The 72,089-nt window shown below is 39.9% G+C and overlaps 1 long non-coding RNA gene across 1 annotated transcript; it reads left to right on the top strand.

The window, feature by feature from the left end:
- Positions 1–17,940: 17,940 nt before the first annotated feature.
- LOC117826562 lies at positions 17,941–56,330 on the top strand. The gene is made up of 3 exons (XR_004634064.1): positions 17,941–18,027; positions 18,123–18,227; positions 55,899–56,330. It is a non-coding gene; the product is annotated as an uncharacterized LOC117826562 (long non-coding RNA).
- The last annotated feature ends 15,759 nt before the right edge of the window (positions 56,331–72,089 follow it).

The following is a 72,089-nucleotide window of genomic DNA, read 5'->3' as shown; positions in this document are numbered from 1 at the left end:
TTCTGACTTGTTGGATGGGCAACCTGTCCGGCTCCAAACTCCTGCAACCCCAGATTAGTGAGAAGAGAGAGTAAATGGAGAAATGGAACCATATGCTCTTTTCGAAATGCTATTAGCTTTCAACTGTGCCTCTCTGAAGATGTTGCAGACTCTACGTGAATGCAGAAAAGGTCAGGATTGTTTTGTGGAAACAGAAGACGGCACTAAAAACCTGGTGTCATACATAGACTAACAAAATTAGCTTCTGCTCCGGGTTGGAAATACTATTACCAACATTGAAAATTGGAGGGAGTTGGGATTTTCTTTAAAATGTCATCTCTTGGTTTTTTAATTTTAACTTTAATTAAAAGCCTTGTGTTTTGACCCAGCCAAGAACTAACTCTGCTTTGGCATAATACTATCTTATCAATGTTCTGCTCAGTGAAATGTCTTTGACATGGTGTCTGTGAACTGCACCTTTTTACAAATTTATGTGTGCTCACACTGCAGACATGAGCAGAATAAAGAATATTTTCATCACTGCTCATGCACCTCATGGTTCAGTCCTGAGTGTTCATTTAGGTGATGCAATCAAACCAAGAAGTCACTCTTTCCTGCAACTTTAAAGTGAATCAAACAAAACAGGACGTGGGTGAGAACAGCGATTCATCCCAGCCCTTTCAAAGGTTTGTAATCATCCTTGGCAGTGATTTTCTCTTTAATTTCATTACTCTTTACAGAAACAGCTGAATGCCACAGTGCAAAAGAATGGCGTGTCCTTGGTTGTTGCATGACAACCAAAGCCGTTTTGTGCTAATTGAATTGCTTTCCTTTACAATGGTAAGACTCTCTGCTTCTGTGCCGCACTCAATCAGCCAAAGGCATCTACAAATGAAAAATCTCACAGCATAAAGCTTAGATGTGCAATGGTGGAATATTCTGTTTCAAAATAACAACAAAATAAATGTTATATGCTCCAAAAAATAAAAGTCTTATAACGCAGAACTTCCTTTCTTACTAGCTTTTCTCTCTTTGTTGAAGAAGTACTTTGTTCAAAGTTACTTAACACTTTAATTTGCATATAAATATATACATATTTTTATCAGTCTTAATCTCCTCCCACTCAGGGTAGATGAGGGTCTCTGCTTTGTGAAGCACTCTGACTCTTATTTTAATCCAACAAGCTGCTGATGCTCCTCAGTGTCAGCTTGTCAGCATTCAGTCTTTTCAGCACATTAACATGGCTCATAGCGGTTGCAGACATGCTTGATCTGTTGCTAGTTCTCTTTTCATAAATGATGCCAGGGTGGTACTAAAAGTACCTTAATATACTGATAAAGCCCTCAAAATGAAAACAGTGACCCCACAGCATCACCAAAGTCCATTAAGTTTAAAATTGCACCATAAAAATGAAGCATGAAATTGCCATATCCATCTAAACTGTTGTACCAAAATAAATACTATAAAACATTTTTTTTTTTTACCTTGAAAGTTACAACATTTATAATAAAGTCAAAAGATTATAGCTTAAAATATGCCAACATCAAACGTTTTAGTAGTGGTGCTTAAAAAGGATGCCCAACACGACAGGGATAACACGCTGGTTTCAACAAGGATCAAATTACCACTGAGACGCTCAAGTGCGGCTGATGGGAGTCTGCGCTCCCATGGTAAATTGTTGAGAGCAGATTAAACAATTTAATCACTTAATCTGATTAAGGTGTAGATGACAACTCTGTCATTCCATTCAACATATGTCAAGATATTTCAATTACAGTTTTGACCTGCTGGCAGTGCTAGAGGAGACGTTAGACTAGCAATAATTGTCCTCTGGGAACCATGAGCTACCTTACAAAGACTGATATCATAATCATTGTTTTAACAACATTTATTGATCTTATTTATTTAGTTAAATATTTGTGTCTTCTATCTATCTGGTCTTTTTAACTCTTTAATTTTGCTTTCTACCTTTTACTTATTTTACAAATGTTACTGTTTTTATTTTACTTTATTTTTCAAAGTATTTTTTATGGATCATTTCTTTTTTTATTTTACCCATTTCTGTTGTTTTCTGTCTCTCTTCTTTTGTGAAGCTCTTTGGGCTGCATGCATGTATTTATGGAAGGTGCAATATAAATTAAGTTGAGCTGATCAACAGCTATTTGATGGATTTCTGACAGTCTGGTAGAAGTGATTGGCTAACACCAGTTTTGCCAAACCATGCCAGGAGCATTGCTAAAAAACTGCCCTTGGAAAAATCTTAAGGACAAAAGCCAATAGCTTCCTATTAAAAGTCCAAATAGCTCAGTTTACTACCACATAAAACCACTGAATCACCAAACCAGACAATTGAGATGGGAGAACAAATGAAGAAGGAAGTTTCACAGTGCTTTGCTTCCAATAACCAATTACCAATGAAAAAAAATGAAACACTTTGATTTAAGTACATTTAAATGATGTTATTAGTTCCAGGGGCAATTTTGGAACCTCTTCCAATGATGGCTAACTTTTCGTCATAATAAGTTAAGCCAGCGATTAGCAAAATATTTCCAGTCATGACTTCCATATCTGTGCATTGCTATTGTTTTCAGACCATCTAGCAACCTTTGAAGCCAGATTACAAATGAGGGATGACATCTAAGAGCAGATTACCGGATGTACTTGCATGCAGGTGTCTGTTCATATACTTTAATTAAAGCTAAACCAAAGGCAGATGGTTGCCATGGGATCTGGGGTCCAATATGGAGGATAGGATCTGCCGTTTTTGCTCTCCATATGGACTGTTTGTACACAACCAAAGCCCAGTTAGACACTGGTGGATGATATCACTCAGATTACAAACAGAAACCAGAAGGCCACCAACACCAAAAGTGTGTCACTTACAGATTTTGTATCTACCTACCAAATATTTTAATAGAAATCAGAGCCAGGTATTAATTCACACGAGTCTGTTCCACACTCTAAGTAAACTTGGCATGAACAAATCTCTGTGGTCAACTACTTCACAGATCCAAAAAGTCACCTTAATGCGAGGTAGTGTTGAGAGCAAACTTAAGAAGTGAATATCATGATGAAAGGCTTCATATACTGTAGCGCGCTGCTATTATCAGCAATCTGACCTCCCCCTTAAATGCCTTTCTATTTTCAGGTTTAGCCCACTCACAGGCTTGGCAGCGTACTAAAGGAGGCTCTGAGATATCACATATCGCATCACTCCAATCTGCTGTGACACTAACACACTGCTGCATCATTCAGAGATGCAACCCAGAATATTCTCCTTTATAGCAGCGGATTAATGTAAAAATTAACAATAAATTAAAACCCTTGTAGCCTATATTATATTTACATCATGTGTCATTAGGTAATTATTGGTTATCGGTATTGGCAAAAAATAAACTCATAGTGCTCAGCCATATCGGCAACACTCACCACTCCACCAAGGTTCACATGAATGTGCAGGATAAGACCGGGCACAGGTATGAATAGAGTTGTCACGATACCAGTCTTTTGAACTTTGGAGGGCAGAGCAGAGACACACGGCAGGCTGGACAAAGTAAGACTAGCAAAGGAACTGAATCCAACACCATGCTGCACTTTTATGCAGAGGTTACGGATGTGTTTATAAGTACTTTGGGGCTTGACCACCTAAAATCTGAAAATGGCTTCTTATTCTTCTACTTTCTATATTTGTTTTCTTTACCTCCACTCTCTCTCTTTAATCTCTCACTCTTTTGAATGCTTTCTCTCTTTGGCCAGCTGCAGCTTTCAATTGAATATATTTTGTTTATCAGATTTTTTCCATAATTTAAAAAACAGCAGAGTGTGCAATTCTAAAGCACATGGTATTGAAAAGTATTGTTTTGAACATTTTGACAACCTGAGCTTTGTCTGTTCCTAGTCCGCCTTGGTGCACTTGGTGTTAGTTTGACTATAACAGTCAGTCTTAGCTAAATCCGGTAAAAGAGATAAGAGCGACTTAGTTCAAACCCAGCTGGCGCTCTCAGCCCCAGATGTGTACAAAGTGCTTTTACAGACAAGGCAAAGATACAAACTTTGTAAAGTAAGGGAATAAACATTCAGCTGAGGTAGTGTTTAAAAGTATGAATAAATGTGGGCATCAGTTGGAGCCATTTGTGCTTCCTCCTGGTTTTCTGTTTGCCTGACCTCTTTCTGCCTGCAGGGATTTTCAATATTTGGCAAACACACAACAACCAGCAGTCTTGTCACATTTAAAAAGACTTGCAAATATCATACTTTATCCTCGTGCTGATATCGAAGCTGAATTTGTCTCTTGCTGGTATCAGACATTTTAGTGCAGCATGCCTTCAATGCTTTCTGTACATCTTTGAATGAACCAAAGGAAGTATATCTTGTGTAGTTGTTGATAAAACGCTTTGTATTCTTCTCCAGCTTACCATTCAGGCAACCACTCCCAGGAGGAATCTCACCTTGCCTGCTTCCAAACTTCTGAACCGGGCTGAAATCTGTGTGGCGTCACATGGATTTGTTTCCTTGGCGTTCGATTGCCCCTCGTGGATATGTTTCCATGTTTTTTGATTTCCTTGTGTGAGTGGGTCCCCTGTGGATCTACAGTAGGGCATTTTGACTTGTCTCTGCTGAGCTCAGTATCACATCAATTGCTGAGAAGTCGAGCAGAAATAGTGGTGGCAGTAGTAGATTATATCGACTGCCTTGCTGGCAGGTTGGCTGAAATACACCAGTACTTAGGAGGTTATATTACTCCCTCTGCATAATGCTTAATTAAGTCTATTAAAGGTATTAATCAAGTAGGATTGTGCAATCAATTTTGTTATTAAATGTGTTCTAATATCAAAGTAGATACTCCATCCATCCATCCATTATCTTGACCGCTTATCCCATTAGGGGTCACGGGGGGCTGGAGCCTATCCCAGCTGGCTTCGGGCGGAAGGCAGGGTACACCCTGGACAGGTCGCTCAAAGTAGATGATGCCACATGGAAATAATTCATCATAAGAGTATATTTTTCAGTTTGTATGACAATAAAGCAGAGGACTATAAATATAACTGTTGAACCAAAAGTGGAACCAAAAGTGGAACCAAAAGTGGATGAAAATGGTAGATGTTCGTCTTCATGTACTTCAAAGTAGTGGATAAAATGAAAAGGTCATGATTAAAGAAAAATGAAGTCAAACTAAATTAGAGAAGCAGACCAGGAATAGAAGAGACAGACATGCAAAAGCGTTTTATTGTAAAGTCCGTAAATGTTCCTTTGACTTGCTACAAGTCTGGCTAGAAATATGTGAGTCCAAAATTATCAAACTCGCTGATTGAGATGTCTAAAAACTGAGTAAGATATCTTATCTTATCTTAAAAACTGAATGAAAAGTAAAGCTGATGTCGTTCAGGTTTTCAAATGTCGACGAAGAAAAAATAAATAAGGCCAATCATATTTGTATTTTATAATTGGGAGAGATTTCTTCTGATCTGTATTTTGGGGGATTTAAGATGGATCTTTGTTTTGCATAAAATATTTACAGAAATAAGTCTCCAGAAACTGAAATGCACTTCTCTATTGTCTGACATTAGACTACACTATGTATAGTGTGATTTATTCCCCTACAGGTTAATTGATAGATAAAGGATTCCAATGCAGCACTTTTGCACTCACACTTCAGTGCATGCTCCCTGCATGTCCACCCCGCTCTGTGTGTGTTTTAATACTTCTTTTTGGATAACTCTGTATGTGAAACTACTAATGTTTTCACATTTTGAACAAATGTGGTCTTTGACTTGCCACATTGTGTTAGAGCTGTTTTGTGGATCTAGGTTATGATTTGTATGCAGAACAACAGCAACACTGCTTTTATAAAGTGTCTTCATGTCAGAACAGTGCGGAGACTTCCTTTGTTGTTAAATATTTAAAGTTTCTCAGATAATACAAAAAAAGGCTCGCAGGCAGATTTGTAATTCAAATTGGACCTTGAGGATGTGTTTTATTCTCAGCATCCTTAGGTGAGGCTGCAAGGCAAGAAACAAACAAAACAATTTATCAACTTTGTGACACCAGGTAGTCAAAGCTGTATCTCTGCGCTCTTAAGAAGGCCTTTGCTCTGATCTTGTTGTATTTTCTTTTATAGATGAATAGAGCAGCCCCTTCCACTTTTACCCCATCCATAAATGTAACCTCACCCCAACCCAATTACCGTCAGACTCTTTCTGCAGCTGAATATGCGTCAAACCTCCGCTTTCAGTCCCAGGTTAGTTCACTCATGTTTTATTAATATCTTGCTGTTATTTAGTTCTTTCTTGCTGGTTGCCACTGCGTCTGGGGCAAACATGACGCACTTGCTACGTAACAACTTCAAACAAGGCAACTACTCACTTAAAGTGAGGGCAGACAAAGTAACAGTGTCAAAGCTAATATTATCTGTGTTGTAAAAGACAGAGTGAGTGGGAGTTGCCATTTATGGGTTTAGTTTTGCCCCCCTCTGGCTCAAAGACTCATGACCTGAGGCCCGTTAGCTTTAGCCACAGTCTGTTTGCATGATACCACGACCCGGCTCTTGTTAGCTTTAACCTCAGATTCTCCCTCTGATAACATGATCCTGGATTCAGCCTGTTGTTTTACTACTTCTGTCCCCACATGCTGCTTTTTGGTTGCAAGCTGTGATATTGACCCTAATGAGATTTTTTTTCTTGAACCACATCTCAAGAAGTGAGACTGTCTTGTATTTGGGGTCTGTATTTTGAAAGCCAAAATCCTCTCCTATCAGTTGATTGCAAATGCATCCCCTATGACTGAGGCCAGCTCTAACTCACAACTACAGTTGCTAGCTTCAAAAGTTGTGCAGAAGAAGGCCATGTCATTCATTGATTGTGGTGGAGTTGTGATGCTGGTTACCAGAGTCACCAAACATCTGTCAAGCAGCCAAGAAACATGGTGTCTCGGAGTGTCCTGTCTGAAGATGGTAAGCCCAAAAAGACTGTTTAAAAAATGTGAATAATTCAGAGATCTTACCATGGCCTTAAAGAGAATGATAGGAGAGTGTGTGGGTATGTTACTGTAAAACAGATCAAAGTTTTTTTTGTTACCAGAGCCGTCACCAAGCTGAAAACTTTGGAGATGAGGCTACATATGGCTATTTTTAAATTAAGACAGAAAACGTAATGCTACAGATTATTTTTTACATGTATGATAAATAGCAGTAGCACATTATCATGTTATTTTAATTCAAATGTAACACTAATCCACACAATATCAAAAATATTATTTTATTGAAATATGTTGTAGTTATTATTATAAATATTATTCTACATCATCAATATTTTCAAATAATATTTTTTTCTTCATAACAACAAGATGTGGTCTTCAAAAAAAAAAAAAAAAACATATTAATCTTGAAAGGGAGGGGTTGTTGTTTACTTTAAATCAGGCGGTATTAGAGGGCTACCCTGTTTTAATCAAACTCACCTCTAGTCATCATAATGGGTAAGGGGATGGAAAAACTGTATTAAGGTATCGGAGCATCCTTAGTTTTCCATGGATTATTATTCAATAAATACTAATAACTGCAACATGCCCATTAATTACTGTAAAATGTATGCATTACATCTGATCAGATTAGCTCTCCTTAGCTGCTTTCTTAAGGTGCATCCATCCCAGTTGAGTCAGAACTATCTCAAGTTATAAAGGAATAATAGAAAGAAGTTAATCTGCACTTCAAAGCTGTAGAGAATCTATTTTGAAGGGCCGCATGCTCAACAAATGCACATCCATGAAGAGAAGAGCAGTGAGGAATCTCCTCCTTGTACATCTCAAGTAAAAATCTGAAAGTCATGATGTTAATGGAGGAGGTGAAGAGCTGTACGGTATTCAGTCTGACAGGGAGACAGACTGATGACATCAATGCTATTAAAAAATCAGTGTCCAACAGATGATTCTGTTCGTCGGACACAGGAGGAAAGTTCATTGGACAGATTCGTTGACGTGTAAAATTTGTGAATGAGAAAAGCTTTTAGCGTGTGGGGAAAACGGGAAATGCCCCCGAAATTGAATTCATTTGAAAACGGGCAGGAAATTGAATAAAGGGAGAGAGGCAGGGATTCACCAGCAGATGAGCAGAGGGGAAATGTGAGGGAGAATACTGTACATGTTAAACACTACACTCCCACCAAAAGCTCCATTTGCAACACAGGCTGATGGTATTTTTCAGAATCTCCTGTGCATAATTCAGAGAAATATTAGCCTCCAACACAATTTCTTTCACAACCTTGCCACCTCTCTTCAAGTTTAATTTGTACTTCAGGTCTTTCTCACAGCTACAGAAGGTGACAATTGAAGAGAGTTACACATTTCATGACCAGAGTGAGAACTGAAATCCAAATAGAAACTGACAGTGAGAGACATTCACTTGGTTTTTAACTTCAAGTTAAATTAATAGGTTTTCATATCTTTCATGTCTCTGACTAATGTTTGAAGAATGACTTTTGAAGGTTACACCATGTACCAAAGGATTACAATTATATAACAGGTGCAGTAGTCCACTGTTAGAGTGCATATCCCAGTCACAGTTATATTTTTGGGGCTTTTTGCCTTTATTCCTTAGGACAGCTCAAGAGAGACAGGAAATATGGGGAGCAGAGAGTGGGGGAAGACATGCAGGAAATGGTTGACCGGTTAGGAATTGAACCGGCGACCCCTGCGACGAGGACTGCAGCCTCCATACGTGGGGAGCACAGACCGCTAGGCCACCAGCGCCCCTATCAACGCAAATTCAACCAATCAGCGCCATTTTTGCGCGGCCTTGCAATTTTATCCAGTCACTGCAACTCTCAAATTTGACCAATTACCTTAATCTTAGCCCCTATACGTTATCGGTTTCATCATCAATTTCACTTCCTTGGAACATAAACGTAAGTCCTCACTTGATCGGCACTTTTCAACAGCAAAACACGCACAGAGAATGGGTGAAAAGCAAGGACAGCAGGCAGGACAAGTCACGATGACAACAATGTTATTTATAGACACTGGAGTTATTATTTGAGGGGCACAGTGTTCGCTTGGTCACCTACCTGCAGCAGGTGTGCTTTATCAACCAGCTCTCCCCGCCTCCATGCATCTGTCTCATCTTCATTGACGCACGACACAACTGGGGGACGTCTGTTTACTATTTGAGGTTTGACGTTGTTGCCGCCATTACCGTAAAAAGCTCTGCGTCTACAGCTTGATTTAATCCAGTTTGGTGATACATCAGACAAATTTACTTAGTTTTGATCAACTCCTTGTTGAAAGATGCAGATGCATTTCAGAGTGCTCTGAACTGACTGACTGTCAAGTGCCTCTGTCACTGCGAGGTGCATTCAGGGACTGTCGTAAATGTGCAATACAGCCCTTTCATGGCATTTTTCTGTGAATCAAGAGAATCAAAATACAGTCACAGTGGCCACATCAAGAATGTTTTCTATAAACAACTTTAGCGTATTTACTTGCCCCTGAGATGTTATTGGGGAAAAAAGCAAAATAATAATAATAATCTGGCTTTTTTTCCTGGAGGGACTGATAATATCCTTCAAATGATTATCATGTATTGGTAATTAAAAACAATCAAACTCTCAATTAAAACTCAAGACTGAAAAAATGATATAATTATTAAGTTAATATTTTATATATTATATTGGTGGTATAGCATCTTATCCTTGGGTTATCATAGGCAGACATATTTAAAGTAGCATCAATTGTGACTGATATGTAAACACTTGAATGTCATCAACACGGAAAGGACTGTGTCATCCCAACAGTCAGTCAGATAATAGCCGATTGTAGTTGCAAAATTGTGTTGGCACAAGCTCTTAATAAAAAACAGTTTAAGAGACACAGAAAAGTAACAATTTTGAGAAAAAAAGGGAAACAACGAAAAAAGGGCATGCATACACTCTTGCATGCACATACTAATGAAGTGCATCAATTGTTTTACTGACTCCATGCCATACAGATAATACACCAACCTTTTTTTAATGTTTGTTGGTCAAGAAAACATTTTTTTAAAAACTTATTTTAGGCATTTGAGGGTCTTTTTTATGCATTTTATCAGCACTGTAGAGGCTGTGAGTTAGCATCATTAATCAGTGCATTAAAGTACTCCTATTTAGTTTTAAAAATTAAAATATTTTAAATGAGCCACATTGAAATCCAAAACAAGCGACTAACAGCCTGTTGCAACACAGCCCAAATAATTGATTCAGGATTCTGGGGTAGCAAATCAGATTTCAAGTAGGGCATTATGGATCCACCCCTGCTGCTCAGTCAAAATCACCTGAGCCCGTCAAGCTCATCATCCACACCTCTATGCATACAAAGTTGCCTGTTATGGAAGATTATGTATGCAAACACAGGACCACATAGAAAACTATATCTGCACTTTGTACAATTTTAGCCAAATATTGCCACACGCCCAAACTCTAGCACATATGTTTAGTCCACCATTACTGCCTGAGAATGAAAGCCAATGAATGGCTTATACGGTGCAACAGAAGGCCCCTGTTTTTGTGGCTGGCATTTGCTGTCCTCAAGTGAAAGTTTGGAAGTCAGACAGCTCCATTATAATGCATAACCTACGTCTCCATATGCTGTGAATGGCTTGTTCAGGAGATTTGGCCCTGAAGTTTATGATTATTCAGCATGATGAGGAGACAGATGTTTCAGAATGAGAATCTTTAAATAATAACGCAGGTTTTTCGTTAGTTTCTCACAGTAACAACAGACTCCAGTCTGCAATGTAGTGCTTATATTTCACTGATAATCCACCACCTGTTGAGGAACATCAAGCATCATGATCAAGCAAAGTTTTACATATCCTCATCACAGCAGTCCGTAATGAACTGCTTGGTTGCTCTGGTCTCACTTTATCTGCATCAAGTATGCATCCTGGTTTGTTATCATCATTCAATGTCTATTTTTTATAAAGGCTAATTTAGCTCCATGTAAATTTTCATTTGAAGCGGGAAAGTCATATCATTAATTTGCATGAGAAATATTCACGTTAGGGTCTCTAAATTAATTGCATGCATCAATGTTGACAGCCCTGCTTTTTACAGAAGAAAAAAAAACAATCAGCGGCAATAAATACATCAAATTGAAGAAAATTAATAGTATAAATGTGAATGATATCTGCTTTATTCAACTCTAATAGTTACCATTCATCCCTTTTGCCATCAGATTCCATAATCCAAAACGTATTTCCATGTTCATTCATTAATTCAGGGTTTAAGCTGACTTTATGGGATCAGATTTTCTCGTAACCACATATAATGGCTTGGTATCTAACCTTGGTGGGCAGTACATTATCCCTCAGTGTCTATTCTGGTGCCTGGCTGTAACATTTAGCCCTGTGTATTACAGTAAGCTCAGCTGAGGTATGACAGCAGAGTGACAGGAAAAGCTAATTGGTCCAAGTGATGTGTCAGAGCGGCGCAAGGCTCAGCTGAGAAGAGCTGAAGAGGTAGCAGCTTCTGTCAGACTCATACACCTGCACTATATACAGTGTGACGGGATCTGTCATACTATATAAATCAATTGCAGTTCAGTGAGGCTGTCATGTGATCCCCTATAACCACATAAGGCCAGATAGCAGGGCAGCTGAGGGTTAGGGAATAATGCGTTAAGCTGCTCATGGCAAAGAGAGGTGTAGGATGCACCTCAGGAGGCTCGGGTCAATAACTTTTCTGTTTTCACAAAAGTTTGCTCTCTGTTTGCAGAAAAGTTGTTTCATATTCTGCATACATCTCTACTCTCAGGCTGAAGGATATGAACAACACATAGATACACCTCAGCAGAAACAAAGCAGAACACAGTAAAAATCATGAAATGTCAGTATACACTGACATTTTTCACAGTGCACACACATTCACCCACCTCACATACACAAGTCTGTTCATATCAAATTGTGATGTAACACAGAAACCCTACAGGGCCCCTAACCAGTGTCCAAGGCTCCAGGTTACAACCTAAACATGTTATCCAGGCTTAACTCCAATCATGGCACCTTTTTATAATTTGGATTTATTTTGTGCTCACATTGTTACCACCTTCAAATAACCACGAATGGACAACACTTGAGGCCCTGTTTTTCAGGACAGTGTGTAAAGAAGGGCCAAACAGCAAATGTTTGCCCAGTGGCCATCAAATACAATAATCTAGTAGTGGTTACTTCAATACACCATAAGCTATTATTTTGGTATCAAAGCCCTAACCTCAGGGGCGCTGCTATAACTCAGTTGGCAAAGGAGGCACCCCATGTAAAGAGGCTACAGGCTGTACCTGTTTCATGTAATTTCCCTCTATCACCCCACAAAGAAAGGCCAGAAAAAGCCACGAAAAAAAATTTAACCTCAGGGGTTTGCAGAGAATCAGGTGCTCAATAGTGACACAAATCTTAAACCTGAAGCAAAAAGAAGTAGTAGATTTAAACATGGAATCAGGATTTTTTTATTTGCTGATACAGACATATAACCTGCAAAAATATAGATTATAAGCAAGATGATTTATACCTCTGTAAACCACCCTAAAATGTGGCTTAAAATAAACTCCCACCTGAAAAGTGAGCTGTATTCTATACACCTGTTTGACTAATACACAGAAGAGGGCGCTGTACTAGCTAAAGCTTTGTTTCTCACATGTGCAGTCATGACCATTAGTGTTGCTGTCACTATCGCTCACTGCTAACAACTTGGAGCAACTTCAAATTCAACCCTTTCACGTTACGAATGCAAAGCATGCTGGGCTACATAGCGAAGCAGACCAGGTTGGCTAACAGCTCTTTAAATGATGTACTGAAAGAAAACAATGGAGTACTATTAAGTAAGTAAACCTTCTGTAGTGAAGTGACCAGCAGGTGGTTGGTGCGTTTGTAACTCACAGCTATGAGAGTTAGCATAGTCAGTAGGATTATAAAATCAACATGGGGGAAACACATGGCAATAGAAATAGGAATCTTCACACAGTAAGACTGTTCAAACCCTCTAAAACAGACTGCATCTTATATATACCAGTGCATTTACTGTAATTGCTGTCATTGGTTCATGTCAGTTTTAGTTATATATATGGAAGGAAGTGTCTGGAAAAGTCTAACAGTATGTCTGCCAGTTAAAGATTAAAGGAGGAGATTTTTCTTCAGAGATTAGAGGATACTGCAGACATGTACGGGGCAGGATCAACAAAGAGATGAAAGCAGAGAATTGACTGAAGAACATATTCTCTAAAATGAGCAGTGACAGAGCACAGGGAATACACAAGTTGGGATTTGTGGGAAACTGATCCTGATTTTGCCCTCTTCCTCCTAGATGGTACGTTAGATCCGTACTATTTATAGAATGTATTTCTAAACGTGGCTTTGTAGTCCTTTGAGATTACAGTTAATATTAGTGTATAACCATTGCCATATGAGGGAACATTTAACTTAGCATATAATAAAAAAAAACAATATTAACACCATGCAAGCATCATCACTGGCGTCAAAATGTGTTAGCCTTAAGATAAGATAAGATAAGATACTCCTTTATTCGTCCCACAACGGGGAAATTCATGGAGTTACAGCAGCAAACAAGAAGGTGTACAGTACAATAATTTAAACAAGAATATATATAGAAAAGAAATGTCCATCAGAGACGACAGCTTGGCCATAATTCTCCTGTCAGCCACCACCTCAACAAGGTCCAGGACTGAGCTGGCCTTCTTCCCCAGTGTGTTCAGTCTTGCTCTCCTGTATCCTGTCCGCCCACAGCAGGGGAAATCCTTCCAATGTGGCGTTTGTGTCCAGTGCTCTGTTAGCATGATGCTACTCTGGTGCTGGGTTAGCTCGTCTGCCCCACAGTAGACAGATCCCACACCCCCCACAACGGTGCGCGGAAGGACAGGCCGATGTCGTCTCCTTTAGCCTGCACCTCAGTACCAGCACGTCATCCTTGCCTCCTTCTCCTCAGCTTGTGGGGAACATTGGGCCTAGCATTGTTTAGCATCGACATGCTATGGGCTGCTAACATCTGATCTCATATGTAAACAATGTTACCAAGGTTACAAGCAGGATCTCCAGACACACACAGGAACAAAAATAGCAAAAAAAAAACAAAAAACTGCAAACGTAGCCAGTTTGGTGTCCATGGCCAACAAATGAGTCAATAAAAGTCATGACAGGCTCCAAATACAAAGATAACTAAACAGATATGAAAAAAGAGAGCTGCTGCAACAAGCAGCCACTCGAGCGGCGCTAAGCAATAACCTGTGATTGACACCAAATCCAAGTTTTTAAAAAATCTCCATGTTACAGCTATACATTTTACATAGCTTTACCTCATTATAATGCATCCAGGCAAAAGCGTTTCAGGTGATGTGCAGGTTAGCCAGGTCAAGGTCTGGACCATGCAGAATATACCACTTTTATCCACAGGGGGCTCCAAAACTAACACAAAATGAAGCTGCCACAAGGTTGCTTTAAAGTAGACATTTTTGTACTTTACTGAAACCAAATAAGATTTAATATGTGTGAAGAAAAATCAAAACATACATTGCAGATTCATCTCACAGGCATAAACATGTCTACATCAAGCAGCATCCTTCAGCCGCAAGAAATGAAGCCAATGCAGAAGTGCTTTCCATTACTCCACAGTTTAGAAGATATGAAGATTGCAGAATTCAAGATATTAAGAACACTGGAGCTGTTGGCGAGGAGGCTCAAAGCCCGCCTCTTGAGCTCACACAAGCTCGACAGAAGTTAGGTTGAGTTCAGCATTTCCAATATGGCACCTGCCAACAATTGGCTTCAAAACAGCGCTTCAGAAACAGATGGGTGACATCACAGATACTACGTCCATTTATTATACAGTCTATGGTGTACTTGCACATCAGAAAACGAGGGATTAAAGCGTATAAAAGTAATTGACCCTGCAAACATTTCTCTCACACCAACAGATTAAGGGGGATTTGAAATGTAGAATACAACAAATATTACCATAAACTGTATCATAGAATGATTTTGCCATTCCAGCCAAACCTGCTGCAAACATGAGAGCACTAGTCTCTGTGTGTGTGTTTGTTTTCTGACACACGGGTTGGTCTTCTGCTGAGCAGCAGCATGAAGTTAAGCCAGGCTCAAGGGTGGCTTTTACTTCACCTGTGAGGTTCAGGGTCTGAACATAACACAGACTACTTAACAAGCTGCTCCTCCAACCTTCACAAACAACTCTTGATCCTGAAAATGTGAGATTGTGAATCATTCTGTAGAGTGCACTTTGAAAAGTTAGTCCTATTTATATGTTTACACAAAAAATTCTAATCAAAACAACAAATCTGATCCTGTGGGCCACTTCAATTTAAAGTACATCTATTTTAAGACATGCTCTTGATATTCACTTGAAGACATATTTTGTTTGGTCTTGTATCCTGACATGTGTCCCAGATTGACTCCGCTTTGGTCTTGAATTTTTATTGCGTCCAGTAACAATCTCTTTTTAAAGCATTTGTTATAATATCCCCAGAGACATGAATTTGATAGATGTTTTTGTCCTTGAAGGCAGCACTGTTTTCCGCACAATGAAAGCCTCCTCTGAATAAATTGATTCATTTAGAAAACAATAAATATTAATAGCTTTACAGGACCCGGGAATCAAATGCAAATCTTGTCTGAATGTTTCCATCCAGAAGGCGTCATTGCTGCTTCTCATACTTCCTCCTGTTTTACATTTTCTTGTGCAAAACATACAAAATAGATGACCCTCGATATCCGACTTGTTCCTTTTTCCCACTGCATCCTCTTTATCTTCTGTTCTAGCCACCTCCACCAGACATGTTTATTTATAACAACGCCTCTTGTGCAAACAAGCGATTGGTGAGTTGAACACTGAGTAGTTGTGCAGCCGGCTCAGAGACATCAGGCAGTGCAAAGCCTTTAACGCCACAGTTTGTGCTACCACTTTAGATCCCACCCAGCCACTGGAAGTCTTGGGTAATAAAGCAGTGCCCGGCGCAGGCCTCTGGGGACGGGCTGCTGCCTGTGTGACTCATCCTCCGAGGCTGATCTCTTCCTGGTTTCTTTCCATTAATAACCATCTGAGCCCATCTGAACTCTTGTTTCTAATAGCTTTACACTCCCTACACGGCCCAGAAAAAGAAAAAGCATCCATCCTAAATGCTTGGGCCCTGAGGCATCAGAACAACTGCCTCTCTTTGCTGTTTTTATGCAAATTTCAACACGACTAAGTCTAAATATATCACGTTAGTTGCTACAGAACAAGTCTCTTACTTTTAGCTCGTAAAAAAGAAAGAAAGATGAGCTGCATTAATAGCAAAATATTTTTAGTCATGAAAGCCAAGTTCTCAGGAAAATGAGTTGCATAAAAGGCATAGAGGAGCACTCACTGTTAACTGGTGCATATATTTGATGCACAGACTTTGTGATGCAGGACAGCAGCTGAACACTAGCCCATAAATATCATGAAAACACTGTATTTTCATGCACAGAATGCAATCTTATATTCGGCCAAAATATGATTCACAAATTGAAAAAAAAAACAGAAATGTGATTCACAGGGAACATTCTGTTCTCGAAAAATACAGCCGAGTGAAGCCCGTGTGTTTACATGAGAAAGTGTAAACAACGATCCTCATTCATGTCATGAAATAGCAGTTTTTTCTTTTTTTGCCGCATTGTTTTGCTGCCAAAGTGAAACCGGAGGGAGAAGAGGAGAAGAGGATTCCCACTTTCCGTGATGAGTCTCCTGGTGTCTATTTATTTCTCTGTGTGGGCAAATATGTTGATGCTTTAAAAACATACCATGGTGACTGTTTTCAATCCCATCAGACTCATTATTCTGTTCTTTAACATAAAGCTTTGATTAAAGGATGTAGAGTGTAGGTGTTTCACAAATAGCACTTTTGAAGTTCGGTATAAAAAGACCTAAAAGATGACAGCATACTCAGTCATTTTGAATCATTTATATTTGGCCTTGACCATGGCTATGAATAAGAACATACTGCCCCTGAAACCTGTCATAATAGCTAAAATTTAATCTTATAAAACAATCAGAGCTAATTCTCACCTGCAAGGGGTGTCATCTTTTATTTTGCAGCTTCAGGTGCTCATAGTGGGAGTTGTTTGGTCTCTGTAAATACTATTAAAAATAGTTCTGTCTAGACTTGCTCTCTATATAGAGTCCCCTGAGATGGGTTATTTTATTTTTCTGGGCTGTATAAATCAAATGAAGTTGACCTGACCTGCAGAGCGCTGTGGAAATTACTCATCAGTTCTCATTCAACGGTTCCACAAAATTGAGAATCAAAAGTATGCTTTGTAAAAATTGCACAAATGAGAAACCGGATAATTGAGGGATTTGGGGGAAATCCAAGTAATAGGTAAAGGATAGTGTATAGTGAGCAGGTGGTCCCAACAGGGCGAGCAGAACCTGGTCACATAGGAGAGTATTGTCTCATCTTGAAGGGATTCTAATTCACAAAACCACCTTTTCACTATACATTATCCTGCTTAGTTACCAACTAAAGACATATGTTGATGTGATTAATAATAGATTTTTCGGATTCAGCGTCCATGGCCAGGGATCTTACCAGCCTTGTTGCAGGATGAACAAAAATTAAACTGAACACTTCAGTTCAAGGCCAAGTTGAAACATTAACCCTGCTCATTTGCTATAATTCACATTAAACTGAACATTCCCGCTGAAGGTAACATCATAAAGTTAATGGGACGTAGACAGGAATATTTATGCTGACATTTCTGTCCTCACTGAGCACTACTCCTTGGGCTTTGTAGTTGACACACCTGTCAGAGATGGTTGGAGTCCAGTAGCTCCTCAGGCTGCTCTCAAATCTGTGTTGGTTAACTGTCGTTATTTCCCGAGTCTCAAACCAGCCTGAGATGGAATCTTAACATTTTTGCCACAGTGTCAACAGGCATAAAAAGGAAATCAGCATCGCCATGAAGCTTGTCAGCAGATGGAGGCATGAAGTGCTCTGAAATCTCCTGGTAGACGTTGCATTGACTTTGGACTTAATAAAACACTGGTAAAACACAAGCAGATGACGTGGCACATCACTGCAGAAACTTCTCACTGCACTTTAAACACCTCAGATTCTTTGCTTCTCTGTTCTTCCTCCAGACTCTGGGTGTTTGATTCCCAAATTAAATGCTAAGTTTACCATCATCTGAAAAGAGGACTTTAGACAACTGAGCAGCAGACCAGATCTTTTTCTCCTTAGCCCAGGTAAGACTTCTGACGTTGTCTCTGGTTCAGGAGTGGTTTAATATGAGGAATGTGACAGTTGCAGCCTCTTTCCTGAAGACGTCTATGCATGGTGTCTCTCGATGCACTAACACCAGCTCCACCCCGCTCCTCCTGTAGCTTTCTAAAGGTCTTGAATCAATTTTTCTTGACAATCCTCTCAAGGCTGTTGCTTGTGCACCTTTTCCTACCTCATCTTTCTCTTAAAGTCAACTTTCCATTAATAAGCTTTGATACAGCACAGTGTGAACAGCTAGCCTTTTCAGCTATGACCTTCTGTGACTTACTCTTCTTATGGAGGGTGTCGATGATCGTTATCAGGACAACTTTCAAGTCAGCAGCCTTACCCACAAGAGCTAGATCAGAGATACACAGCATTTATTATGTTTGAAAATGATTTACTCTAACTGGAAATGAAATATTCTAATATTTTGAGATATGTATTTTTATTTTTATTTTTTACAATTTTGATCTGTAGGCTGATCTGTAGAAAAATGCTTGAAACATTTGAGTTTACATGTAATGACAGTAGAACATATTAGGGATGCATGATAACTGTTTTTTTCCACCAATACCGATAACCGATAACTTCTTGCTTCTCCAAACCGATACGGATAACCGATATCAGTTTTTTAATAGTCTACACTCACCTGATGAATTCAACATCATGGCTCTGCCTTTGACCTAAACAAATTATGTATCTGATATTACTATAGCTGTAATCACAACAACAACAGTTCAGTCTCCCAAAAAATAAACATTTCTTAGTTTATACGTATTCAAAAAATAAAGTGCTTCAGTCAATTCAAAATTCTAAGTTTTTTACAAAACAACAGTCTCAGTGCATAAAGTCCTGAAAAGTGCATCACGTGCAGCAGCAGAAAACGTTGTTCCCGTCTGTCCTGGTCCTCTTTGCCTGTGGCTCATCTGTGGCACCTGAGTGAGGAGCAAAGGTTTTTCACTTTTTTAAATGCCACAAGATATAAATCCCTGAATAACAACTGTGATTGAAGATTAAAACTTTACCCCAAGATTTGTTCTCTTTTATTGTCATTCACTTGATTTAACCAGTTCATTTCCATTTTCTATTACTGACAGATAATAAGCAGCTACACTCTCATTTCACATTTCAAACAGCAGCATTATTAGAATTACATTTTTAGACAGCCCCCATCAAATCTTGTAGATGCCCCCAACTTTTCAGACAGAAACAAATATTTAAATTCTCTTACCCTTTGAGACATGGTCCTCCTGGCTGCTCTCACTCTTCTCCCGCAGCCTTTCTGTTACTTCTCGTTTGGATGCAGACGTCTCTGTCAAACTTCTTTGTCTTTTCAAATGCCTCGTTGATAGGTACAAGACCGGCCCCAGACAAATCCTTGCTCGCAGCTGGTGGTTCGGTAGCATTAGCCGCAGCATATTTAGCCTCTTCGCATTCCTTCCTTACACCTTCGTAGCGATGATGAAACTTTAGGTGACTAATGAGGTTTGATGTGTTGTATGTCACGCTCCTTTTCCCTCCTGTCTGAACTTCGGTTGAACATTTATTGCAAATTGCAATCGCGTTGTCTTTGTCGCAGGTAGTAATGAAAGATGAAAGCCCACACTGGTGCCATGTTTACCTGCAGGCGCAGTAGTATGACGTCATGATTGCGACAACAGCATGCAGCCGTATTTATACCAAGCGGCAAACTCCGGCCTAAAAATATGAGTCAATGCGGAATTGTTAAAAACTGCAGTTCATCGAGGATCCGCTTGAGGCTGCCTCCGAAAGTACAGGAAGTCACATACACATGAATGGGAAAAAGACGATTTTTACAGCAGAAATAAACATGTTTACAGCCTGGTACAAAAGACGAGTGTAGTCTGAATAGCTCATTTCTCGATGTCCTCTCACTGTGAGGGGGGTGAATATTTTTCTAACGCGGCAATTTCGAAGATATTGAGATTACTAGTCTTCCAATGAGAGGCACAGCTGCCTGTGGGAACACTGCAGCTGTTGGCTAGGAGGCTCAAAGCCCGCCTCTTTACGTCACACTGGCTCGACAGAAGCAATATGGCTGCCACTGCCGATTGGCTTCAAAACAGCGTTCAGAAACAGATGGGTGACGTCACGGATACTACGTCCATATTTTATACAGTCTATGATTTATACAGTCTGTGCATGCAGCACAGGCAAGACAAGAGGGACCGTAATCAGAGCAATCTTGGTTTATTTGAGTCGGCTCTTGTCATCTGTAATTTTTTTCAATATCAGACTTATCGGTGTGACGTCATTTTTCCCAATATCGAATCGATAGTTATCGACACCGATATTTATCGTGCATCCCTAGAACATATTGAATGTTTACTTTCTGAAAAACTAATTAAACTTCTTCACAATGATTTATGTATTGAGATGCACCTGTAAAGTGATTCCTTCAATATAATTTTTTTGGGACCGGCGGAAACAGTAAACAAGTTACCCTTATAGCATGGTTTATACTACACGCATAGGTCTGCATAGCCCCCGTACCTACACAGATGCCTATGCACGTAGCTGACTTGCACCTCTTCCTAATTGCAACTACACATCCAATCGACAGACTGCAAGCCCTGTAATTGGTCTGCTTGACGCCATTCTATTTCCTGCATTTGCAAGACTTCCAGAATCGCTGCACATCGGCCGTACTTTGGCCATGCATTTCATCTCCTCTGATGTCTCTTTTCTTCCCTGTAATAATTGTTGTTTGATTTAGCAACATGTATAAGCTCTTAATTAACATAATACGTTGGGAATCGCTGTGAAAAAGCAAGCAGAAAAGGTAGTAGGGTCGGAAACAGCCAACCCAACTATCAAAGAGGCCACACAGCCCTCAGGTGTTTTGGCGGCGTATCATGCAACAGGGACACATCCCAAACAAGGATGTAATGCTCACTCCTGTGTTGGCCACTGCTGCGTAGGGTCAACGCAGAAGTATAAACCAGCCTTAAGTGTTGTATGTTGTTCGATTATATCTAAATAGACATAAATTCTAGAGAGACAGAGAAAAGCTTGATTTGGTCTACTTCTTTAATTTCAGCAGGACAAGTAAAATCCTCTTTTAATGCAGGTGGATTTACATCCCCAAACAACAGATTTGTTTTTCAGTTCTGCTCTTCTCCACTGGCTTCTGTGTGTTTTCATCAGAGGCTGTTTGTCATTGATCTTTCTGAAATGCTCAGACATCTATCAAGGCTAGTCTGGCCATGTTTTAAACTTAATTGGCACCTAGGACACCACTGGACTCTTAAATAAAAGCAGCCCCTGATTTGAACCCAGATTTCAATATTGATAATCACGTTAGCATTCAACACAGGAAGCTCCAAGGATTTCAAGAACTAGGTGCGCGGCCAAAACCTGCATGTCTGAGCCTAGAACAACCAGGAGCCACATGTATAAAATAACACAACTCATAAGCAGACAGGTGTAGTTGTTAATTTACACAGAGCTTTTTACAGACAAAGACAACTAAGGTTTGCTCGGGGCACGGTCATGAAACCACAATGATGCCATCAATTCTTTATTGCTAAAGCTTGTTTTTCCTTCTATTACTCCCCTTCCAGTTGTTCTTCAAAACAATACAGATAAAGAGGAAAATACATGCTCCACAGTTTAAACAGTAGGTACACTTAAACTAAGACAGTCAGTACATTAATAACATTATTAAATAACACTTTGGAACTGACAATCCCAGGTAAGGCACACATAGGCTGTGACTACTGAGGACTGTACCATACATTTACACTGCTCTTAAGCAGTTTAACAGTCTATATGATAAATTCACTAAAGCATATAAAAAGCCTCAAACTAACATAAATAATATTATCAAAGTATAGCAACCCACTGAATGTTAAAAGGAAATGTTATTTTGGAATGAGCTGCCCATGCTGAGAGCAATACATCTCCTCGAGGTGTTTTTGATTTTGAGCAAAAATAGTCTACTTTAATTTAGGAGACAAACAATTATGTGTCAGAGACACTTTTCCATTTATAAATCATCCCAGGGCTCCTGTAGAGACTTCACTTCATAGTAGCTTGTACTTTTGCTGGGGGAAGTTTGAGTAACAAACTTTCCAGTTGTTATTAAAATGCTCAGAGCGTAGTGACTTGCATATGAACACCTTGACACTCAGCTGAACTTTATCCTGGAAAATAACAATGAATAATGCAACTGAAAAAACTTAAATGCAGAAACTGAAGCATTGGGTGGTTTCGAGTTCTGGGAAATTATTGCAGAGCCTGAGATTTATCAGAATGAGAAGAATCAGAGGTGATAAAATACTCTCTGACTCTAGAAGCCACCCACTGCACAGAACACTTGTAAATAAGCCCCTTTCACACATGCACTGCATCCTGAAAACCCCCTGAGATTGTCTGGATGGGTGAATGTTTCAATGCAAACAGCTGAATTTGTTAATCTCAGCTTTTTTTTTTTCCTGCCAGCCTCCTTGTAAGAGTTACATTAAAATTGACTTGTAATCACAGCAGGTAATAGTCTGGAATGGCAGGGCAATGACGTCACTTGGGCGCACTTACAATTGGCCCAGATGCCTCATACCTTGCTGAAGATGGCCTGCACTCAAGGTGGTCCAGGCTCAGAAACTTTTTCTTTATATGTCATCATGTCGTGATATGATATTCACCTGGCTTTTATGTCGTCATATTTCATCCTTAGTTTAAAAAAAGTGGAGTCTCAGAGTCAGCACAATGGACAACAACACAGAGTGTTGTGGCTTTTTGAGTGGTTTAGTTTTGTCTTTCAATGAGAACCCTTTGCGGCCATTGTTCATATCTATTGTTAAGAGGTAGTGGCATTGATTATACGTCATGCCCACGTTGCGCACCCATGCTTGAGAGAGCACAGTCACACACACTGGGTTTTGGGGTGGGAATCTGCTTGGGCACGATACAGATTGCCTTGTGTGCATACACCCTTAAAAACAAAGTTTCACTGCAAGCACCAGTTATTGTTTTGTTTTCCATGCTTCCATTTGTACTAAGAAAATGCCTTTATGTCCAACCCTGACAATCTCATGTTGCGAAGAGATGTATGAAAGGCAATGTGGGGTAATATAAGGACCAGCATGACCTGAAGTTTTGAGAAAAATTCTCATGAGTTCAGGTGTCAGAGGGGCTCTAGAGGGGCTCATGTAAAGGTTTTTGAGAAAGCCCAAGGCAACTTCACCAAGCTTTCCTCAGAGTATTAGTTAGGAGGTGAATGTAGCTGGTTCCTGTTCCTCCCTCACTGCTCTGTTGTTTTTCACTCACCATACAAACGATAAACCTCCAACATCCCTAACTGTAACCTTTCATCTTAATGTGTAACAGCTAACTTCCTCCCTCCAGTGTTTCCAAAATGGTATTTCTGTTGGTGACCGGAGACAGATAGCCACATTGCTTTTTGTTTTCCTTAGAGCCTAGCAACTACCACAACAAAGCACAAACTACATTGCAGATTGGGATCTTGTTGCTATGAAAAAGAAAGACTAAGACATTCAGTAGTATTAATAAGCTGAAGGTCTTGTTATATACTGATCTAGTACAAAGAATACAAACTGAAAGTCTTAGAGCTCTCTCAAACTTGTAATTGTCCCTCTGAGGTTCACTGTTGTTTTATTTAAATCTATAACTTCACCTCTCTTCCTTCAACAGCGCTCTTTTCTGTGGCTGGTTTTTGGATTGTTCTATCATCACTATTTCTCCAAAGACTCCTTATAGCCACAGTGAGGAGTTTTAAACTGATTCTGAAACAGACTGACATTGATTCTGATGCCTCCTTATAGCTAACAAAAGCAAACAAAACCATCAGCAGCAAGATCAGACACCTCAAAAGTGTAATTTTTAATGTTCAGAAACCACTGCGAGAGAGTCGGTGTCAGACCAGATGATTAATGGCACACTGAAGAAAAAGCCTCTTTATACATTTCTATTTTCATATTTATTTGAGGTGTACAACTTTGCCCACAGGGGGTGCCATAATTAAGGCAAACCAAAAGTCACCCACAGTCACAGCAGCTTTACAATATTGATGTAGCCACTCAGATGTTGTCCACTTGCTTCTTGACAGTGTATGAAGACTTGAGTTTGGCACTTGGATGCCACCATGTCTTTTCTTCTTTTTTTTCCAGGCATCAGAAGTTCTAATTTTTGTATGAAAGAATTTTGAAGGAGAGTATGGGTAGGGCAAACTCTAAGCTATCAAAGGTTATTACCCGGCTTTCTTACTGATCTTCCGGCTGTGTAAAATGCTTGAATTTGATTGGTCAAAACCCCTTAATGACAGTTATTAACTTTCACTAACATGAGCAGCATTTTTAAAGGTGTGTCACCCTTCCAGGTGGACAAGACCACTTTGCTTTGGGTTGGGGTCTTGTCTCACCCTATTACCTCCTGCTAACTATACATTATCCATCACTTAACGGTCAATACCCATGGATAATTCTTTAGCTCGTGAATTTGCTTGTTTTCCGGCTTGCGCTCTCAACAACATTTCAATCCTGAACAGAGAGTCTATTGTGGAGGTTGACTGGCCTTGTTCTGTATTTGTGGTTATGCACGTTTATTATTGCAAAAAAAAAATTGCACTTTTATTTTGGTTCAAATTATTTTTGTTTTTGGCTTCAGCTCGGAACTAGTTGAGGCATTTGGAACAATTTTTTCCACTTCTGCAATGGCTTCTTTTTTTCAACACTAGATGTAGCTACTCGTGGAAAATAACAAAAAATCCTCTTCCCACAGGGCTTGAAAATATCTTCTTTACGAGGTAGCACTGATGCCTCCCACTTCAAAAAGTTATGAGTACTGGATGGTGTACTTATCTTATTTTTCACTGTGTTTCCTTTTAACTGTGATTGCTCTTCAAGCTACTTCTCTACATTTTCAGCCATTGAACCCAAAGAGTCTTTCCTGTTTGCTCAGTGCTTGAGGCTGGCATCAGGTTTGGCTTTACTTTACTTCAAATGTAAATTGAAAAGACATTTCCCCCTCTGAGGAATCCCACAGTGTGCATCATTGAATGCCACTCTTTCAAAAATGACCTCTGGGAAAGGGGAGACGTTGCGGTGTAACCTTACAAGCTAATAATAAGCTTTATTTCTTTATTTCTGTAGCACTTTTCCAAACAAAGTTACAAAGTGCTTCACAGAAAGACACTAATGAATGAAATCAAACAAATAATTGCTTAGCTCAGGTCTCAAATCCAGCAGAATCAATTTTGTTGTGTCTGAGGAATTTGGTTATGGGCCAAGTTTAGGACTCAGATGTCAGCCAGAGGATCAGTGAGAGAAAGTATAAACTTCACTCGATATCCCTTTTTCGTGTTTAAGCTGCAGACACAGTCAGTAGCTGTTGTCAATGGCCGACATGAATAGGCTTGCAATATGAAAAGGGAGTTTTCATTTTCATTGCAGACCTTGTTGACCGCAAAATTTGATCTGTCATTGGGGTTCCCATGGCAGATAAAGTTTGGAAAGCTGAACTTGTGAGGGAAGTGTTCCTCCCCGTACGCCCACAGTCGGGTGTTTACAGTCACTCTGCTCTTCTGCTTCTGTCACATCAGGACAGATATTAAAAGATTCTCCTGCTATCTGAGAGGGGAACCTGCAGGATTACCAAGGAAATTATATCAAATCTGAAAAACAACAGCTCCAGTATCATGAGAACAAAGCCAGAGCTCGTATCTGACAAGGCTTTGAGCTCAGAGAGAAAACCATTGCAAATCAATCATTCAGTTTGTGTTTTCATAGTGGAAACTCTTGACATGAGATACTTGTTGACACTTCACAAAATAAAGAGCAGATTTAAAGACACCAAGAAGTAAACATACAGACAGAGAGGCAGACGGACAGATGGAGAGATGGGTCAACAGACAGGGAGAAAGACAGAGAGATCATATTAGACAGATACACAGAGGCAGATGGAAAGCCTACACATTGAGAGACGGACAGACTGTCAGACAGGTAGAATGTCGGGTAGTAGGCATGGAGGGAGACAGATGAGAGGGAGAAGGACAGACAGGCGGACAGGAAGAAAGATATAGAGACGCATGCGCAACAGGACAGGAAGACAGACAGAAATATGGACTGACTATAGGACAAGAAGACAGACAAGGAATAGGATAGACTGACAATAGGACAGACAGGTGGATGCGCAACAGGACAGGAAGGGGGTGGACAACTTGACAGGCAGATGGAAAGATGGACAGGGGAACAAAGTAACATACAGACAGAGACAGGAAGAAAATTGGGTGGACAGGAAAGCAGACAGGACAGGGAGGACTAGAGGACAGGGAAACAGATGGACAATAGGACAGAGAGACTGGGAGATGGACAGAAAATGGAACAGGGACACAGACAGACAATACTACAGGGAGACAGACAGACCATACTACAGGGAGACAGACAGACAGACAATACTACAGACAGACAGACAGACAGACAGACAATGCTACAGGGGGGCAGACAGACAAGGAGATGGACAAAAAGATTGATGTATGGATTTATAGACAGACAAACAGGGAGACTGACAGACAGTCTTACAGACCGACAAATAGGGAACACAGACAAACAGGGAGACACACAGAAAGACAGATGGACAAGGAGAGAGACTAACAGATTGATGGACAGACAGGGAGACAGACAGCAAGACAAACAGGGAAATAGATAGACAGACAGTGAGACAGATTAATATTAATTGACCTGAATATAAAACAGAATGTTTTCCTTGAAATAACTTGAAAGAAGAGGGACTGGTTTTTTTTTGTTTCCGTGGGTTTGTAATTTAATTCCAAGACAGTGCTCGTTGCCTCTTATCTAATGTATGCGGGAAGTCTGTAACAACAATAAACTTAAATCTGTAAAACCAGGAGACACACAAATTCCACAGTTTGATCGTCAACTTGCTTGAATCCATATCCCTAGAGTAACTAGAAATGCTAACAACTTTAAATTTCCCTGAACTCTGAAATGACTGAAGAACTCCTCCAGATAAACAGGGACTGACAGAGAGACACTTAATGTGTCGTCTGCCGGGATCCTTTATGTTCTCTAATATTTCTGTCAATACTGACCAGCCAGAGAGGTGATGCTGCCTCTAATTGTTATTGATTCTTCTGTGTGCAGAGCCTTGGACAAATGATTTGTATGGGCATGCCTAAATTGTTCTCCATTGAAGTCGCTGTAACTGATTAGTGGAACCTCCTCTGTGGCTCAGGCCTCCGAAGATGAACGCCATTTTTCCTCGCAGTTCCTGTAGAGCTAATTTAAACTTTTAATCTAATTTATCAGCATTAATCCACAAGTCAATAAGTTCTAAAGGCAGTCGCACATTACTCTCCATTATCTCACCTGGCTGATGGACAGTGGGAAATATAGTGTTTGTCACTCTAATATCAGCCTCATTACCTGGAGGGGATCACAATTATGGGTTTGAAGTGTCAGGTAGAATAACATGGGAGATGTATCAAAGGGACATGAAAATGTGCGTAAGCGGGGGCCCACCATTGGTCTCGCTAATGAATCCCGTTCTCTGCTCACAGATTAGTTTAAAAGACACAAGTGTGTGTGTGTTTGTGTGTGCTGATGTGTGTGAGAGCGTGGGTGGGTGTTTGTGCTTGATGGACTTGGAGCTGTCGTGGTGTTTTTTTCTTTGATGCCGAATAGTAAATGAGCTGCAGCAGATTAAGCTGCCACGAGTCATCGCAGTGGGTAGTCGGCATAGAGAATGTCCTGCAGGGGCCACGGCCTTGACCTGTGTGAGAGAATGTGTCGTTGTGCTATTGTTCAAGCAGACTTTTCTGCTCCTGAAGGTTAGCATATACTTGTGAAACTATCTATTTAAGCTAGAAATTCAATCAAAAGTAAACCACTTCTTCAGAATGCTTCCATTTGTATCAACACTACCTTGATGGAGTGCTGCATCTCACTGATAGGAAGCAAACCTGTGTCCTTTTCTTTTTTTATGGAAGCAGGAACAGGATGTTTTTATCCTACTTCCTCAATGAATGCGTCTCTGTCTAAAAACAGGAATAGTTGCAGCCAAAAATAGATCTACTAGCACTGATCCTCTCCTCCTCTCCCCCACTGAATCTCATTATCCAATACATACACATCTGCAGCTCTGGGGATCCAGACTTTCCTGGTTACCCCAGAACTCGTTTGTAGTTGGCAAAGCTCCGATGCATGAAAAAAAATCTGCATTTCACATGAAAACTGTTTCAATGGTTGACACAAATCCAAGAGAAATACTTTGATTTTCACAGAGAAATGACTTGCACATAAAGACGGGGATTCTGGCAAATCTTTTGAGGAACTCTTCTGCATTTTGCAGCGTTCCCCATCCTCTCCCGCCTGAACATGGGATGAAATTTCAATGCCCTGCTTGAGCTGTATGGCTTTGCACACACATCAATCTTTTCCTGAATATCAATCTGTTTTTATTCCCCTTCGTTGCCCCTGACAGGCATTTTATCCATACCTCTAAACGCTAGAAACGTCTGTGTTTTTGAGAGAACTGACTGAAATGACAGTTAAATGACTCATAAACACATTCCCCCAACCAGCTGTCATAATGTTGTCTCACATGCTCTGCTGATTGCTTTTGTAAATGGCATTCAAAAAATATTCAGCATATGTACAATAGTTTAAAGAGGTTCTTGTGTAATGTATTAGAAAGTGTAGCAACAAGTGTGTGTGTGTGCCAGTGAGATTTGGCCAGCTTTATGGTTTCTTTTTGCACTGAATTACAGAACTAGTGATAAACAGTTTGACTGAAAAATAGTCCTAATTAGGCGACATAAACCACTCACCTCAGGAAACAGATTTGGTTAACAACTTTGCTCAGGCGTCTGGCTGTGAGAGAAACCATGGATCATAATTTTCATGCAGAAAATACTTCCTACAAGTTGGACTTTCAGACTTCTAAACTTGTACTGGAGCCAAAAGGTTTGGCCGAACTTATTTTCAGACTTAATAGACGGAACTAGTCATCTGCCCAAGGCATATGTTTAGTCACACTGAAGGCTTTTATAGGATGACTCTTTGACTATTTAAACACACCACCCATTGCCTGACCCCCACCAAGGCACAGGAGCAAATAATTATCATATCACCTCAAACATCATCAATAAGTGACTCCTCTGCTCTCACACGGCTCATATATGTTATACATTACAAGTAAGTTTCACTGCGCATGCTTTTCACTCTACCCCCACATCCTACAGAAACGCTATAAATAGGTCTCTACTGCATGTCTTCTTCCTCCTATGTACCTTTATACCATAGGGTTTATTGTAGAGAAAGGCAATTAAATGACAGTTTCACCAGAAAAAAAAAAGAACCATACACCCGGGTGTGTGCAGTGGTGTATGTGCAAAAGCAGGCACTGAAGGAAAGTGAACTCAAAAGATGTCTTAAAGCAAGATCCCACACAAGCAAGAAAAACATGGGGGGACGACAAAAAACAGAGTAATGAGCAGCTATTAGCCGCTGGAGCACCTCACTGCTCCCGTGTCTGAAGATATTGGTTATGTCCATGATTATATAGTATTACATAACCCAAGCTGTGAGAAGAAATGGCATTAGATGGTAGGATTGATTCAGTTACCGCCCTTCTCTTTACTAAAAATGAGGAAGGCATAAACTCAATTTGAGCTGCCATAGAATTGTTTTTATATCATTACCACAGACAAATGTTTGGTATGAAGCTGGGGGGGAATGTCGGCCAAAACTGAAGGAAAATCTAATTACGGCAGAGGGATTGACCATTCAAAATAATGCAGCTCCTTGGTAGGTATGGCAAATCCTGCAGGCTGAATGTGCATATGTGACAGGAGATCCATATTACATCTTGCATCTGCGTAATGAAAATGTGAAATTGCAGACATGAAGCACATGTAATTGGCAGATCTGTTTAACAGAATGAGAGGAAACGCTGCTGCGTCTGGAACAAAGACATAACAGTACTCATTTGAAAACCAACATTTTTACAATGTAATATTCCGTTCCTCAGGATTTCATTAGCTTTCACACCTGCTCACCAGCGGAACTCATGACGCATTGACATTCATTTGTACAGATGCTGCAGGAATTCATTAGTTGCCAGCTGACAGACAGAAAGTACATTCGGAGAAGAGTGGATATTTGATTCCAACAAAAAGTACTACTTTTTAAAGTTGTATGATAAACTGTAGCTGCTGCATGAGCTTTTACACTTCCTGCCTTCTGATGGTTTCAATCTGTGCTCACATTTTGCACCAATTTATGAGCACTAGAGAAATAACTCATTTGAAGTAGTAATTTAAATGTAGACTCAGTCATTGTAACTTCCTAATTGAATTTCTGCATGGTGAGTCAGATAATAGTTTCCCTCCCTGTGTAAATCCATATGGATGTAACACTGATCAGCTTCATAAATGCAGCAGACTGTGTAGTTGAAAGCTGTCACATTATGCCTAAATAAAGATTAATTTCTCACCACATGGTCACTAAAAATAGGAGGTTATTTAATAGCATCGGCTACTAAATAGCTGCATTGGTTCATTGCTGATCAGAACTAATCCTCTTGTGTTCGTAGGGATAATAGGATTCAGTTTGATGTGTTCTACACAAAGGAAAAAGGATCCTGCATGAGTCCTGCAGCTGCTTGTTAGTATTACTTGTCAGGGCTAAGTAAGCTGCAGAGTGGGGAATGGACAGAATAAGACGCCGCACTAATGAGCTTCATTACCAGTCAATGATTTTAAGAGGCTTTGTGAAGAGATCCATGAGGGAAATGAATTAGCAAAATTTAGATTAGAAACACATCAGTAATTCATATCAAATAACCTTTGATGCATGTATTTGTTGAGACAAACAGAAGTGCAATGAGCGAGCATAAAACATCCTTAATGGACCAGTAATCTTCATAAAACTCACTCAATACAAACATTTACATCAAAGCTGATGAAACATAAATGACACATGTGCAGGAGATAAGATGCTAATTCTTCAGCATTAAAAATAAAACTTTCTCCATCCGGCTGTGCTCATCTGTGAGTCATACTCGCTTCCTCCCTCCCTCCCTCCCTTTTTTGAACGCCTTCTCAGATCCTTGGCCCCTCCCTTCCAGACACTCTCCTCCCCCTCCATTTCTCACCGCGGCAGTAGGTAGGGAGCGTCGGATCCCTGCTGCATTACCGGAGGCTTCTGATCTAATTGTTTTGTAATGCGGGGATTTTGCACAGGATGACTCATAACTTGGAGAAGGGAGAGTCAGAGGAAAAAAGTGCAGATGTCACCAAAAATTTGGATGAGTGTAAAACAACAAGCTCAAAGCAAATTAGAAGAGCTGTCTCTTCAAAAAGATCGTCTTTCTCCCAATTTTCCCCTCCGTCTCTTAGTACTTTTTTGTCTTTCAGTACAGTTTCTTGTGATTTTCTCTGTTCTTAGCTGAGAGTATAACTTTCTGAGGCTGCTCTGACATTTGTAAACAGCACTATCCCAGCAGTTTTAGTTCATCCAATCAGAGTTGATTTATAAACTTCATATAATTGCAAAAATAATAAAAAACAAAAGCTGTTTTTCCTTTTGATGTTTGTTTACAGTCTAATCAGCAACTTGAAAGGTGAACACTTTTATGATGTATTATGTACCCTCAAATAGTACCCATGAATCTGTGAGTCTTAGCTTCACTGTAAATAGTAAGTTACTCAGAGCCTTAACAATGAACTGGTTTTAAGTTTGCATTTAAATACTGTTATCTTTTTGTGTTAATCAAGCACAATAACTGCTAAAAACAATGCAAACATTTAACTGATAAAAGCAACAGTGAAAACAGACAAACTAAAAATGCAAATAATCCAACACATCAGCAAATAAAGAATTAAAGGCCTATGAGATATGACTCCAATGCGGAAGTGCTAAAAACTGCAGTTCATCAAGGATCCGCTTGAGGCTGGCTCCGGAAGTACCGGATACCGCATACACACCAATTCAATAAAGCCGATCTTTACAGCAGAAATGAACATGTTTACAGACTGGTACAAAAAACGAGTGTAGTCTGAATAGCTAATTCTTGATTGGCACACACTGTAAGGGGGGGAGATTTTTTTTCTAATGCGGCAATTTCGAAGATACTGAGATTACGAGTCTTCCAATGAGAGGCACAGCTGACTTGATTGACAGGCGGGAACACTGTAGCTGTTGGCGAGGAGGCTCAAAGCCCGCCTCTTTACGTCGCAATCGCTCGACAGCAGCAATATGGCTCCCACCGACGATTGGCCTCAAAACAGCACTTCAGAAACAGATGGGTTATGTCACGGATACTACGTCCATTATTAATTTTATTTACATAAGATTTCATTCATAACAGACCACGCCCAGCTGTTTAAGTGTAGTCTGGATTTTGTTTCTGTCAACCAGTAGATGTTGCTGTTTCATTCATTTACCTCCTACAAGAAGATTGGAAGTAATCCAGGAGTTTGCGCCTGCTGGGACATCAGAACTGTTTTGTCACAAGAACCTGAAGAGTAAAAAAAAAAAAGAAATCAGTTATCATTTAAAAGACAGGTTAAACAAGACATGTTTAGCCTCAGGGAAAAAGTGGTTAGTGTCATGTGTTGTGATTAATAAATGATAGACTACAAATGTATTTAATTAAAAAACAGTTGTTGGTTGTAATTATCAGTAAGCAGTTTCAGTCACAATCTAAGATTGAGGGTTTTATTCTGAAGCTGTGGAAACTAATATGCATCAAGGACTGTAATAGACCAAATACATCAAACTCCTAATTTTGCTAAGCAGGTGAAGTCACAATAAATACCACAATAGCAATGCTGTGTAGTATTACATTAAAAATAGGTCTTCCTAATGCTTGCAGCCTTCATTTCCTCCTCCACAATACCATGACACATTCATGAGCTGATGTGATCTAAAACAATGCACCTTCATCTGAGCACTTCTCTCCCCTGGACATCTAATTATGCTAAATGGCCGTGTTACTCTGTGAGCTCCTTTCACAGGCAGCTTGGCTAATCAGGATGTGGGCTGCTGGCGACTTGTTAGCTGACCTGCTCATTATTCTTTGGCGCTAACTTGTCTCATGTTGAGATGGGGCTAATTGTTTGCAGCTAGCTGGGGACTCGCCCACCATTGAAGCTCAGGTTAATGTATCCTTTAATGGATTCTTTTCCTTTCAGGCTTTTACAGCAATTTATGACACCAATGTATTAAAATTATTCTTAAGAAATATAACAGTTTTAATACTTGTAGTTTTATCTACTTTACTGTGCAAGGTGTTATTAAATGTTAATGCATGAAAATAGATTTATAAGTCAACATGATGTTTTCTACAAACATACGTCACCCATTGATCCAGAATCACATCTGGACAGATGTGCCTGTCAGATCAATAGAAAACTGTTAAACCTACCTGTTGATCATTTGAGTTCTTACAGCAACAGATTGGACATCGCTCTCTCTCTCTCTCTCTCTCTCTCTCTCTCTCTCTCTCTCTTTCTATTTTCCTCCCTCCCTGTCTTGATGGCATATGTGCCTGTATGTTTTTGTTTAGTACAGCTTCTTCTCCCTCTATTACATGACGAATGCCACCGTCGTCACCTGCATCCTGAACCACAGATTAATCTTGCTTAGAACATTCCTCCGTGTGACAGCCCAGATTGAGAAAAATGTCTGTTAGCAATAAAGCACGAGCGTCTGCAGCTCGGCTAAACGTCCTGCCCCCACCTCTTCACCTCCCTCCCTCCCCCAAATCCTCAAATGCCCTGTGGGCTGGGTCCGCTCGTCCTCAACACCAGTTGTTAGGGAGGACCATGATTATTGGCCCACGCCGGGCTGTGAGGTATGTGGGTATTTGTGAGCATAATTGAGCAGTAGAGTTTATTGGGGACTGTGTGTGGATGCATGTGTGTGCGCATGTGTGCAAAGAGCAGGGGGTAGCTGTGTTTGTGTGCATGCAAGGAGGTGCTTTGCAATTGTGTCACTGTTGCAGCCTCCAGTAAATCAACTAACTAATAACAAGGTTTGCACGGGTAGCAGGTCGGATGTGGCATTAAGAGAATAAATGCAGTTTTCAGCCAAACTCAACAGCGCTTGAAGAAAGATGATTTTCTTTGCAGCAGTTCCTCCAAATGGTATTCTTGATTACTACCGATGGCATATAAACAAACATTAAAGAAACATCTGGGTTTTTTTTAAATGTAGCCCTAGTTTAAGAACATTATGACTGTACATGTAGAAAAACACACAAGTGTTCCTGCAGACAGAAATACAAATAACCACAGACACGTTACATATTTATCATCTCGCTAATTTGCTCAGATGTTTACCAACAGCGTCTGCATTTTCAAAGCTTCATAGATCTTTTATTCAGATTTGTCAGCTCCAAGTCACCAGCCATGCGTGCCGACTGATGGCTAATTACACAACATATGAAAGGGAGCGGGGATGCTCTTTGACATCCACGCACCGCAGAGCCACCAGCAGGACACTGAAGCCTGTTAGCGAGGAGACACTTAGCTCGGGTCTGCATTCTGCTCAGCGTGCATCATGCCTTTTTGAGTCGCTCTCATCTGTGAAATCCAACAAATATCTGCCCTCTCTTAAGAATGCCAAACAGAGTTAGAAACAAAAAGTAATATACAGTATGAAGATGAAGAATGTGCGAATGTTCATCTGTACTCTCACACACACACACTAGCTCTGTGCTCTTTGATCAGCCTAAATCTAAACTTGGGATCAAGTGGAGGAGCACACAGTCGCAGTCTTCCTTCTCCTTGAAGTCTAGTAGTGAAGACACAGGTGACTTAATAGTCTCCGATTGTCATCAAAGGGATCTGTGTGATCTAAAGCTGCTCAGTTATTCTGACGGTCTGGCTGCTAATGAATATTTTACATACATTCATTTTTCCCACTTGACAAGTGAGGAAGGAAGCAGGGCTGTAACTGTGAAGTGTTAACCATTGATTATGTTGCTTTGAAATGTTGGATTTAATTGCATCACAGGTATCTAACTGTTGTTTTGTGCAACTTTTCTTTTCTCAGTTGACAAAGGTTGGCAGTTTGTTGGTGCAGTGAGACTAAAAGTCAGCATTTTCGAAATTCTATGCGTGCATGCGTGCGTACGTACGTACGTGCGTGCGTGCGTTTTGACAATGTGATGTTTTAATTTTGACCTTCCAAGGGACTGCAGATGTAAATAAGCTTCAAGCTAACTCTGGTACAATTGTGACATTTATGTTAAATATTGTACCATCGCTAGTCCGTCAAACTATTAAACTTGTATTATTGTAGGCCTGATATGCTGTTCACATGTTGGGTTTAAGCTGTAGCACAGCCACCTGCCACTAGGTGGGTCTGTAGTTCTTATCAATTGCTACTGCCATAATGCTATAATGCTTTATTACCCAGAAGTAAACAAGCACAGATGATGGATAGCATCTTAGTACAGCGCTGTTTGGCAATATTGTGATGTAAATAAATGGAGATAAAGTTGTATGTAAGATGTTTCTGGTTGAACTGGCATGTAACCATTCAGCAATACATTTCAATCAGGAGAGACACAGTTTGAAGATTAAAGGTTATTTATTACAACTTAATGAATAATGAAACTTGACAGAAATCTTGGCGTAAGGACTCTATGGGGATAATTTTGTGAGTGTCGGATGTGTGAATTTGGCAGTAGAAGAAATACGCCTAGAGTCCAGACACTGGTGGTGGGGGTTGATGAATCCTAGGATTTGAAGACTTGCAGAGACCAGGTGGAGATGGGGAGGTGGTGGGGTGCGCACCATCAATGCAAGAAGGAACTAGCTGGAGAGAGAGAGAGACACATTTAAAAAGACAGCAGAAAGTTGATAGGCTGACGATAAGGGCGTGCCACTGAGCTATTGGATGACAGCCGCCGCTGATTAACCAATGACAGCTCTGGAGCATGCAGCTGGATGCGGGTGAGCTATTGAACGAGGGAGAGGAGAGTTAAACAACTGCTGTGATTGCTTTATAGTCTTCCTGTCTGAACTTTTGCTAGAGCTACATAACTAGCACAGGCATGTGGACGTTAACTTACAAGGAGGACCAAAAGCTGATGGTGGTAGTTTGTCTAATGTTAGCCCCACTCTGCAAACCAGTTTGACATTATTTACTCACAGACGCAGGGATCCTGTGTTAAATAAATTGTGCTAAATTATGATTGTTTTAAAGTGTTTTCTTACCTTAAGACTAGTTGTCCATGCGAGAATTTAGATTTTCATTGAAATTACTAAGAAATCAGTCGCTTCTGAACATCCCTACTACAAACAGACCTAAACACTTAAATACCCGTCCTGCTGATTCTGCTGTTCTGTGTTGAATCGATAAATTGAAGTTTGTGTTCATGTTGATGTGTTCGTTTGCATAGCATCAGTGCTGAGACAAAAGGTTCAATCAAAAGCCAAAGCTAATCATGACCTTCAGCGTCAAAAGGTGAACTGCAGTTCAAGCTGTGACCTGTCAAAATATCTGCAGCAAGTTCGGTCTGTCCTCTATTCGTGCTTCCATTTAACAACCACCCTCTTGACACTTCCGGTAGACTCACAGCAATTGTTAAACATGCTTTATATAATTGGTTGTCTCTCATTTTGTAACTGCTACACTCAAAATGCTTTGTTTCCCCCTCTCTCTCCACCTTGATTTAATGAGTAAAACCCCCACACACAAGCATAAAAATACACAAACAGACTTCTAATCCTAATTGGAGTTTTCCTGCCTCCCTCCTCTTGGCTCCTGTGTGGTTTTGGCTTCAGCAGTGAGCAGACTGCTGGTTTCTGGACCCGAGTTGGTCATCTCGTGCCAGGTTGGACTGTCGGGATGCAGTGCCAGTGACTCAGACAAGGTCAGCTAGAACACTACGTAACCACTACCACATTCAAGCCAAAACCCAGCCCACAAGTGTGATTAACCTCGATTATAGAATTATATTCAGTGCAGTCATAGGAGCTGGGGGTTATAAGTTGTAAAAGTAATCATCCCTGAATCCATCGTGATTAATTGGAAAGCATAATTAGATTTGGAGATTTGGAACAGAATACCCAGCAGAACATATCTAATGAAAATTTGAAATTGACAAATGTTGATTGATATGAATATCTGAATTGAATGAATAGATTAGAGATAGAGTTATGCTTTTAGGTGTGAGTCAGATGTTCACTCACTCTGAAACACTTAAGAAACTCAGACTGACAGTCGGATAACAAAAACCAATGCTGCATAATCACATCTTTTGCATTTCTGCTCTCTTTCTTGAACCTCTGACATTTCTCAACCAGGCACAGACGCAAGTACACATTTATATCAGGTCTACAAACATCAAAACATGTTTTAAGACCTCTGCTGTGGATAAAAACAGCCTTAACAAAAATATTAAAAAACTACTCCTAGAACCCCAAGTGAGTGTGGTGGAAATACAGGGTCAGCACAAACAGTTTAATTTCAGCCCTTTGAAAGAAAGTGAAACCTTGGCTTTTGGAGGCGCCTCATGCCCAAACTCAATTAAGAGCAATGTTTGGTGAAACTGCACAGAAGAATTTTACAGAAAGATGTGAGAGTGTACATGATTCATGTGTTTTTTAGGAGGGCAAGAGGAGACTTTATAAACTATTACATATTTTTATAAGCAGGTACAGATTGAACACTCCTTGTACATTAATTGATCATAACAGAACACAACATATTGTGAAAAGTGTGTGACACTCACAATATCATGTCATATGTACAAACTGCGTGTTACCTGCTGTAATATGTCTGTTTGCACTCGTCTGATCTATCGGATAGTTCATTATGCAGTTTTAGTCTGATTTGTGTTAACATTTTGTTATTACACCGTTCTAATGAATACTCGATTCTGATTGGTTGTTTACAGTATTCGAATGTCTGTTAATTTTCTATAGCAGACTTTTTCTATGAACAGATCATTGCTAGGGATGCAGCTCTGATAATCCTCTCTGCAGACAAACTATAATTCTATCAACCCACAGAAAGAAGACTGGTAACATTAAACATCACTACTATAACTGTTGGAGGAAAAAAACAGAAAACCAGGTTGAGAAAAGAAAGCAAGAATGTAATTGGAAGTATCTCAGTGGTGCCTATAGATTTTCATGTTGCTGTGTTTGGGACATTTCAGGATGTCAATTATTGTGCAGAGGTGTGAAGCTCACAGCTCCACAAAACACCACTGAAGGACCACAGTAAGGGACCAGGTGGCATCACTTTTTCTCTGTCCGTCGGCTTAAGATGCAAATGTGTCTTGTGGACAAATGGACCTAAACATCAGTATTTGCTGGCCTCTGAATTTGAACAGCAAGTCTGTGTCATTGCTGCATGACAGCTAAAAGTTTGATTGAGAGCAGAGCATAGTTACACACATTGGGCAGTACGAAGAGTGACATCTGCGGGTGTGTAGGTCATTGTGATGAGAATAATTTAAGTCAATTTAATGAATTGTAATGAGGGGCGAGAAATTTGATGTAATATCACAAAGTAAATATTGAGATGCTTTGCTTTATTGATATTTTTGCACATCCCTGATTGCAACAGCTTTGTAGACTATTTTATTGTCTCCAGAGTTAAAGCGGCCATTAAAGCAGTTCCAACTGAAATATCTAAGGGATACTGTTTCTTTTTAAGAGGAATTTAACCCCTTTTAAGTCAATACAAAATACCTAGTCAACATATTTAGTGAGATTATAAGTATCTTTGTAAAAAGTGCTATCACAACCTGTTAAAATATCCCCTACACTTTCGTTGTTACTTTTACACCTCTTCTTGAACTTCCTCCGTGTGGTTTTCATTGATGAACCTGCTCCAGAGACAAATGAAAAAATCCCTGTGATGTGTGGTCTCTTCTATCGATCTCTCACTAAATCAGGATGGAGCACACTCCTTTGACCTTTTCATGTCTGATCCCAGCTGTAGAGCCCACAGATACATACTGATGTCCTCTAACTGCTGCCTCACAGACACATTGCTGTGTCCTGTGTGACACACACTGCAACTGATCTTTAAAGCCAACCTGTGTGGAGTTCAGCACTAAGGAGCGCACACACACACACACACACACACACACACACACACACACACACACACACACACACACACAGTTGAAGACCTCAGGCACGAACCTGTTGTGCTGTGTTGGGGCTTTCCCTTCCACTGCCAAAGATCTGCAGTCGGTGGTAGCGCGCTCTGTCTTGTTTGATGCAGAGGTTTTCTGCAGAAGATGCTGAGCTCAGAGCTGATGACCTTCAGTTTGGTTCAATGATTGCAGCAGCAAACAAACTACTATGTCCTGTCCACCTTGGGTAGATATATTGATGGATCTGACGGTTAATATCTCATGATCACACTTAACCTTGAATGCTAGAGTTGCAAGGTTCTGATACCTGATACCTAAACTTTGTTCCACAGCTTTAACTATGGTAACGAAAACCCTTGTTTAATTTGGTTTGTAAAGATTTTGGTGGCCACCACTGACAAAGGTTGTTCAGCTCAGTGCTTTAACTCACTTTGTTTGACTAAATGGAAATTATTGTACAGAAATTATCAAATGCTTTGCTTGTTTGCTCAGATGCATCAGTATTAATTTTACTGTGTTAAAACCAGTTAAAAACTCCTCACCAAACCTTAAAAGTGACTTTATTCATCCTGTATTTAGACCACAAAGTCTCAGTAAGGTACCACGTTTTAGTCAGGGTAGTTAAATGGTGGCACAAGCAGTTTTTCACACACACACCTGCGCACACTCACTATTTCATATTTATAAAAGTATTAAAAGAAGAGAGCTACACAGACCACATAAGTGATATTCATGACTCATTCATTTCTAAGTCAAGGTTTTAAAAAGCAGCAACATTTTTACTCGAGGAGACTTTTATAAAGACTGCCAAAGATATTCTAAGAAGAGAACAGAGTGTGCAGAACCTTCCTTTGTCAATATTTGATGATTCTGGCTAACTGGCATCCCGTCTGTGTTGCAGTGATTTTTACATTTATTTTGGTTAAAAATCAATATAATTGCTGTTGTGTTGCCACCCTTTAGCTTTAGTTCAGTTTTGTCCAATTAGTGTGAGAGGTTTATCTCTGAATCAAGGTTAGGGTAACATTTTGGTCTGATTTTCTCTGTGAGAATGAAACCTTGTTTGAGTGCAAACTGTATGCAATTTTCTCTTCAAGCCCATATTTAAGAAATACAAATACTGTTTGACTACAACTAACAATATAAAAGATGTAAGTATGCACTGAACTGCATGACTAGTTTAATACCCACGTTCCGAGGGTTCATCTACTTATTTCTCTACAGGACAAAAAACTTTGAGCTTTTGTGCAGATTTTTTGTGTGCATCTAATAATTTGGGGCTTGATGCCAGAAAACAAAACTGACCACATAGGAAATTAAAGTTTTAAATGAAAACTAGTCTCTGAACTCAGAGTAGATTAAATGTTAAAGAAAACTTGTAACTGACCACATAGGAAATTAAATATTCATCCACGCTAGATTAAGGCCTGAACAACAGCAGTCGTAGCCTAAAGGGAGATATAATGGTCATTTAAAAACATACCAGTCAGCTTCTACCAGTATAATTTTTGCGTTTGGTTGTAAACATGAAATGTGTAATTAACAATTCAAATAAAAAAGGAGAGCTCGAGGGAGAAGGTAAAATTTAGCTGCTTTCTCCCCTGAGCACAGCTTCCCATTCGTTGCATGAATGTGACATTCACACCCATTGAGAGCATTGCTCGATCTCTTAAGATGCAGATTTAATGGAGTATAGCTGCTTTGAGTGTCTTATATTCAACAATCCAGAGCAGAACAGCAGCACCATGAATAAATGAAGGCACTGCCTGTTTTAGCACAAACAAATCTTATAAATGTGAAATCTGCTGGATGTGCATGCTGAACTGTAAGAGTGTCATGTGGTGATACTTAATGCAAAATCTTAAAAACAACAACAGATTTTTCTTTAATACACAATTAGTTCTTTGGAGGCATCATGCATTAATTACTGTTATTAATGCCTTTCCAAACTCCAGCTTGGTGTTGAGACGAAACCAAATGTTATGTTTATTACCTCCTCTTTTTAATCCAGCAAATGAGTAACGTAATGAGGAAGCTCATTAATTAGCTAATGGAAACATGCCCTTTGTCATGTTTACTCTAGCATTAGTGCTGAATTATCATGTTCATTTGATTGGGGTTGCAGATCAGCTGGCTGGATTAGATTGGAGATGGCACTCTGCATGTGCAAATCTCAAGATGAGGAACATAATTCAGGATGGACAGATGTACATCCTCTTCTGTCCCGAGGACTCAGGCTGACCTGCGTGCCAACATGGCTGACTGTTGGCTGCGGGTACAGCTATGAGTCACACTACTGCAGTGCACAGTCACACACCTTTGCAGCATTTTCAGGACTCAGCGTATGTTCAGGTGGTGGGAGACAACTGAAGCCAGCGCTGTAAAAAACATCAATAGGAAGGAGGGAGATAGGATCTAATACTTTATGAAGGTTGATAACAGGCACCTTTTATTTTATCACTTCTCCATATAAAATATGTATGATTCTTTTTTTTTAATTTCTGTGAAATGTCAGGAAAGTGTCGGAATGATCTCACAATCTCAAGAGCAGTGTACAAGTACATGAAATTTCGATATATATAGGGTAGCTCACATTTTCTGCCTCTTATGATCAAGCCAGGACTTCATTTCTTTTATTCTCGAGGGTGCTTTGACATTATAGAACTCAGTCTAAACACATATATAATACTTTCCCATGGCCACTGTCTACGCCATAGCAAGTATAATAACTTTAAAATAGAGTCAAAAACTGGCACATTGAAAATGAAGTGCAGCTCCCACTAAACAAAAGAACTCTCCAAGGACAAACCAAGCCACCTTGATCAACAGGTTTCATTTTATAGTTTCCCTTTAACTACTTCACACAAAAGGCATGAGACATAAAGACATACAGTATATTCCCATCAGTAATTATTGCTGCTCTGCGCAAACCTGATGTCATACAAATTTAGTTTGTCCAACTACTCTTTGACAGCTCAGTTTACATGTAGTATTAAATCAGTCAGACAGAAGGACAGTGTATTCACACAGTGTATTCACACAGATCAACATTACAAGGTCTCAGGCCTTGGATAACCGATAATAGATTAGTTCAAACATATATATCATGCATATATTATGTTGAACATCCGCATTACATGAATAATGCATACAACACAGACATGATTATCAATGCTATCCACAGCATGACTAAACAAGTGTTAATGAGAAGTATGATTATTTTGCACCAGGGATGTGCGTTTAGGCGACAAATTGATTAAACATCAAATTTTTTGACTAAGCTGTAGCACAGCCAGCTGCAACTGGACATGGCTCTTACTACAATGCTACAGTGCTCTTCCCGGATGTCAACAAGCACAGATGACAGATGGTTTCAGTTGTGGTTTGGCAGTATTTTGATCTAGATAATGCATAGACGAAGCATCAGTGACTTCACTCACTGGTTCCTGAAGCAGAGTTTTAGAGGCCAATTGTCGGTGGATGCTGTGATGGAAAACTGACTAAAGCTAACTTTCAGTAGACCTAACATTAGGCACACAGGTGGGGTTGAGGTGGGCCTCATGAATTGCTACAGTGTGCCTGCCTATCAGTTAAATCAGCCATGCCTCTTATTATGCAAAACTTGTAACCTTAATATCTGTTAATATGATAATTAAAAAAGTAATTCACCCCCTGCACAGTGATTGCGGTCAGGGAAACGAGCTTTTCGGACCAAAGTCATTTTTGCACCAGGCTGTAAATATGTTTAATTTTGCTGCAAAGTTGGACGTTTTTGAATAGATGTGTGGTTTTCAGTGCTTACAGAGCCAGTCTTAAGTGGACACTCAGGGAACTGCAGTGTCTAGTACTTCCACATCGGATTCAGTTCTCAAGGCTGGAGGTTGCTGCTTGAGATAAAGTTTTATGTTGGCTACGTCTGGTTAACCCATAGACTGTATAAAATATGGACGTGGGATCCGTGACGTCACCCATCTGTTTCAGAAGCGCTGTTTTGTGGCCAATCGTTTGCGGGAGCCATATTGCTGCTCTTGAGTGATTGTGACATAAGAGACGGGCTTTGAGCCTCCTAGCCAACAGCTACAGTGTTCCCACTTGTCAATCAAGTCAGCTGTGCCTCTCATTGGAAGACTCGTAATCTCAATATCTTTGAAATTGCCACGCTAGAAAAAAAATCACCCCCTACAGTGTGAGCCGATCAAGAAATTAGCTATCCAGACTACACTCATCTTTTGTACCAGGCTGTAAACATGTTTATTTCTGCTGTAAAGATCTCCTTTATTGAATTGGTGTGTATGTGGTTTCCGGTACTTCCAGAACCAGTCTCAAGCGTATCCTTGATGAACTGCAGTTTTTAGCACTTCAATGGACTCATATTTTAGACCGGAGGTTGCCGCTTAAACTAGCATACAACCACTGAACTGGAGCAATGTGCAACCAGCACAGCCATGTGGCTGTTAACCGGCAAGGAGGATGAAAGGCAGGTGGTGACAGCTCTGCTAATGTTAGACACACTCGACAAACCAACTTGACATGGTTTACCCACAGACTCTTTGATCATGTGATAAATAGAAATAAGTAGTGGTGCAACGGATCATCGTTGATCTGTGATCCGTACGGATGCCTCTCCACGGTTCGTCACGGACGTGGTCCGTGGATCGGTTGATGGAGAAAAAAAAAGTTGCGCGTGTTCACGTGATGACCGCATGTTCAATCCACACTCACCCGTCAAGCACAGCGGTAGTCATGGCAAGTGAAGGAGCAGAGGAACTTGAAAACCCTCCTGCCCTGACCACAGGCCGTCAATACGTGGGCCGCATCCGGCCGCCTATTTGTGGCCCCCGAACTGTTATTCCTTCATTCTGTTTTTTGGTCGGTTCACCGCGTGTTTACCGGGACTTGTCTCCATGTCAACGATACACAGACAGGCTGTTACTGGGTCACTTAGAGTCCAATGCTGCGAGTGCAATTTTTAACTTTCACTTTCGTTTATGGAGCAGTTTGCATATTGGCACTTTGTCAGCTGTAGAATGCACGAAAACGGTGTGTTCCAAGTATGCAGCTCAAAGAAAAGTGGACGGTGAAAATCAGCGATTGAAAATCAGCGATTCAAAGAAGAATGGAGTGAAACTCTTGAAGTCCTTCTGCTCCTTCACTTGCCATGCCATGAAATGCAGTGAATGAGGCAGGACTGGGCCCACAGATGGGGTGCTTTGCACATGCAGTAAATTTTGAGTTGAATCTTGTTTTTATTTAATGGGCAAAGTGTTTTACAAAATAAATGGAGGGACAAAGTTGTATTTGTCTTGTCTTCTTTCTTTTTTTCCTTTTTTTGCTGATCTGAAAAATGATCAGATCCATGACTCAAATCCGTGATACGATCCGGACCGTGAGTTTTTTGATCCGTTGCACCCCTAGAAGTAAGTAATAAGTCTCACTTAACTTTGACTGCTTTCTGAATGTTTTCTTACCTTAAGACCAGTTGGTTAATCAGATTTCAAGTTTTTGATTTAACAAGAAGAAAATCCTTATTTTGCACAAAGTTAACCGGTTGCCACTTGCACATGTAAAATGTTAGTTAAAAGAACAGCAGTGTTTCACACTTACTTGTAACTTTATTGTTAGGTTTCGAGAGTTATGGTTATAGTTATTTTATAGTATGTTTACATTCAACTGTTCTGACCTCATCAATAAGACCTATTTATTTAAAGGAAGTTTCTCAGTTTTATTATGTTGGAGTCTATTTACTAGACAGAGCTATCAACGTGTCCACTAAGTGTGTACCATTTACAGTACATTTTATACTCTTGTAGTTTTTGACCATACACAAAACATTAAATAGTAAATTACATGCCTCCATTGATTACCATCATCAGCATATTCAATTCTTACAACAGAAGTTCCCTCAGACCTATTAATCTAGCTGTCATGCATAAACTTGCTCTTTATCTCAGAACCTGCATATTGAGTCTTTTATGGTGATATAACGGTGACTCTTGGCTGAACCCAGGGGCTGATGGGAAATGGGAAAAGCCCTTCATCATGTCACACAACACTGTTAAAGGGAACCCACAGCCCTGCGGTTATGATTCTTCTAGCCCTGAGACACCCAACAAGACTTCCCTTTTATCAGCTCATCCCTGGAGGGAAGCGGCCACCATAACCTTTATCCAGTCTCAGCTCAGGTCTGCCCTCCCAGACACAATCAGGGCTCGAGACAACCTTCAAATGAAGACAGATCTATCCCGCCGTCTCACTGTATACTCACTAAATTGTCTATTGTGTTTGTCTTGTGGTCCACCCTCTCCTCCCCTCTCTTATGGTCCAATATTGCCAGCCTCTCAAAAACAGGTTAGCTCGCTGTCTAAGATATACACTGGGATAGCCTGCCAGCAATTTGTTGGAAATTACCAAGAGATATAGTGATGACAGAGTGTTATTGTGCATTTTTGAGATGCCCGTCAGCAATTTTGCAAATCCGGTGGGTGACTTACACTCAATACCCTCAGTATGACCTCCTTTTTCTCAACAGAATAATAATGTTTTGACATGTCTATTGTATATGCTGATATCAGCATGCAAAATATGTACTTTCAGCTCTGCATCAACAACTCCGAGGCTTTTAAAAGAGTTACACGGAACTCTGCTTTTAATGCTGTAACATAGAGCTTGATAGCAGAATTTATCACTCCACATTTTAAAAGCATTTTATGAGGCATGGCACTAAAATAATGGCTGTCAGTTTACAGGCATAAGGACTGTAAATCATTTTGTAATAGCGCTGTATGTAACATGTTTTACTGCTCTACAGAATATAATGTCTGCAGTGCTTTCACAAGGTTTTGATCAATGTTAGGGGAGCAAAAAGTGTTTACTTGCTGAAGTGAGAAAATATCAATATTCAGTAGTTTGAATGTCTCTGTTATTTTCAAACGAGTTATCAGCTAGTTAACAAAGCCACTGAAAACAACAGTGATGCCTCTGTAACCTTCAAGAGTGGAAAGAAAACTCAGCATCGATTAAACAGATTATATCCATATAGTATTTTTTATGCATTTTTAACATCACTCTGCCATAGGCGCTATTTTTTTAAATTTCCCACAGCAAGAATTCTCCACAAGTGATATCTTTGTCTGTTATACGAAAGCAGGATGAGATTTTTTTTTATTGAAAACACTACTTACACAACAATCTGGACAAGATCAGTAAAGAAATAAGATGTACCACTTGTACACAGGGGTTCCAAAATTGGCACAAACCTGAAGTCTCCCATAGGAGCTTTAGCAAACCATAAGTAGCTGATGTTTTCACCACTCCATTTTCACTGTTAGTGAACATAGAAATGGTAAGAGACGCCGGGAGCCTATATTTAAAGGCATCTTTGGCGTTTTTGTTTTTTTTTACCAGTAGTGATACACTGTTTGTGTTTTGTTTCAGTCTCAGTGGGTTTTCCTTGCTAAAGTGATGTCTCTTTTCAAGTGATGCCCTACAGCAATACAAGTAAAACAACTAAATAAAAACATATAAACACAGTTAAAAATAGTGACAGATACTCTTAAAAACACACAATCTTCCTTCCAAACCCATGCTCTTTAGAGTCGCTTTTTTAGAGTGCATTCTAAAACAGATGCAGACTGCTACCCATTACCGAGACGTGGTTGTATGGCTTGAAGTGTTTGTGGACAAGATAAGTCAAGTAACAAGTGACTTTACCCTAACCCTAACCCCACCAATAAACACAGAAACAAACAAACAAATAATGGAATACTGCGTTTCTATCTTTGTTGACCCAATGAGGAACAGACTAAATCGTGTTATAAGTCACATTGATGAGATGTGACCTGTGATACAGTATTGAGTGCTGTGATATATACGTAGCATCCACTGGCTTTAATGTGGAGGACGCTGCATTTTTATCCAGTGTCTCTGTAGTTCCTTCCATCGCTGGTCACGCTACCAATGCTGCTTTGGATTGTTTGCCAAGCAGCCTTGTAAATCCCAATTTTAATATTTTGATGCTATTAAAAGTAAGTTAGGCAGAGATAGAATCATGGAAGTGTCCACACAACCAAACGTTTGACAAGCTAACCAAACCACAATGACTCTTACTTGTTGTTGAATTTATTCTTTATACATGCTGTCACTTATGAAGTCTTTCTAAAATACTTTGATGAGTGGCACTTTAATATCATCATGTTTCTTTAAGATTTTTTTGATTTTGTGCCAGGTTGTCAAACTGTTGTTTGGACCTGTTTTAATTGCTGAAATGTGCAGTGTGACTGAGAGGTAAAAGCAACAGGCTAATTAGGATAAAATTACATGTGACAAACTTTTTTCTTGAGGAAAATATCTTCCCGGAACTAACAAGGTCATTAAAAGCCTAAAACACAACTTACTTTATAAATGCTTACAGAGTGAGGAATTAAAATACGCCATCTTGGAAAATAATTAAGTGTCTCTTTGCTTGTCAGCTCTTGGTATTAACCTTTATGGTTCCCTTTGAGAATACCTGGGTAAAAATAGCACATTTTCTCACATGCTGATGCAGGTTGTTAATTCCTACTTACAGTACATTCTGTCAGCTCGGTTGCACACAGTGGAGGTGGGATGTGAGTATTAATATTTGACTATGTGATAGGCAGAGCAATGGAAACATCTCACCGGTGGAAAACTACATAGTGGCATCCATTGATTAGTCACAGTTTGAAGAGATGAGGTGCTTTGTCCATGTCAGCGTGGCTCATGGGGAAGAAGGTAGTACATATGACCTTTAGACATGCCATTGCTGTTACTCCTTCAGATTAAATGTCACCCCAGCTTTTACTTCACAGGTGGGTCTTCTGCTCCTGTCTCACATCACACTCGGAAATTTCTGCCTGAAAATTACTTCTTAAGCCACCATTTATTCCCAACACAAAATGACAACAGGTACAACAACAAGAGGTATGACCTCCCCCAGGTCCACTCCCACTCAAACGTCCCCCCAAAAATGGTACAAGAAAAGAAAAGAAAATATCAAAGATTACCTGGACTAAAAACTCAGTCAATAAAATGAAATAAAATTGAGAAAAAGACGAGAGGCTGTATTAGACGTATTAGAAGTTTAACAAAAATAAATAAAAATGAACTGTGCCATATACTGAGTCACATATGCATGCTTATTCCTTAAGGCTGATTTATACTTCTGCGTTGAATCAGTGGCGTACCCTACGCCGAGGCATGCGCACGTAGCTGACGTGCACCTCCTCCAAAATGTAACTGCCCGTAAGGACGACGCGGGCCGCAAGCCCTGTGATTGGTCCGCTCAGCGGCTTTGTCTTTCCCGCATTCACAGCACTTCCGGGATCCCGGACATCGGCCGCACATCGTCCGTGTATTTCATCTCCTCCTCTCTAGTAGACAGAGATCGTAGCGGGGCCAGAAGCAGGCGACCGGCTATCAGAGAGACCGCACTGCCCTCAAGGGTTTTGGAGAATTGCTGCGCGACACGGACACATCGATGCACAAGTATGTGGTGCTCATGTCCCCTACGTCAGCTGCGTAGGGGAGACGCAGAAGTATAAATCAGCCTTTACTCATTATCTAGGATGTTTTTGTAGAGGACTATACAGTGAGCTCATCAGCACATTTTAAAAAAAAAACACTGTTGGACACTACTTCTATTTTAGTCAGACACCAAAAATGACATCAGTACTTGACATGTCAGAAATAACTGATGTTATTTTTACAAAATCTATTTAAATTTCCAATGAGAGATTTTTAGCTTGTTATGTAACAGCTGAGTAAATACTTATGTCTCTTTTTAATCTATAAAAGCAAACAAGACCATGAGTATAAACATAAACTATTAAATATTAATTATATCTATTAAGTTATTTTTAATGTCTGAAGCTGCTGTTGGGGGGTAGGTGTTAGACAAAGTGCTTAACTGTACGCTGCCATGACAGCCTATATGTTTTCCACAGCAAATATTCTCAATGAGTGATTCAAAGAATGGACTACTAGAACAAAGCAAAGTAAGATTTATTGTTGAAAAACTTTACATGTGTGCAGAATAAAATCAGCAAAGATATGAGAGGTACTGATTTAACCACAAGGGGCTCCAAAATCAACAAAAACCTAAAGTCCCTCACCAGAGCTTTAATAAATAACTATGAAAGTCAGTAATTTTTAAATAAAATAATGCAAAGAGATCTATAGTCTTTATAAAACAGCTTTAAGGTTTAACAGTTATGCCATTTAATAATAACTTTCTGTGTCATCCATCCATCCACAATTTATCTTTCCACTGCAATTCTCAATGGCATACTTACAGTACTGCAAGACTACTTTTTACAATGGCAAATAGTCCATATAGTGAATAATAATTCCCACTTATGATTTGGATGAATGGCCAATTCTTTTTTTAAGCCTACAATATAGCAAGCAGTGGGTGGCTTTGGACCCAGACAGGGTGTGTTTTTGCACCATTTGTGGAAAAAAATTAGTCAGTGGCATGTGTTTACAGTCTCAATCCTTCTTAAGCAGAGCTGTAATTAAAGGTCCATATTCAGGGGATATGTTGCTCATAAATGTTTCTTCTTAATTACAGAATTTTGAAGAACAGGCTTAAAAACATTTTTTATACACAAAGAAAAGGTGTAACACTTCTTCACCACTCAGTACAATCATAAACAATATGCATCCAAAGCAAGACATCAAGGTCCCCTGGGATTAAAAGCCAGTCAACCTAAACAAATACATTTAAACTTTACATTGAGTGCATCTTACATCAAGCAATCTCTATGACACAGGTTAAAAACATGTCACAGCTGCTCAAGCAAATACACCAGAAAGACTGCAACACACATTAAAGTTATCGTGAAAAGCATTGAATTAGGCTGAATTTCTATTTTTTGGCATCCTATGACATTTTGAGCTCCACGGCTTAAGTTTTCAATCTGCAGTTAAGGAGCGTGTTCAAACATCAAAGCGGTGTCATTAACACGCAACTTGGCAGAGCGGGCCGAGCATTAACAATTCAGATAGGGCGTCATCCTCACATCCTGCTCCATATGCCTCTACCTTAACCCGTCTGGAGGAACCAGATGGTGAAAGAGCTGAATAACACGAGTCCTCATCTGTCCCTTGGTCTTACTCAGAGCTGTGCAGTGGGGATTTCTTTCGTTTGTGCTCCACCTTTAGAAAGGATTCTCTTCTTGATAAGAAGTAATTTCCTTTCCTTTATGCTACAAAAGACCAAATTATGAAATGAATAACACTCAATTTGCAAGTTTACAGGTGTAAATAATGTTAACATGTTCGCCATCATGACCCCTGCATCTCCAAACCATCACACAATGTTTCCCCAAGATCCAGAAATCATCAACAACTCGGGGCTTTCCTCTGCCCTTCCTCAGAGAGGTCATCTGTTACAAGGATCTTATGTATTTTTCATCACCACCGCCATTCCTTGATTCATCTCTCCCATAACCCTGGCATGAAACGACTGACATTATCACAGTCCTGAGGGTGCCGGGGACATTACAAATTCATGTGCCCTATTGACTTTGGTGGCGACATCAGAACAACCACCTGCAGACACAGAGCAGTTCACAAACCAAGCTACAATAATGAGATAGTTAGAAGTTTGGGTACTTTAGTGAACCCAGTGTGGATGATGATGACGATGATTGTGGTGGTGATGTCCAAAAGTCGTGACAAATAATAAGCACCGTCATTATTTGCAAAAAACATGGAGATCTCTCTACAACCATAATGGCAAACACCCACAAATGCATATGTGTGTATTTGCTGATAATTACCAGTGGGTTTATGGGAAAATGTGTCTGGGACTGATTGTCCATGTACAAGAGCTCATGTGACAACCCTGTCTCCAGCAAAAATACATTCTTAACAACTTGTTTGTTTTGCCGGTTATGTTTTATGAGTAATATCTGATTTGTTTTTGATGATTGGTTCTATCTGTAAACATAATGTACAAAATGATAATGGAGAAAACATCCCTGGGGTCCTAAACATCCTCACATAGTTCTTATACTGCATTAAAGTCACAGAGAAGAAGTCATGCTGCATAATGGGCATTCACTTTGATACCTGGCTGCACGTGGCCCCAGTTTGTGGTACAGTTTGGCAAGCAAAGGCACCTTCTAATGATTGATAAGAACATTTTAATAAGCACATCCAGTTATGTCCTCTAACTCTAGAACTGCTAGTTTGACCTGCTGGTAGTTTTTTGGGTAAATGTTTCTGATTTTACTTTGAACTTTGATACAATTAAGTAAAGTTTTAGAAGTATTATTACCAAAGTCGAGTTAATTGTCCAGAGCTCATGAGTCATTTTGTGCTGCACATCAGCTCCCCTTAGAACATGTCTGACATTAGAGATAATCTTATTCAATCTGTAGACTCACATAATGTCTAAAAGGGGTGGGACAAAACATCAATACGGCAATATATTGTCACCCTGACCTGTGTGATACAAGTATCGATATGAGGGGGCTGAATATCAATATTTTAACTGGACAAATACAGCACTAGATTTCCCTTTCAATTTGTCTCACTGTGTCACTACCCAATGACTGCGTGATGACTCCAATTTTACACCAACAGGCGTTTTAAAGCTCTGTAAATTGGATCTACAGAATGAAATTATGAACATTGTTTTATCTCAGTGAAACCAAACCAGAGTGCCGTGAATAAATACATGAATCCTGCACTTTGCCTTTTAATTAGCAGTTCTTATTCTTTGGTTAATTCAATATCGTGACATATCCTAACATCATCCTTTTCAATTCACAGATTATCACAATATCAATGTATCCTGATGTTATTGATATTGTGGACCAAGTATGGCGTATTGTATTGTAATGTATCGTTAGTCACCCTCTGATTTCCACCCCTAATGTCTAATACCTTGACCCAAGTGTTGAACAGTATCTAGGCTCAAGTATTTTCCAATTCCCAAACTTAAGTATTCACCATTACCGAGACTCATGTGGAGTCCAATACTTAGACTTACTTGTTGCTTTTTATTATGGTATCATCTGTCTTTCCCTGGAGCATTTAATCTTTTAGGATTGAATGATGGCATCAGATCACAAACTAATATATAATACAAATATATGAATCATCAGAATAACTTTATATCCAAGTTCACTGTATTAACCCATCCACAGATTGATTCTTCTCAGAATACATATTGTTATTATTCAAACAGTTAACGTGTTGACCAGCAGATATGTTGACTGCCGTTCTAGTGGTTATAGCATTCAGGTGTGTTTCACTTTTATCTTGACCATGCTTGAGCTGCCACAAGTATTGGTCTTTGCCAGGTGAAATAAACATAATTCCAAAGTAACTCATTGACAAGATACTGTATCTTATCATTTTACAACTGGGCTGTTTAGTTCATTACATGTATTTTTTTTTTTAAGATCACTAGAGAAAGAAATGGCAATATGGTTCTACCATAATGTGTTTGTCCATATGATTTACAATAAGATTAACCTAATTTCATTATGACTGCTGCATACTTGTGTAAAAATATGTTCTGAGTTCATGTTGATCCCTATTCATGATTAGAAAAAGGAAAGCTCCATCTTCACTTTGGTTGTCTCTGCATAGTCACGCTCAAGAAGGAAGTACGTTTTCCATGTAATCAATGAAACTTGGGAATTCTTTTTTTTCTACCACCTCCTTAACTGATTAAAATGCCACAGTGTCTCCAGCTAGAGCCATCTGATAGACGTAACCTTTAAGTGGGCCATTAGGAATATATTAAAAAAGACTCATTTCCTGGGGACATGTCACTGATGAATTATTAAAACATCTAAAACAGGGCAAACCATTCCCCTCCTGCTCCGCCAAAAAGATCCCTGTTGATGGGGAGTTAACCCATGAAAAGATGAGCGCATTATTAAATTATAAATTCCCACTTGTAGGATCAGGATCTATCCAGGAACCAGCCCAAAGATCATTAGGCAGCGTGTTATAATTTCTCATTGATTTTGGGTCCAGCCCTGCTGACTTTGCCGAGTGAACTGGTGCTCGCACCGATCAGTGTGCACTCAAAATCAATGAGTGGAGCAAACACACAAGGGGGTGAAGTTGGACCTTTAATTGTGCAAGAGCAAAGATGGTCTCTGTTTAGCAGGAACATTCACTTCTCTCCAAACCAAAGTAAGCAATTAAGTTTTGCATTTTTAAAGATCTAATCAAACTGAGATGCATAACCCAATCACAGGCCACGGGACACAGATCAATTAACCATTGATTTATGTGGTGTTCAAAGTGTGTTTATGTTCAATACTTGGGCAGATACCCATTGATATACATGAAAGAAGCTTAAAGTTGCAAACTTCAAGATTTCAGCTCTGTTCTCTTTGCCACATGTAGCTATAAGTTGCATGAGCAGGTGTCTTTGGACCTGAAAGATCCAAGATTTAAGCAGAGTCCTCTCTGGCTGTTTTCACTCAAACATCAATCCTGTTTTCTTTCTTTGTAATCATTTTTGTTTTTGAACTTTTATTTGTAGCCATCAGTCTTTGTTTCAGCCTCAGTAAAGAATCTCTCCCAGCTCAACAGACAATTTAACGCCAACCATGGCTAATTGGTGGACACAATTAGGACTGCAGATGTGATGGCTTTAATCAGTGGACCAAAGCTTCAATCAAAGTTGTAAATGTATTTGTTTAAAAAAGGGGACTTAATTATTTAACTGAAAATGTTCTTGATTCTATCTGATGATCATATTTTCCATATTCTTCTAGATAAGAGTTCGTTATAGACATTAAAGACACTCACCTGGTGAAAAAGTTGATAATCAAAGATTTACATATAGTCTGACAGTATTTCTGTTAACTAAAGACTAAATGGACGTAGTGGCTGCAATGTCAAATATCTGTTCCTGAAGCCCTGTTTTAAAGCGGATATTCAGTGGGTGCCATATTGGAAATGCTGAACTCAACCTAACCTCTGGTGAGCTAGTGTGAGGTAAAGAGAATTCGAAAATTCACTCTTAAGATTCAAGATTCAAGAAATCTTTATTGCCAAGTGAGCTCGCACACACAAGGAATTTGACGTGGTGAATGAAACACTGGTACTTTACAACAAGACAGTAAGAACACAACAAGACAGTAAGGATACAACAAGACAGTAAGGACAATAAATATATAAACCTAACACAAATCCAAAAATTCTAAATAACAATAGAAATACTATCTGTACAAAGAAAGGTGTAGAAGTACTTTTAAAGACGTGAAATAAGTTAAATTAGCCTCAGCCAGAGTGCACATGTGGTAGATGAATAAAATAATAAAATATGTTATGGAATAATTTACAATATTGCACACAGTACTTTGAATACTTAAGTATCTTTAAAAGCAAGGACTTCAGTACTTTAACTCAAGTAATAATTTGACAGAGAAACTTTCACTTGTATTGGAGTAATATTTGACCTGAATTATCTATACTTTGACTTAAGTAATGAAGCCGTGTACTTTGTCCACCACTGGTGGTTTCCAGTGATTGCAGCCAGCCTCAAGCAGATGTTCAATGAACTGTAGTTTTTAGCTTCATATTTTAAGACCGGAGGTTGCGACTTGATATTAACGCAGCTTTATAATTACCAGTAACCATGTTCAAGACAAATAATACACAATAATTATTAAAAACAATGTGTTGGCCAATACGTACTTTAAAATGAGAAAGCTCTCTGAATGTAGTTGTTTAAGAGCTTTCATCTCCTTGTGTAAGTTATCGCAGGCTTCAGGTGGTCTGTTATGGTTCTCTTTAACCACCAACATTGACTTATATCCAGCAGCAGATGCTTCAACCCCACTGTGTACCCTAACTGCACATCTCCATGTAATGAGTATAATAATGATAATGTATAGATAAAGTTAGCTAACAACATGTAAACAAATATTTCCCTCTGGAGTTGGTGGAGACCAAAATGGACCCAAAAGTGAAAGAATATTGAGCTTTAATTTGTCAGGAGACTAGGAATACAAAACCAATTGAATGCTAATGTTGCTCTTTGCCTGCTGCATGAGTAAATGAACAATTGTTTGCCCACGCTTTCCCCAAACATCTTTAAAGGTGAATATAATATAAATACATAATGCATTTTGGGCATTTTTAGGGGGAAGCATACCAATGAGGTGTTTTGATTGTTTGTTTTCAAAATAAGTGGTCGAATACAATTGAAGCAGAGTTTTTGAAGTTGCTGGTCGAGGCTTATTTTTAGCTCTTAATGAGTACACAACATTATGCAATGCTACAATATGTTCATTATAATGTGATAGGTGCAAAGCATAAGAAAAAACTTCCTCCACTTCCCAATTACCAGTCTGCAGCAGAAGCTCATATTTTCCACAACAGTCTCTATTTTTTCTTATTTCACACTGTCATTTTTTCACATGCTCTGAGGTGCACACAGACAGGTGCGTGTTGTCCTCTTAAATGTTTGCGCTGCAGGGCCGCGCTCGCGTGGGCTTGTTGTGGAGTTAACTGATGTCTCTCCATAGTTGAGTTTCCAGGCGTGCAGCAGAGTCAGGCAAACAAGCAGTGAGGAAAAAGCTCAGGAGAGGGATGAGGAGGAGATGGCTGGCTGCCTGGCTAAGCCGGCAGGAGAAGGATTACGATGGAGCAGCTTGGTCTGAAGGAGCGTGAGAGAGGCCAGCAGCTGGCCCATGGGGCCCACAGATGGAGCCTCTGGATGGGGAGTGGAGGACCTGCTCAGGCATTTCAGATGGACTTATGATGACTCACAAGCCCCCAGCATCCCAAACACCTACTCAGAGTCATGAGACAGGCCTCTCCTGTCCTTGTTTACTGGTACACTAAAACAGGAGAAAGGCAATCATTATCACATCGACTTATGACTCTCCTGTTCACTATATTAATCGTTTGATTACTTATCCTGATTACTCTGATTAAAGCATCTGTTTCAACTCGTACCAGAAATATCTATCAATCCCCTTCCTTGGCCATCAAACAGATCAGTCAGATCACATTGTGTCTTGTCAGGAGACATGAGTTTTCCAAGACTCTCTTTTAAAGTAAGACACATTTGAGGTGCAAAGCTTTTAGATTAAGAAACTTAAAGGAGCCTCTGACACTCTTTGTGTGAGCACCATATAAGTAATAGACTCACTGGGAATATTAATACATGCTGAAGGTGGGTGTGAGTTAACTCACACAGTGAGAGGTTATTATAGCAGAGAAGGTGAGAAAAGCTTCACAGTAAAGTGAAGCTTTAAGGAGATGTTACATTGATTTTAGCATCCCCAGATGTGGTACGTGGTCATTGCTGTGGTGTTTTTGCACCACACTTGTCGCAGATCAATTACCACACCGTCACATAGTGTGCTGTCAGAACATGTTATAGTCATATGAGGGTGATGACTCAGTTTGGCGTTTCCATCAGATTTTTCTGCTTTCAAAATGCATTCGTCTTGCATTTTAAGCTTTTTCAAGTGCAATCTGCACAACTTACATTGATGCAGATATTTCTGTTGCATAAAAACAAAGCCCTAGAATGTAGTCACCAGGGAAGATTTATTTTAGAGACAAGAAAAATAATAAACAGCATGACAACTGCTCTCTCTTTCTCTGGTATGAGAAAATCAGATCACAGACAAGCTGTTCTTCACAACTTCATAGACTTCTTTTATGTCCTACATTTGCAGCATTATGGTGATGATGTGCTCTGAAATTAAGAACAATGCTCACGCTTTGAAAAAGCAGGGATAGGAGAGTAACTCACACCAACTGAAACAACCTCATTCTCTCCTTGAGTGAAAATGAGGCAAAAACACATCACCAAGGGGAATTTATTTAAAGAGGTAAATAAAATTGTTCACCCCACCAGAGACTGATGCAAGCACACCAACGTTAGATACTGAATGATTCAGCTCTGCATTTTACCAACCTGTAGTGGAGAAAAACAAAAACCCTTTTAGACTTTTTGATAACCCAAAAAAGGATGCAGTGAGGATGAAGCAAGAATTACTAAAAAATTAGAGGCCTCTTTGTTAAGGTATTAATAATGATGCATGGCCATTATCTATTATCAGGCTCTTATGGGCAGCACTCAGCGCTGCACACAACTCAATGGTTCTATTGCATTTCTTTTACATACAGGTTATGTACCCTCCTTGTGAATTTTGTGTCACTTCGACAACTTCATAGGTATCCAATATCAGGTTTCAGGATATGACAACGTATGATACACTTTGTCTTGGAGTCTTGGGACGACAAACTCTGAGGTGGAGTGAGGATGGAGGAATCAGGAGCAGACGACAAAGTGATGTGGATTGTTTTTTATCAGAATCTTGGAGCCTTCACAATGGAACCTATGTGATTTGACTCTTCAGCCAATCAGAATCGGATATTCTCCCAGACTGTGGTACAAAAACTGATAGCTGTATATAAAAAAGACAGCAATTGTCTTACAGTATAGTATTGTTAATCTCATCTTCTGTGAGATCATATTCTTGTTTGACATGATAGATATCTCTTCTTCATATAGTTTAGCATACCACTAGAATAAAATTCTCAAGTTCCTGAATACTGACATCCTCCCACTCTCCTTTTAGCCTCCAAACGTAATACTCCGATGTCGCTCTGCCAGTTCAGAGAAGGTTCCCTGTGCGCTCCAACTTTTCAGAACATTACAGCCCATGTCTGCAGCGTTCGCTCCATTAGCACCCGGTGCAGTGTGCGGGTCACGCAAGCAAAGACACTTCATCCAGAAATAAACCAGGGCCCTGACACACAGACCTCACTCTTGTCTTGTACTATTTGTGTTTTTCTTGCCTGTCGTTGCCCTCTGTCACATGATTCTGCCACTCAAACAGAAGCAAGGAGACATCAAATCCTTTAAAGACACATCATGCATTTTTGAAGACGGAGCATAGGGCCCATAAATAGCACAGTGGATGAATAATTTAGGAAGTGCTTGCTGAAAATATATGAATGCATTGTGCATTCAGCTCAGTGGCCACATTTCTTTTGTGAAGGAACTGCTTCTTGTGTTTATGGGTTACAGCACAAGCATGTATTTAGATCTATATGTCATGACAGTCAAAAATGATACTGCAGGTCACCGGCAGGAGGGACTTAATATGCTGCTCAAAAAGGATGTGATTCATCTGCAATCATTTGTTTTATTGTTCATTAGTTTGGGCCATTAAAACATTAATGATAGCACATCAGAGCAATTTCTGGTCATTTTTCTTGGGAAACAGATGGTAATGTCTGCAAAGGCAAATTATCACTCATTATGTCATCACATTATAACAATATTGACAATATTGCCAGAAAAGCTTTTCTTCTGATTTGCACTGCTGCCTCTTATGTCCTGATGAAAGCAGATGTTGTTCTTATTTAATATTTATGTGGCAAAGATCCAGATCAGAGATTTAACTACGCCCATGCAGTCCTTTTTTTTTTTTAAAGACTTTTAAAGTTTTTTTTAACCTCTGGTGTTGGTTGAAAAGTAGGTTTATTGAATCATCTATCATGTGACAATGACATTGCAATGTGAAAGTGTGTAAAGCTGGATGTCTCACACTGATCCAGCAGTGAATTTTGACCTGAATCTGCAGCATTATGGAGCTCTAACAAGTTTCATCTATATTACCCGTTGGACGATATCTTTATGATTGCTGTGAGAATGCACCAAAACAATGCAGCCGTTTTTTGATGCAGCATGCAGTCACTACTCATAGCTTGTTTACACTCCACATATCCATAGAAATAATTTGCTACTGCAAGTTTTTGTACAATATCCATTTTTTCCTATGCATTCTTACCTCATGCAACTTCTACAAAAGTTTACTGGTTAGCAACATACATTGTATATACCACCTTATTGATTTAACAGCTGGTAGCTTACTCTGTAACGATGAGTCGTTTTAAATAGATGACCACAGTTATTCTGCAGATTAAAGCTCCTGTAAGGAGTTTTTAGCTGGTTATGAAACAGACTCAAATTACTACTGAGGCCTCTTTGTGACCTACTAAAGCAAACCAGACCGTCCAAAATGACATATTTTCTACATACAGTATATCAACCAGTAAAAAGTGTCATTCTGCATAATCTGCATCCAAATGGTTGTACAGTTTGCTCCGATACTCTCATACATTTAGACTTGAATGTAGCCAGAACTCTTATGTTTAAATAATTTCTTCTACTTTGTGGCACTGTGCTGTTTTTTATGTCAAGAAAACAAGGGAACTCAATGAAGGTAAAATGCATTACTCTTTCTCTTTCCCCCCTCAGGCTTTACTTACCAGATCAGGATTTCTAACTGGTAACCTCCTGCACAGATAGTCACATAGCACACTCTCTAACCCCTAAGCTGCTGCCAGCTCAGTGTCCTGTGGGCCGCTTTATATTCCTCTCTGTGTCGGCTATTTGAAATCCTGCGGACGATACATGTTTGCTGTGAAAGGGAGAGTGCTGTAATAGAAGGCAGGCTTTTATTGCGTTGTGTTTCAGCACTAGGGCCAGATGAGGTCCAGGTGTGTTTCTCGTACAACGAGGAGAATAAATCCAACAGTGAAATGAATTTTTTACCGTGAATGCACAGCCAAGAATGGAAATATAACCTCTGTGTACCCCTCACCATCCAATTTCTTACTTTCCCATTCCTTTTCTTCCACACACACACAAACAAAAGACACACACACATGCAAGCATAGATGCACACATGCACATATGTTTTCAGCTGACAGTGCTGAATAATTGAGAGGCTGCAATAAAACGAATGGTGCACATTAGAGTGAAGGATGGAAGCAGAAATAGAGAGGAGGCTCCGGGATTGCCTGCAGGTGAGAGTTAACATGTGAATCATCATGTATGAATGCGAGGAATGGGAGAACTCCACACATTAGTGGACTTATGACAGCTGGATCCATGATTGTCTTCGTCTCTTTTTCTTCTCTCCTTTCCTCTCATCTCTTTAGAGCTCACACGCACCCGACAGAGTTCAGCACATAGCGAACGAGTCAAATGAACTGGAACAAATCTAACTTGAGGGCCTTTCCGCTGCATCCCAGATTAAGATCTTATAAAATATGAATATACAAATATTGAATTAATGTATAAAAAGGAACAAAATGACTAAGGGAGTGGGGTTTAAGCCTTTGCACAGCGATTCCTGTAGGGGAGAAAAGAGGATTATGTAACCAGGAAGACAAGACTAAACGATGTCACCATGTTAGTTGTCCATGGTCTTCCTAGAAAACAAACAGAAAACAGGTCAATATATTCTACATGTGCACTTCTTCACACTACATTACCCAACGCTTGTTCTCTTTGCTCATAGAAGTGATGAGACAGTTTATTTCACTGTCTCCCATCTAAAGTAGGCCTCATTTAAAATGCAGGGATCTGATTTTGAGCCTTTCCTTTCAGTTTTGCTCCTCGAAAAATTATTGTGTAAGAAGTTGTCTGAGTTCATAACATTAATTTAGTCTATTTCCAGGTTTATCTTTTTGCCTTTTGAGGCTCAGAACATCAAACTCACATCAGAAATCAAAGCTTCCTCAAGACTACTTAGCGTTAACACAGTGTTCTTGCCAAGCGGAGAAAAAAGTTGAACATGCCTCAAATTTCATCACAATTTGATTAAGTAAACGCTCACTGTAAAACTTTAAGTGATGACCATGCTGTTTGCAGTTTGCTGCCATAACCAGAAACCGCAAGATCTCCTTGCATGTTTGAAGACAACAGCTTGAAAGATGTCTTGGAAAAGAGTTGCAGACTGCAGAACAGGGCTGAGTTTAGTGTGGATGCCATCAGCCTTGGATTATTTAGTTGTATGTAAAAGGTGCATATTGACTGTGGTTATTACATATGAATTGCAAAACATATTTTACATATTTTATATATATGCATTTCTTGCATATTCATACATGCAGTTTTTTTTTTTCATTTTTACAAACAGGCTATTATTTTAATCTACAAACCCAAAGTCCAAAACCTTACTGAAACCAGACAGCCAATCAAACACGATGATTTGGTTTAAATAATCAACCCTGAATCTCTTTGTGCAGACTCCAGGCAGAGACTGCCAGAATTATATGTTGACATGACTGACAAATTAAGTATCTACATTGTTAAATAGCTGATGGAACTGTGCAAATATATATATATGTTTGGTTGAGGAGCTGCAGAAGAAGCACTTAATGTTGCCAAACCCTTCTACCTATCTCTTGGATTTATGGCATGGCAGACATTTTGGTAGACCATTACCCAACTTCACACATTTTTTTTCCTGATTGCACCTGTGCAAAATAGCAGACAGCATCTAAGAACACCACAGCGCTATGTCACATGATGTGCAGAGTAAATAAGGAAGCCACAGGTGGGTCAAGCTGTTGCAACAGCAGGCTTGCCAGTTTCGAGTACCTTTCCCGTCTTAACCGATATGAACAAGAAAAACAATTATCACCTTTCTACCGTGTCAACAGAATCTGACAAAGAGGAATTAATGGAAGAGCTGTTGTTTTGGATTACATTGGATTCCACGGTTGGTCTGAATGCTATGGCTGATTGGTACATACGAGTATTTCTGTTGTCTCAGGTCTCCATGGTACTATTAGATGCTGCATTCAACTTTCTTCTGGGATGTTTCCACAGGACACAACTGTTGTCAATGATGTGTCCCGTTTTTACAAAAACAGTCAGAGCACTCAAGGTCATGCTTGAAAATCGAACCACACAGTGTCGTGTGATCGTGAATGATTCAATCATACAGTGTTAGCTGACATTTTACCTGACATTTTTTACAACCGTACAGTGTATGCTGGCCTTAGATGGTCAAATATGTGTAGGTGCATATGCTGCTGGACTAGCTCGCATATCAATTTTTACATCAAACAGAAACAACTCTGAATTTTTGCTTCCTGATTGGCCTCCCCTCCTCACTGCATCACTGAAATTAGAGATGCTGAGTTAGTGTTGCTGCGTCTAACCAGCCTGGCCTAAATATCAACACACTGTTGTCGGTCTGGGAGTACTCATAGCCTGTGAGTAGCAGGTTTGTTGACCAACTTTATTTTCTCTCCGCCTCAGAGTGATGCTCAATAGTACAGGAAGATTACATTGTACACCAGAGCTGCTTTATAGTTATTACACCTCTGGAGGAACCTGATTCATAACTGAAACTGTGTACACTGAGATGAATGAATATAACCTGCATGTATTGGAATTCAATGTGAACGTAGAGAGGTGTGAGATTAGAGAGGCCCTGAAGTAATCTAGAGGTTGATTTTTACACTAATTATTTCCCCATAGAGGCGTTACAGCTGAGAGGGAAATGCAAGGCGAGCGCTCGATGACTAATCTCTTGTTTATTCATACAGATAGATGACCATCTTTACAAAGAGGACACAAACACGTGTTATCATACTCACCATGTGAGAATGCTGAAAACTATTTATTTTAGCAGCTATTTTTTGATTCATTTAAGAAACTTTATAGTGATTTCTAACAGAACTGACTCCAGGTTACATCACTATGGAGTCACACAGGTGTGAGGCCACAATGGCAGAGAAAGGTTAACTTCTTTGTTAACTTCACGGCTCCCTGTCTTTGATCATAGCTGCCTTGACGGTAAGATGACAGGTTGTGATGTGCTGCTATTTATTAGCAGCTGTTTCTCAGAATGAGTAACATAGGACCAGAATAGGACTGCAGTATAGGTTAACTTCATCTGCAAGAGCTTTGAGTTGCAATGAGCCCTTAAACTTTGCATTCAAGTACCAACAAGAATCCCACTTCATCCCACAGATTCAGTGAAGATTTATTTGACAGGCAGAGAAAAAGACTCCAGTGAATACAAATGTTTTATATTAAATTATTTACCTTGAAATAAACAGGTACTTGTGCTGTGATGAAAAGGAAAAGTGAAGAAGCCCCTTTCTTTGTGCCCAAAGACTGTATAAAACATGGACGGAGTCTTGGTGACATCACCCATAAGTTTCTGAAGTGGAGTTTTGAAGCCTATCCAGGGTTCCCACGCGTCCTGGAAAACCTGGAAAACCTGGAAAACAGTTGACCAGTTTTCCAGTACTGGAAAATACCTGGAAAATGGGAGAAAAAGTCAAATGTCCTGGAAAATCACATATAGTCCTGGAAAATTATTCCAACATGGCTGCGTGCAACCTGACCCGATTAACAAAACACATCCCCATTCATTGAAAGTTGAGTGCACGCTGTGCTGGAAAAGACAGCGACACTGCACAACTTTTTTCACATCTTTTCTCCTTCACTTCATAATCATAAATTGACAGAAAACGGGGGTATATAAGTTATGTTTTATGGTACATTAACCTTGTAGAGTGCTCTTTTGATTCAAAGAGTCTTATATTTAAGTTAAAGTGTGACCAGTGGAGTCGGGCAGAGAGCTTGGGGGTCTGTGCCTCACAACTTTCTCTGCAGGCTGAGAGCTCAATTACTGTACTCTAGCTCAGTTGTTCTCAAAGTGGGGTCCTGGGACCCCTGGGGGTCCGTGAACCATAGCGTGGGGGTCCGTGAAATAATTTGAATACATTTCTAATAAATTATAAAATTGTGCTGTGTCATTACAAAACAGCATATACACCATTGTTATGATACCATTTGGTGGCTCGAAGGGATATGTGAGTCTTGTTACTGTTAATTTTCTGAAAGCGTTTAAGATCAATTACTTGAAAAGTATAAATGCTGTCATGTTGAGTCCACAAGGAATGAAATGACCCTCTGTTTTAAAGTATCCAAGTGGTATTGACTTGATTCAAATTTAAGTGTTATCTGTTTATCACTATGGTACAGGTCTGAAGTATTTACATTGATACGTTTTACAATACAAATAGTTCCGAGGGCAACTAAGAGTGCAAATGGTAGTAAGCATGTGCTTTAGTGATGGGAAGTTGGGCTCTTTTCAGAGAGCTGGCTCTTTTGACTCAGCCCCCAAAGAAGAGTCGGCTCTTTCGACTCCCGAACGGCTCCTAATTTAGCCTTTTGTAGCCCTATATTTTACCTTAACTTTGAAAAAAATAATGGTTTGTGTTGAAAACCCTTTAACGTACCGTGTTTTTATGAGCAGCCTTGTAATTGCCCAATTTTGTGCATTTCTGTTACAAAACCATTCTCACCCTGATCCTAGGGTTAGGGTTGTGATTATGATTTGGGTTAGGGTTATGATTAGGGTTAGGATTAGGGTTAGGGTTGTTATTAGGGTTAGTGTTAGGATTAGGGTTAGGATTAGCGTTAGGGTTAGGGTTAGGGTTCAGATTAGGGTTGGGGTTAGGGTTAAGATTAGGGTTAGGGTTAGGGTTAGGGTTCAGATTAGGGTTGGGGTTAGGGTTAAGATTAGGGTTAGGGTTAGGGTTAGGGTTCGGATCAGGGTTGGGTTAGGGTTAGGGTTAGGATTAGGACTAGGGTTAGGGTTCAGATTAAGGTTCAGATTAGGGTTAGGGTTCAGATTAGGGTTAGGGTTCAGATTAGGGTTAGGGTTAGGGTTATGGTTCAGATTAGGGTTAGGGTTAGGATTAGGGTTTGGGTTAGGGTTCGGATTAGGGTTAGGGTTCAGATTAGGGTTAGGGTTCAGATTAGGGTTAGGGTTCAGATTAGTGTTAGGGTTAGGATTAGGGTTAGGGTTAGGGTTAGGGTTATGGTTCAGATTAGGGTTAGGGTTAGGGTTCAGATTAGGGTTAGGGTTAGGGTTCAGATTAGGGTTAGGGTTAGGATTAGGGTTAGGGTTAGGGTTAGGATTAGGGTTTGGGTTAGGGTTCGGATTAGGGTTAGGGTTCAGATTAGGGTTAGGGTTAGGATTAGGGTTAGGGTTAGGGTTAGGGTTAGGGTTCAGATTAGGGTTAGGGTTCAGATTAGGGTTAGGGTTCAGATTAGGGTTAGGGTTAGGATTAGGGTTAGGATTAGGGTTAGGGTTAGGGTTAGGGTTAGGGTTCAGATTAGGGTTAGGGTTCAGATTAGGGTTAGAGTTCAGATTAGGGTTAGGGTTAGGGTTAGGATTAGAGTAAGGGTTTGGGTTAGGGTTAGGGTTAGGGTTAGGGTTAGGATTAGGGTTAGGGTTAGGGTTAGGGTTAGGATTAGAGTAAGGGTTTGGGTTAGGGTTAGGGTTAGGGTTCAGATTAGGGTTAGGGTTAGGGTTAGGGTTCAGATTAGGGTTAGGGTTCAGATTAGGATTAGGGTTAGGGTTAGGATTAGGATTAGGGTTAGGGTTAGGGTTCAGATTAGGGTTAGGGTTAGGGTTCAGATTAGGGTTAGGGTTCAGATTAGGGTTAGGGTTCAGATTAGGATTAGGGTTAGGGTTAGGGTTAGGATTCAGATTAGGGTTAGGGTTAGGGTTCAGATTAGGGTTAGGGTTAGGGTTAGGATTAGGGTTAGGGTTAGGGTTCAGATTAGGGTTAGGGTTAGGGTTCAGATTAGGGTTAGGGTTCAGATTAGGGTTAGGGTTCAGATTAGGATTAGGATTAGGGTTAGGGTTAGGGTTAGGGTTTGGGTTAGGGTTCGGATTAGGGTTAGGGTTAGAACCAGAACTAAACTTAAGTAAACAGAACCAGAACCAAACTCATGCAAACAGAACCAGAACCAAACTCAAGCAAACACAACCAGAACCGAACCAGACCCAAGCCAGAACGTACCAGAACTGAACCAGAACCGAACCAGACCGAAGTGAACCGAACCGTGCCAGAACCAAACCAGAACCGCACAAGAACCGAACCAGAACCAAACCAGAATCGAACCAGAACTGAACCAGAACTTAACCAGAACTGAACCCGAACCAGAACCGAACCGAACCAGAACCGCAACTAACCAAACCAGAACCGTGCCAGAACCGAACCAGAACCGACACAGAACCGAACCAGAACCGAACCAGACCCAAGCCAGAACGTACCAGAACTGAACCAGAACCGAACCAGACCGAAGTGAACCGAACCGTGCCAGAACCAAACCAGAACCGCACAAGAACCGAACCAGAACCAAACCAGAATCGAACCAGAACTGAACCAGAACTTAACCAGAACTGAACCCGAACCAGAACCGAACCGAACCAGAACCGCACCTAACCGAACCAGAACCGTGCCAGAACCGAACCAGAACCGACACAGAACCGAACCAGAACTGAACCAGAACCAAACCAGAACCAGAACCGAACTCAAGCAAACAGAACCAGAACCAAACTCAAGCAAACAGAAATAGAACCAAACTCAAGCAAACACAACCAGAACCGAACCAAACCCGAGCCAGAACGTACCAGAACTGAACCAGAACTGAACCAAACCGAACCAGAACCGTGCCAGAACCAAACCAGAACCGAACCAAACTCAGCCAGAACCGAACCAGAACGTTCCAGAACTAAACCAGAACCGAACCAGAACCGAACCGAACCAGAACTGTGCCAGAACCGCACAAGAACCGAACCAGAACCGAACCAGAACTGAACCAGAACTTAACCAGAACTTAACCAGAACTGAACCCGAACCAGAACCGAACCAGAACCGCACCGAACTGAACCAGAACCGTGCCAGAACTGAACGAGAACCGAACCAGAACCGAACCAGAACCGAACCAAAACTTAACCAGAACCGAACAAGAACCGAACCAGAACCGTGCCAGAACCGTACAAGAACCGAACCAGAACCGAACCAGAACTGAACCAGAACCGAACCAGAACCAGAACCAGAACCGAACTCAAGCAAACAGAAGCAGAACCAAACTCAAGCAAACATTATTAATGTCCTCAGGTTGGCTTTGAGAAAAATCTGATGCCTCAGCTTGAATGGGCTGATCTGATTTCTCCTCTCAGTGAGTATTTGCCCGGTCTTCAAGAGGACTCTCTCTGAAGGAACAGATGAAGCCAGGATACACAGCCTCCCCTCCATCACCTGTATCCTATATCCTCACATGTGATTTGGCTGCATGGCTGCCAAGCTGACCAATCAACACAAAGTTCTGCTGTGAGCAGAGCTGGGGCTGAGCACTGTGAGAAAAAAACGAAAGGAAAAAACTGGGAGCCGGCTGTCTCTCGATGCGAGCCGGGTCTTCTGATTCACTATAAAGCATCGGCTCTCAGAGCCGCAGCTTTTGAACATGACACATCACTAATGTGCTTAATCTGTGTTACAATTATGAGGGGGTCCTTGGACAATTTTCTCACCTGTAAGGGGTCCCTGGCTCCAAAAAGTTTGAGAACCCCTGCTCTAGCTAGTAGGAGTGCAAACTCCCGATAGTGAAATCAAACGGAACAAAAAGAGCGACACAGCTGCACAGAAACTCCTAGACTACATGTCTTTCAATGTAGACTTCCACGAAGAGGAACATATTAGACTATTTAGGAACTAAATTAGGAACCAAATTTAGACTGTCATACCAGCTTGATCATCAATGAAAATGTCCTGGAAATGTCCTGGAAAATGATCTCTGGAAAAGAGTGGGAACCCTGCTATCGATGGTGGTAACCATATTGGAAATGCTAACTCAACCTAACTTTCGGTCACCCTTGCAAGAAGCAAAGAGGTAGCCTCAAGTAGACAGTTGAGGAACTGAAGTTTTAGCATTTCTGCACTGGCTTCTTTTCTCGAGACCAAGGTTGCCACTCGATTGCGCCCTCCTCCAAATACTTATGCCCTGCTAAAAAGTTGCATATTATATAATTGCTATTAATGACCATTACATCCCAAACAGCATGCCACCTTTAACAGACCCAAGCTCTGTTTATGTGAGCTCCAGGTATTGACAATGCTGATACTACTGACCCTAACACATGGTCGATAACTCGGGAAAACTTAAAACCTGGTTTATACTTCTGCGTCAAATCAACTCAGAAGCCTACGTGTGTAGCCTGAAGTGCACCTCCTCAAAAATGAGTTAAACGACGCAGACAGCAATCCCTGCTTTGGTCCGTTTGACTGCATTGTATTTCCTGCATTTTCTGAATCGCCATCCATCGGACGTACATTGGCCATACATTTTATCTCCTCTACACTTCCATGTAATAATTGCTGTATGATAAATAGCAACATGTTCTAAATTAAAAAAATACTATCATAGAGACCACACTGCCTTTAAGCGTTTCGGCATAGTACTGCAGAGCTACGCAGACACAACAGTGCACAAGTATGTTGTGCTCGTGTGCGTCGGCCACTGCTGCGAAGGATCAACGCAGAAGTATAAACCAGGCTTAAGTTAGCTCCAGCGACCCACCATCCCCCCTCTGTGCTAGCTCTCAGAGTACATCATACACGATCGCAGAGCTTTTGTATGACATCATATTCATATATAGACCCTAAGAATATTCCTGGTGCCAATATTAAAGTAAAGTCTTTTTTATAAGGATACTCTTACCTCTCTTTTGCCCCCAAACTGGCATTTTCTCCTCATCCAGATCCACTGACTTGTTTTAACTACTTCACTTACTTCACCCAGTAATGAGATAGTGCTGTGAACCCTCTGCATCTCACTTCTACTGGACAAACTCTTACTTACCGTATTCCAACTTTCTTATTCTGCTTCACTTAAAATGCATCTCACGTTTAAATTCTTATATTACTTATTATTTCATTGTATATATAATCTGCTGTAAATATAATTAATGAGCCCTTTTGATGCAGTGGACAAATTAATACAGGGAGAGATTGCTGCACACACACACACATAGTCCAGACACACTCCTCTCCCCGTTTTTTGGCATCCTTTGATGACAAAAAAACTGGATTAGCAACTCTACCCATCCACTGCATACATTTGTAAAACTCTATTGCCTTTTTTAAGCTGTCACTTTGATCCATTCTTGTATAACCTATACCTAATTTGAAGTTGTCTTGTTTAAGGTTGCGCTGATTGTGGAGTCCATCACTGAGGGTGGATGGTTAGCAGCTACAGAGACACCTAACTTTAAAGGTAAGTTATTTGTGGTCATGAGAAAATTGCACCTCAGGCCCATACATTTCCATTATCATCATCTGTCACTATAATCACTTCAAACATTGCTTTAGTAGGCCACTTTAGTTAGCGTTATTCAACCTGACGTGTGCTCTGTCTGCACTGAAATTTCAAATATGAGAACTGAACTTTAATCAATTTTTGACATATTAGTAGTTAAGTTTTTAACAATGTTTTGATATTGGGTGCAGGTTATACTTTGCTAACCAATCATAAATAATTCATGTCCACACGTGTAACACAATGAATACTCTCAATGCTCCATCATCCTCTTTACATCTGAGCCAAGTCAACTCTTCGCCCCCTTTGCTATTCACTTGCCTACTGACCACGTACTGCCTATAATCTATCTGTCTCTTGCCACTTAGCCTGTGTGTGCCGTCCCTCCGATGAAAATGACAGCCACTCACTCTACTATTTTCCAACTTATTGGACAAACCGGGGGCTGCGTTTTGTTTAGATGTGGTCAAGTTGTGCTAAAGCAGTCCTGCATATCCTACACACATTTCCCCAGGGCAGGTTCACCAACTTTGACCAGAAAGCTCAGGGCTTAGCATAATGGCTTCATCTGGCACCTGGAGCTGTGCCCTGCATTCCTGCACTGCAGCCTCTCCAGGCATCCCGAATGTGGGGACTACGTAGTAATACAAGTAATAAGTGATGCAAGTATGTTGTAACTCAGCACTCAGAAGCCATCTGAAATGAGGAATTTTCAGATGCTGGAGTTTCTACGTCCTCTGGTTGGAAGTCAGATCGCTTGACATATGTCAATCAAAGTGTTAGCTACCACGCTCACAGTACTGATTAATGGTCAAAATAAGCTGTTTTTGAACAAGGTTTTCTAATAATTATGGATGTTTATTTTCACTCAGATTTTCTTTGTAGCTTAATCAAACATTGAATTTGAATATTCTATATGTATTTTTAATATTTAAAGGCATGTTTCCAGAGCTTTAATATTTCTAAGCTCAGCAGTTGATTGATAACTAACACATTTTTCAAAGATGAGGAAATATAGTTGAGATTTTGACTTTTTTTTACACTGGGACATTTACAGTGGTCGCTGTGAATTCCCCCGGTTTTAAAGATGGGCAAAAAATACCCCTAACTATGCAAAGCTTGATCCGCAAGGAAGAACATTTGGAGAAATGTCTAGTTGCTTTATGGATCAAGCTTTGAATTACCATGCCCTGGATAAGAGAACCTTCACAGACACCCCTAACTATTGTTTGCAAGCAGAGAAGCAGCAAAACAATGTGATGCTTGGGTTTTTTAACAAACGGATAAAAAACACAGTTCTTAGAGGTGCTAAAAACCAATCCTCAGCTACAGTATTCCTGGAGGGACATTTGTCATGCTTTTTTCCTACAGTCTGATCTCACACATCATTTGGTTTGAAATCTGCACCGTGCTCGACACTCTCTATTCTTATCCTTCTCATTTTCACTGTAGGCTAAATTTGTTCTCATTTCATCAAGTTCTTCCAGATTCCAATTAAAGTCTGCTGAAGATATTTCAGTCAAGGTGAAATGTGGATTTGTGACTCTGAGGATGACCTTTGAGTAAATGCCTTTCACAGCACTTTGTCAGACATCACTTTCTACATACCAATGACTGCCACAGAATAGACAAATTCTTCACTTTGTTAATGATCCCCCTTTTCTTTTAAAAGAATAGATGAAATGGTGTAAGCCTGGGGTTCATTACTAATTAAGTGTTTCAAAACTAGTGATGAAATAAACCGCTTTAGTAAGACTTCTCCTCCCGTGCTAACCTCCATCAAAAGAACTGAAATTGAGTGTGCAGAGAGCTATAAATACCTGGGTACAGTCCTTGACAACAATGTGTGCTTTGGATCGTATTCTTCTGTGATAAAAAAAGGTCTAACAGGGTCAATTTTTCTTAAGAAAAACATTCTACGAAGGTTTCTTTTGGAAAGTGATTCTTTTTAGAAGTTTAGAAGTTGTGTGCAAAATGTACTCAGTAGATTTATTGTTGCAACTTTAAAAATGTCAAACTGAAAGATAGACATATAGACAAGTTAATTGTTGACATAGTTAAATTTTTTCACTATCCACTGATCCACTCTTTTCTCACTGTTTTACCATACAGGGCCATGTACAACTTTCACCTTATATGACTTAGTGTATGCATCTTTCAGGCCAAGCAATAAACCATAAGTCAAAATGTGTTTCTGGAAAACCAAACAATGCACTCAAAGAAGCCAACAGAGGAATAATCAGAAACTATACGGATTTTAGAAAACATGTTTGCAAAAAGTGGCAATTTCCAGTGTTGAAAATTATGCCAATGCAGAAGTGCAAAAAAAACTGCAGTTCCTCTAGTGTCCACTTGAGGCTGGCTCGAAAAGTGAAAGAGATCCTAACAGAGCCCTTATAAAAATGGCTATTTTTACAACAGATAATATTATGGCTGCATAACTAGGCATAATAGGCACACAGACACTACTTTAGCGATATGAACGCGAAAAAGAAGTCTAACTTGTGATTTACGAACAAATAAATAGCTTATTACAGTCTTCAGTTTGTATAATAACATCATGATAAAGACTTGTAAAGGTAGAAAAATGAAAACTTTGTCAAGTCTGTCCTGAAGAAGAGAGGATAATTTTTAAAATGGTTGTTTGTGGAACTGGGGCTGGATCGATCATTTATGATGCATTCCAGGAAGTCAGGAAATCTAGCCACTATTGGGCTTTTGCAACACAGTGTTGAGCAGTTTTGTCACTCAAGTTGAT

The sequence above is a fragment of the Notolabrus celidotus genome, chromosome 15 (assembly GCF_009762535.1).
Source record: "Notolabrus celidotus isolate fNotCel1 chromosome 15, fNotCel1.pri, whole genome shotgun sequence".
Classification (NCBI taxonomy): domain Eukaryota; kingdom Metazoa; phylum Chordata; class Actinopteri; order Labriformes; family Labridae; genus Notolabrus; species Notolabrus celidotus.
Note: the sequence above shows the minus strand (reverse complement) of the source record. Positions and strands in the feature narration are given on the sequence as shown.